Genomic DNA, 72089 nt, shown 5'->3' on the forward strand with positions numbered 1-72089 from the left:
CTTTGCAAGGTGCAGAGAAATCATGTTCACTGCACAGCATTTAAAGAAACAACGCAAAGAAGAATGATTTAAAACATGCTCTTGCATTTGCACCTTGCTTCTCCCTCCAGCTTTCTCGGTTCTGCAGAGTGAAGTTGAGGTGGGGTTAGAGAAAGACAGACACTTCCCCAGCTTCAGCACTAGAGGGTGCACCAGGGTCAGTCAGCTTCTCGCCTATGCAAAAGGAACAGCTAATAAGAGATGCTGCAAAAATAAGACAGGCTGAATGATAGGAGGTTTAGGAAATAGGGGCAGCTGAAATAAATGGTATATTATCCAAAAGACTTTGTTTAGGATGTGCTTTATATATTGGAGATGATGGAACTTGATGCACTAGCATAGAGACTCCCTTGCTTTTGCTGATGAACAAGAATGCAAGACAAACTTTGAAATGAAATTGGCTTTGGGGTGATGCTGCTAAGACCTTGTTTGTGAGTGTTTAACACACACGTGCATACACACGCCTTGGGGATTACCCAACAGTGAAACTGACACTCCATCTGCTTACCAGGAAAGCCAACATAGTGTTAATAAGCATACAGGATACACAGACCATATTGGACTTTAAACTGGAAATAAATTATCTTTTTAAAATTTTGGTGGAACACAAAGAAGCTTTTAAAACTAAAGAAATGAGTGATGTGTGCTTGAAATGATTTTGGTGTTGCAAATTGCCATGCTCTTATTGTGGAGCTGATGAAAATAAATGAAGCTCTACGTTGTTGGGCTCCCCCCGCCCCCTTTCTAATAAATGAAATGAAAAAGCACCATTATTGTGCCACCTGCTTCTAATTCTAAACTGTGGTAACTTAATTCTGAAATTGTTTGTTAGCTATGTAATATCCCAGCCATTAAAAATACCGAGAGGCCATTAAGTTCTTTAAACATTGCACTGGATAGAAATGATGCTGCTAAAGTCAGATTTTATTTCAGTTTTTCTAGGGGAGAAATGTGTTTAAAATTGTACAAATGCCTACTGAAAAAATCTGTTAGTTTAACACACAGGGAACAAGGAAAGTAAAGTCATATGAGAGGTGTAAAGACTTATTTAAACATTTCTTGAAATGTAAGCCATGCTGTTCTATGATTATCATTTTAGTACTAGCCTAGAAAAGTCAGTATTTCAAATGACATTTAATAGGAAACATGAAATTAATATGCAGTATTTTAGAGGCAAAAATGCAGAACAAATGTGTGTGTGTTTATGTGTGTAAAATAATGTATTTCTGGGGTGCCCACCAGCATGGTATTCATGTGTAATGTGTATATTAAGTAAGTGTTATATGGAGGATATATACACCCTATGTATATATGTGAATATAATATATATTGTATATTATCAGGGTTACAATTCTTTATTTGAAGCATAATATGTGTCAGTTTATGTTTCCCAAGTTATTCTTTTAAAAACAATTTTCAAGACAGGCTAAAAGGTGTGTTTTCTTGAATTTTTAAAATTAAATAGTTATTTATTTTAGTATCTAAATTTCAGGGTTTTGTTCATTTTATGAAGGACAAGCTTAAGGTCAGTGGAACAGGTCTTCTGTAAAAGATTTGTGCTTAAGGCTTAAGGACAACACAGTCTTTACACTGTTATTCATCTCTGGACAGAACATGATCTTGTCCATCAAATTTACCTCCAGTGCCTTATGTAAGAACAAAGATGAGAAAAGGGTTAATAACATTGTCTCTGGATCCAAGTCAGCTGTGACCATTTCCATCACATTGCATTGCTGGAATATACATAGAAATAAATAGAAGCTGCTTAGCTCATGAAATCAAAATTGAAATTTATTATTACCTCATCTAAGTGTAATTTTAGACATTTCTGGGACCTGTGGATGTCTGATAGGGACACATAAAAAGAGGTGCAAAGTATTTGTTGTGGTGGTTATTACTGCACAGTTCTTCCAAATTCTCACACAATTGCTAACCTATCCTCTTCCCAACTCTGAAACCAGAAATTAAGCCAAGCAGACTCAGAACAAGTTCTATAGGGCGTCCCCACTATAAGTCACCCCAGTATACATTGGTTCTGCACTAGTGTCGTTGATGTTTGTGGAAACTGTTGTAAGTCCTCCCATTCCTCGCTCTTCTGTCTCACAAAAAATTTTAAAAGACCAATTTGCACAAACAGAAGTCGGCTGCATGCAAAAAAATTCCTTGCTTTACGTCCTTTTGCTATATGTCCACGTTTTTTGGATTGTATCTTAGATTTATAGTGGGGATGCCTGTATTTTTTAAAAAATATTTCTGAGCTTTACATTGGCACATGGATATGTTGTGTTAGTTGTAAAATCTGGCTGTAGCATACAAGGACGTGTTCCAAATATAAATGTGAACAAAAGTACTAATTTCAGTACTTTCAGTTAGTCTGAAAATACATTTTAAATATCAGCTAAGGGATGTTGTTGACAAAAGGCAAAAAGCTTATAAAAAAGTTACCTGTGAATTAACTATAACAGAAAGAGAATACTTGTGAATGAAGCTTAGTATGTGCTCTTTAAATAATCAAAAGAATGTTGCAACAAGCAATGAGTATGAGGTTTCTGTGTATTAAGTGGAGATGAGTTAACTGTTTGCAGGAAACAATTTATTTGAAGATTTTAATCCTTTCTAGGGTTTATAAATGGTCTATGACCAAACTTAAATTGCAGTGATTTTTTGAGTTGAGATTCACAATTATTAGATGACTTGTTTATGTGAACATATTTGGACTTTTTGATTGCTTCCCAACTATTTCTATAAATGCTGATTCTATTATATGGTATCTGCAATTCACTATGAGCCTGATTCAAAGCCCTCTAAAGTTAATACAAGTCTTTGGAGCAAACTCTATTTCTGCTCTGTGATTGGTTATGTAAGTCATGTGCTATTATTTCTGATCACTCATTGGATAATGGCCAGTACCACAAAGAACTTTCAAAATGGCCACATACTATATATATATATATATTGCCATAAAGCGTTGCATGCAAATATCTTCATGAGTATTGTAACACTTTCCTTTTCCATAAACATTTTTTTAAACAAAATTTTGGTGGTAAAATGTTCACAAAAAGTGAAGGTACAGGGCCACAAATGCCATTGTGGCACATTTGTCATTGTTCAATCAAACAAGTGTTTTTCTCCCTCCTCCCCAGTACTTTCCTATTTCTGTTTTGTAATACATTGCACAACATTGAAAAAAGAATTTATATATAAAAAAGACCAAAATAAAACAAAACAAAAAGGCCCCAGCTCACATCTGCAGGAAGAGCAGCGCTAATTGTGAGAAAACAGAAAATGGACACAAAATGCAGTAAAATATGCAGAGGGATTTTAGGGGTTTAAATCCTCTAAAAGGAATGGAAAACTGGTAAAAGGGGAATAAACCAAGCATAAAATATAAACATGCGTGACTATCTATGTTGAGTATCTTATTTAGATTTCCAGCTATTTATTGTCTGTTAATTTCCTGTGTTCCTGTTTTTCTATTGAAGCATCAGACACCAAAGCACAAACATTCAAACTGGCTCTGCATATTTAATAAATACACACAGACACACACACACACACACACACACTTATTTTTTGGATTCCAAGGGTATATGTGTATAGTACTTTCTCTACATAGCTCTAGTTCTATGTAGGAAATATTAAATACAAGTCAACACTCTTAAATGTCATCTATTAATTCCTCTCATACAAAAGACCAACTTTCCCTAACACAATTCCTTCTCAGTCTTATTTAATGAACTTCCCCAGAAAGCTGTAGGTAGCAAGTTTCATCTGTATATCTAAAGCACAATATGATTTTCTGTATTAAAAAATGAAAGGGAAAAAAGAAGGGGAAATATTTTGAAAGTCAATTAAAATTTTGTGTACGTTTTCATTTTTTAATGATAAATTAAGTTACTAATTTTGTCCGTGCTCTTTGTAGACACTGCAGGTTTAATTGCTAATTGTTAACTGCGAATGAATACATTTGCATATTAATTAGCTCCCAATTTACATTTTTAATTTGCTTCCTTCAAAAGGTGCAAGATAAAAGGTCGTGTTATTTTAAATAATTTATGCTTTATTGCATGAAATACGCTAATATGAAATGTGCCTACTAATTTTAACCCCTTTTCTAAGAAGGAAAGTGAAAAACATTGAAAAGGAAAGGCAAATCTGTGGATGTTTTGAAAAACAACATTATGCCATGTTGTTCTTGAGCATCAGAACTTGCTTTTTTCCCTAAGCCTGATCTGGCTGAAAATTAATGAATTCTTTCCTTCACCATCAGTTTAAGAAGTGATAGTATATTTGAAGAACAAAATAGCTGCCGAAGGGGAATTGATTGTTGTTGTTTCCCTGCAGAGGATTAACAAAAAAGGTTCTTTCTCACCACCACCACCACCACTCTGGCTTCTTATCCCAATAAATTTCCAACTACCTGAAAGCCATGTACAGTGTAAAGATAATGTGCCAAAAGCATCTCGTTTATGAAAAAAAGTTTGTGTATAGTTGCATGCTCGGGATTTTAAGTTAAATATTCAACAGGGATAACCACACAGACAGGAAAAAGGATTCCCTACCTTCCATAATGAAAACAACATAAGCTTCATGAAGAAAGTCTGTTTGTTTTGTATGACCTCTAGTATCTTCTTAGAGGGGAGTTTCAACATATTTTGTTATAACTCTATCAATACAAATATACCTTGGCAAAAATGGCATTATGATCTATAACACGGCTTTCTGATAAAATATCCAATATATGCTTAGGAACATGAAGATTCAGATCTGATCATATATAATCAATTATTACACAAAATACCTCCTTTTATTTTGACTTTTTTTTGTTTCCTGCAGCAAACTCACTCTAAAGGTAGTTGTATTTAATAGATTTTTGTAACCATCAAGATTAAATAAATATACATTGAAATATTTCATAACTATATATATTTCCTATGACTAGTGTATATATTGATGGGAGAAAAGTTTCATATATTTATTCTGTGAATATATTTTTATACTTTGGAGGAACTAGAGAATCAAACATAAATAATGTAGGATCTTTAGTGTGACAACCAAACTAGACAGGAAGTTTCCTTAATTGTATATTAATATATATTCTTTAATTCTGCATCAATATCAATAAGAGATGTGTGTGAGTAAAAAAACAAGAGTTGGGAACTACATAACAACAGGAAATGTAATATTTTTTCAGAAAAACAAAATCAGCAGTACAATGGCTAATACCTGTTTCTGTCTAGCCTTTTGACCTAAATCCCTTTTCCTTCGTAGATTAAAATGCCTACCAACTATAGTCAGTAAAGTGGCTTTGATTTAATTTCCCCTAGCATATGCCAGCCACATTAGAAGGTTTTAGAAATTAATCTGCAGTCGGTTGCTTGACTATGATAGAAAAACTCCTTAGTTCTAATGCTCATAACACTGGAAGAAATAATAGCAATTAGGTATTATTCCCTCTAGATGTGCCAGGTGCAAAATCAGATCCTTCCGATTTATAGGACGATTCTTGAATTTGTAGACATCCATTTCCTTACATAATCATCAAGACAAAAAACTACACCAGTTTCAATTTTCCATTTAGGGCCATAGAAATAAATATAAATATAAAACTACTTCATTATTTTTATTCAAATGTATGATAAACTAAACTACACTTAAATTATATGGAAACAACCAGGACCATAAAAAATAATTAGCTTATGGCAGTCACAATCTAATAATGAAGATAAGATCTTTATGTCAAATTGAGGTGGCTGGAATGAATTGTCCTTGCATTGAGTTGACACACATCAATTACTTGGATACAGTAGATATTAACTTTTCATAATGTTGCACATGGAGGCTGCATTGACATTGCATACAGTTCAATTTAAGGAAATCTTACAGTACAACATCCTTTTATATCAGTCTTCTTTTAAACTTATCTTTATGACTGATACCTCAATGTATTATATAAAACACAGTGCTGGTGAAAATCAGGGATTAATTGTAATTATATTAGAGTTATCCTTTGTGCAAGATAATAGATGGGAAAAAAATTCTGACATGCACCTAAGTATTCAAAAATATATGACAGTGCTCCTAGGTACTATAGTAATACAAATAAATAAGAACAAATATAATAAAAATGGTCTTTAACAATGTATTTTTTAAGTCTAAATGAGAAATGAAAAATTCCAGAGAACTTTAGTTAATAAAGCCACTTAAAAGGACTGAAATTGTTGTCCCTATATCATTCCCAAGAACACTGCAAAGGCAACCACTTCCAATTCTGTAATTAAAGCAAGGAGTGGGTGCTGAATTACAGCCTGTGAGACACCTCACCTTTTGGAACAGATCCTCAGCTGGTGTAAAGTGGAGTAGCCTAGTGAAGAAAATGGAGCTTGGTGGCTTACACCAGCTAATGATATGGCCCTTTGTACACTGCAATGAGGCATTCCCAAGTGTTTCATATGCACCCAAAGTAGGGTCACATCTCAACAGGATACAAAAGTGCCTGAATGTGGTTATTACTTGTAATAACAACTGCCATCTATATGGCATCTTCAGTGCAAATGGATACCAAGTGCTTTATGGAATTTTTGTGCCTGAATCTATGCTCAGGTACACCAGTGTAAATCAGGAGTAACTCCACTGAATAAATGCAAATCCAGTGTAATAGCAAGAAGAATCAGGCTATCTTGTAATAGAAAATTAATCCTACTGTTTATAGAAAGATTGCTGATCTGTCACTGAATACAGCCATTCAGAGGTGTCATGTGAGCATGCAGGGGTCACATGCTGCCTAGAAGGGTCAAGTGCCCCCAACCAGATTTGCTGTTTGATTTGTACTGAGCATGCTCAGTAATATTGCTGAAATTGGCTGCCCTCACTCTGAAACTGGTGTGAGTCACCCCTGCAGCCAGTTCTGGGGTGGAATACAGCAACACCTCTGCACCAACTATCTACAACTAAACAGGCTGTGCATGTTAAAAATTCCTTGACTTTGGTTATGGCAGAAAGCATTTAGCAAACAGGCGTGTAATTATTTTTCCACAACATGTACCATTTGTTTGCTTGTGTGCATGTCCTATAGATAGCATTTCTGCAACTCAAGAATTATTCCAGTCAGAGGAATACCCATAACGATCAATTATTACAAATGACCACAATTTCTAAAATGAACACTATCATAACTAACAACAAAGCATTTATTCCAAGATCTAACTGCCTAGGCAGTAAGTTAAACAAACTATGTAAAACTGTCTGACAATGCCATCTGGTGACTCCCAAACCTACAAGATAGGTTTGTAATGTAATCTAAAGAGGTTCAGGCTTGAGCTCAGACTTATGCCTTCTGGCAAATTGTTTTACCTGTCAGAGAGATATAGATTTTTACCTTTGATCATGAACATTTGTCTCCAACTTTTGTCCAGGTCACTTTTAGCCACATAGTCCCAGAGGAATACAGCTGCATTGCACAAACAGGTATTCTTTTACATAAATAAGTGCTACGCGGTTCGGTGTCTCTCACAGGAAGACCAGGATGTGGATTATGTGCAGATGACCTGAGAGCCAGTGAAAAGTGAGGGGTGCTAGTATGACACATTCCATATAATTAGTCCTGTTAAGAAGCAGTGTTCTACACATACGGGAGTCTCTGTGTTGCTTCCACCTGTGGCTCCAGATACCCTGAATTACAGTAATCCAGTTTAGGGGTGTCTAATACAAAGATTTCTCTGGCTAGAGCCTCATCCAAGAGGAAGGGATGGAGCCTGGCAAGCTGAGAATGGAAGAAGACATTTGTCACCACTTTTGCTAGCTGAACATTCATGATCTGCGATGAGTATGCATATGATTTTATCGTGGTAAAATTAGGCAAAATGTACAGAACAATCATGGTAAAAATGTATAAAAATCAGGGTATGGTCATGGCTGAAGCCAAAGCTGGAGCTCCACTATCCTGGGCTGAAGCCAAAGCCCGCACCCTGCCACGTGCTGAAGCTGTCCTGGAAAGCTATGAAAGTCCCAGAATCCTTGACCTGCATGATCAGATTGTATCCTTAGTGATGAGAGTAGAACTTCGCACTTGACACAAGGTGATTCCAGAATTTGAACTGGCTAATCAAAGCATATTTCCTTTCCCATCAACAGCTCTTTGGCCTTGCTTTGGTTCTCTTCCATACAGCTATTCTTCCTCCTGGTGCTGATCTTTAGGCAACATTGTGACATCTTTGTGAAGGGCAAGCATGTTAGTAAGATAGCTGAGGAAGGTATTTTTAGTGTATGTTTGGCAATGGAGCCTACAACATTTCAGTGCCTCTCCGAGAGGTCTCCTAGGGACATAGGAGCAGAGTGGGGAATGCATTCATCCCTGCAGGAATCCAGGAGTCATCATATGGTTGCACCGTGCACTACAATAACGCCATGTAATCAGGTCAACGGCACATTGTGGCTGACTGTGTAAAAAAATGCTGAGAGAGTCAGGAATAAGAGCAGTGCGGTTTTGCATCTGAATTCTTGAGGGGAAGAACAGGAATGAAGATCAGAGACTCAGCAGCATGAAAGAGGTGAGAAACAACTCAATAAGGGCAGAGCACAGAAGGCAAACAGGTAGAAGAGGAAGGGATGAAGCAGCTGGTGATTTCTATTACTATTTTATTTTTCTAGCATATGAATTAATTATTCATGAGGCCTGACATTTTAAAATTAGTTCCACATACCATTGTAGTAATGACTGTCAGCACAGTCAGCTGACAGTTTTTGACCTACCAGACCTCAGCAGTGTCTCAATCCATTTTGAAAGGCTCATTTTGTGTATGTGAGATGTGCGCATCACCCACAAAATGGATGACCAAGTCTGAGGGGTTTCACGGTAACTGTGCCTGCACTGAGACTCACTGGTCAGCTGATAAAAATTTCCCCTGATGAAATGTTACTTACTCTAGCTTGCTCATGAAAATTAATTTCCTTTGAATAAAAAAGTTATTTTTTTAAAAAATTCATCTCTAGACTCATTGATAGCATTACTCCCAAGCTCGGCAGCATCTAAATAAATAAGTTTAAATTCTCCCCCTGCTGTATTGAGCCTGAGGACTATGGCAACAACAGCCCAAAATATTTTGTTTGAGTTGTAAACCGAGAAAACTTTTCCATGTGACTTGTAGAAGCAGCACATGTTCTGGGCACCCAGATCCTCATCACCTCCGGGCCCTTTAAAGTCTTCTGCAGACGGAGTCTTTTCACTAACATTAGACCTTAAAAATATTTGAGATGTGAAAAGATTTGAGAGATTTTCATGAAGGAATTTTAATACCCTCTGCTGTTACAACCAGAAGGTGTTTAATAAACATGATATGCAGCAGTTGCTAAGCAGAATCTGATTTATATACAGTAGCAGTAAGAAGCATCTACACATCAGGGTTGTACACTTTATTTGACTGTGAATTCTGATTTTCCTATGGAAGCAATTGTGTTGAACTTCATAATCAGCTTACAACATGAGTAGCAGTAATGTAAGTGCTTCTCAAATTACATAGCAAATCTTGTTGTCTCCTTGGGCAAATAAGAAACCTACATCATAAGCTTTAATTGTAATACAGGTCACTGTCAAGGGTAAAACACTTTCCAAACCCTTCTGATTAGTTGAATTGTATAGGATTTAAGGATGGGTATTATATCCAGTGTACTTGCAGATACTGCTGCACATACCCAATAAGTAAATGTCAAAAGAAATTGGCACCAAAATACTGCTTTTATTAAATTAGCAATTAAATACAATACATTTTCATGTGCCAGCATATGTGCATGAGTGAAAGAAGCAGTAAGACAGAGATTCTGATCTCTGTTACAAGTGTAAATTGAGAGTAAGTCCACTGAAGACAGTGTGAAACCGGTGGAATTACTCCAGGTCTCCATGTGTGTGCCAGAGATCAGAATCTGGCCCAGAGATGGAGAGATCAAGAAAGAGGAGGTATAGTTTCATTTACTGAGCATCATAGTTCAGATATAGAGCTTTAAAAAATCCAGGAAAAGAGAGGCAAAGATCATAGAAGCCTTCTCATATATTAATGAACGAAAGGATGGAAGTCTGATATGGAGAAAATCAGCGAAGTCATCATTCTAAAAACTTTGTTTAGTTACAGAAATTGAGTCCCTTGGTTGTCATGTATAGGAGCTGTGACTACAAAATGCTTTAATAGGGAAACATCTTAGGCTCTTAATTATTTTTCCCCTTTTTTATCATGTTATTTTATTTTTGTAGTTTGAAAAACAATTGGCAATTTAAACAAAGCATTTTGTAGGGAGCAATAAATAAGAATAATAATAATAAATAAATAATAAATGTTAATAAAATAATAAATAAAATAAAAAAATAATAATAATGCCATCTAATGAAGTTTACCTGACTTGTATCAAAATAGGCAGAAGAACCTTCCTTTTGAACTGTTCTTAGGCATAGCAAAAACAAATTTTGGATGTGCAATTGGTGTCAAATTGAAAACAAATTTAATAAAAGGACTCTGTCAAGTCTTTAAGAGATGGTTTAGATTTTATCAAATCTAATACTATAAGTGTATTTTAAACAGTCTATCTATATAACCTTTTTCTTAGAGGACCCTGAAGTTTTACCAGTGATGGGTCCAACCCTTAAACACTTTAGGCTACGTCCACACTGTGCAAGAGTTGTGCTTTTGCACAAGAGCATCTATGACGGTGTGGATGCTCTCTTGCACAAGGAAGCTCTGATGGCCATTTTGGCCATAGGGGTTTCTTGTGCAAGAAACCCCCGTTGCTTATACACACTGCCTTCTTGCACAAGAGGGCTTATTCCTCGTAGGTAGAGGAATAACTCTTGCTCAAGAAGCCCTCTTTTCTGATGCTTTACTGTAAATTTACTTGCGCAAGAACACGTGTGCAGTGTAGATGCTCTGCAAGTTTTTCATTCTTGTGCAAAAAGCCTGCAGTGTAGACGTAGCCTTAGTGTACAGTCCCTACTTCAGGGTATGTCTACACTACCCCGCTAGTTTGAACTAGTGGGGTAATGTAGGCATACCGCACTTGCAAATGAAGCCCGGGATTTGAATTTCCCAGGCTTCATTTGCATAAGCCGGGTGCCGCCATTTTTAAATCCGGGCTCGTTCGAACCCCGTGCCGCGCGGCTACACACGGCACAAGGTTCGACGAGCCCGGATTTAAAAATGGCGGCACCCGGCTTATGCAAATGAAGCCCGGGAAATTCAAATCCCGGGCTTCATTTGCAAGTGCGGTATGCCTACATTACCCTCCTAATTTGAACTAGGAGGGTAGTGTGGACATACCCCCAGTGACTAGGGCTTACAAGTGACTTTGCTCAGAAGAGCTGGCTCTAGGCCCACTAGAAGCGGGGTGGGGCTGAGGATTAGCCTCCCCCAGCCAAACCCTTCAGTGCTGCCAGGGACTCTGGCGGTGATTTAAAGGGTCCGGGGCTCTGGCCACTATGGCTGTGAAGATAGCGATGGCAGTGACTGGGAGCCCCAGGCCAATTTAAGTCCCAGGCCCTGGGGCAGCTGCCTCCTAACCTCACTGGTCAGCGGCCCTGCCAGCAAGTAATCACTGGTTACTCATGAACACAAAGGTTTTTAGAACTGGGCCTGTTACATGTAAGTACCACCTCTTATAGTCTCAGCCATATGCTGCACAGATTTGCAAATCTGGGGAGAGTTGCGGTAAGCAGAACAAGAGGGGAAAGAAAAGGCATTTTAGAGTCTAGGGGGAAGCTAAGTATTACTGGATTGGGCTAGGAATGCTGTACTCATGCTTTGTGGCATCGTTCCAGTACTATTTACCCTTTTGCTTAGGCATTGCTCTGTAGTGGTGAGAATCTGAGGCAATCTTATACTATTCAACAAGACAGTTTAAATCCAGCCAGGCCAATACTTGCAGAATGTAAAAGTAAAATAAAGACACCTTTACTCCCTCACTGCCTGGGGCATGCTTTTTGTCACATGTCCTGTGAGGCACAGCAAAGAATCTGGCCCATGAGTCTATTCTCTGAGACACAGGGAACCAGATTCCTCCCTACAGTGACCCGTCTGTATTTTAGAGATGAATTTGGCTCAAGAAGTCTTCTCCATGAAGATTACATGCTTAAACATCCCTCAGCTTCTACCCAAAGATAAGATACTCCTCCATGTTGGTGTTCCATCTCATAGGCACATCCTGCAGTACAGGACACAGCGATCATGCATAATAACCTTCAAAGCTTGCCTTGTTTACAGTGTTAATGTCTTGGGTCAAGCTAAGTTCTCACCCTTTTTCCTGCCGGCCTAGTCTATGAGGTTTGTGTTTCTCTCAGCTGATCAATAATGGCTTAAATGGCAAATACATCTTCCATCCCCCAGTGCTAATAGACCTTCATGAAGGCAGAAAGGATCAAAATAAACCTCAGCTACCCTGCGCGCCCTGTATAATGTATGCATTTTTATGACCTTTGATGTATATGGTTCCATTACTGCCTATGAATACAGAGTGCTGTAGCTCGTTAATGTATTATTTATTTTATTACTCCTTTGTATAGGCTGGTATTTTTAATTTGGAATTTTATATACTTTGGTTCCGTAATGGTTTTATAATATGTACACAGCTCAATAATTAAAAAAATATATCTTACCACCTCACCTCAAGACTCGAGCTTGCTTACATTGCTAAATGCACACTTAGGTCAAGCACTCATCCACAGTAATCTCCCTTTTTAATCCATCCCCCCAGTCATGCCTGGGTCCTGCCAGCTATTCTTGACCCCAAGGGGACAGTTCCACCACCCAGTAGAACAATGTAGTACAATTTGTTCTTCCCCTATTGGCCTGGAGGGAGAAGTTTAAATTTCTCTTTGTTTGCAATGAGATAGTTTTTTTTCCTTGTCTGTCCTAGATCTTCAAGGAAATATGAAGAAATAAGAACATCAGTAGCCATCCTGGGTACAGGGGGTTCTAGTCACCCATTCACACCCTTCCTGGAGCAGGTGGGCTCCAAACTTTTCCATCACCCTCCTCACTGATCAGAGTAGCTGAATCTTAGTAGTGTGGGAGAGAGTGTGATGTACTGTGGTATAGGCCAGAAGTAAATAACTACCCTCAGAAGCAAGCAGAAGAGAGATTGTCACTCAAAGATACCCCTCTGAGTCACAAAGTCTCATGGGACTCATCCAGGAAGGTTTCAGTCTGTGTTCCACCCCTTGATCAAGACAGCCTAAAGTCAGAATCCCATCGTTTGGGTATGTTTTGACACTGAAAATAGCTCTCTTTTCCACAACACCATTTTAGAAAACAATTAGTAAGGCCGAGTGGAGGTTTTTTTCAAGGATAAGTATGTAATAGGTATGAATGTCTCCTTCATTTCACAGGCCCTGTGAATACGAGTAACATTGCTGAGGGTATTTAGTTCATCTTAGACTGTCTGCCTTTCACTCGTCACTGCATTCGCGACAGCTGCTGCTGCATGACAGACAGGAGGCACTGCCATGGGAAGTGCTTCCTCAGCATTGAAACAAAAGACAGCAGTGAGTCAGCCTGCAAATCAGGAGCCTTTATACATGTGGAAACATTTCCCTTCTGACCAGTGCCATGAGCTTCCGCCAACATGGCCTGCAGGGCTCCAATCACTTGCTGCACTTTTTGGGGGAGGGGTGTGGGGAGGGCTCTCTAACTATAACAATTTGGCAGCATTAGGCTCTACAATTTTGCGAGCATACCTCCACCCTAAAGCGTAGTGCCTGCAGCACATCTCTACAATCTTGAGCTTTTCTTAGAAGAGTGTGTCACTCATCCAAATTGTCCGGCGGTTTGCACTCCATGCACCTGACAAAGTGGTTTTACCCATAACAACTTATGCCCAAATAAAGTCTTTAAGGTGCCACAGGACTACTCATTGTTTCTGGTGGTTTGTACTATAGGCCGCTTGTCACAAATCCATGTCACAAAGCCCTCAGTGCTGCACAGACTGTAGAGTTTCCCCTTCCTCCAGGCCTTAGAGCCTCCCAGAGTGGCTGTGCAGTGCTCTGGCAGTGATTCTAAAAGGCCCAGAGCTCCAGCCACCGCTGCTGTTACTATGGCAGCAACTGGAGCCCTGGGATCTTTAGAATTGCCAGGCCCCGAGGCAAGTGCAACTGCCTCCTTTGCCCGCTGCCCCCACTGGTGGGCCTACCTATGCTTGATCCTAAGGCTCTGGGGTCTCCCCTGCAATACGCAAACCCTAGTCAAAGTAACTATATCCCAGAGTCCCTCACCCCCACCCCAGATGCATCCATTTTAGAATCATAGTATCCTGTGGGAAAACTTTATTGCCCACCTTGCACATTACCAGGAAGCAGCTCACTTTGCAAAAGGCTCTCTCTCCCAGGATGCAAACCCAGGATGCTCTCCAATAGTGCCTGCGGATCAGTGTTCTGAAGAGAATGGCCTAATGTTGATCTGAGCTGCTGCTGTCCACAAAGGGGAAGGCGTGTGGCTTCCATTTTCAACAGAGTGGATTGCAACTTGTTGGGACGGAGAGGATTAAAGAACTGGTCCCGTGGAATTGAGAGAGACTTCTGGTTGACTCCTAGGACTGGAGTCAAATGCACATTGCAAAGCAATAGTGCTCAGACCTGGGTCCTGGCTTAACCCAACCCCAGGCTCTCCACCCAGGGTCTGAACTCTAGTTTGGCACAGTTGCAGCATTGACAAATAGGAAGTTAGGCTTGAGCACAGGCTGAAGCATGGGTGTATGCTATAGTGTAGACTTACCCTCAGTGGCTGGGGGCAGAGGACAGGATAAGAAGCAGCTGACAGTCAGGGCACTGAATTTACATTAGTGGTAAAGGAGGCTCAGTCAGCAAAGACTGACCATGATGTGCCCCTCCAAATTGCCTCTGTCAGACAACCTGGCTCAAACTGAAGGATTCGGAAAACACAAAGCAACCCCTAAATAGCCAAACAATTCATATTTAGAAGATCAAAACAATCAGATTGTCACAGAGCCTTGAATAGAACCACCCAATTGCAGACTACCTCGCCCCCACGAAATGTGCCAAGTTAAGACAGACTCTGACCAAACAGAAAATCCCTGAGCAAAAATTGGAGGTAGGAACAAGACACACAAAGCACAGTTCAAGCTGACAGAACTGCAGGAAGCCAGTGTGATAGAGGAAAGATTGAAAAGGAAAAGGCAGTTTCTATTCTAGGGTCGGTCACAGGGGAGTGTGAGAAAGATACTTACACTAATTATCAGAAGTAAGGAAAGATTTTTCATCAAACAGTGACAAGGGGTGAGGGGAACTTTGGGAGAAAGAAAAGACTCTTCAAGGAAAGCATTATACTGTGTTGTAACCCAGCACCAAATCAGAAACTGACAAATGGGCCAAGGGAACCAAAACCCTGACCCACTGAGATACCTTTTGCACAGATAGCCTGAGGAAGTAAACCACAGTCTTACTCCTAGGCTGTGTCGAGACTGGCAAGTTTTTCCCCAAAATCATCTGATTTTGCGGAAAAACTTGTCAGCTGTCTACATTGGCTGCTTGAATTTCCGGAAAAGCACTGACGATCTCATGTAAGATCGTCAGTGATTTTCCGGAAATACTATGCTGCTCCCGTTTGGGCAAAAGTCTTTTTCCGAAAGACTTTTGCGCAAAAGAGCCAGTGTAAGCAGCACAGTAGTGTTTTCCGCAAAAAAGCCCCGATCGCGAAAATGGCGATTGGGGCTTTTTTGCAGAAAACCGCATCTAGATTGGCCACAGACGCTTTTCCGCAAAAAGTGCTTTTGTGGAAAAGCATCCTGCCAATCTAGACATGCTTTTCCGAAAATGCTTTTAACGGAAAACTTTTCCGTTAAAAGCATTTTCGGAAAATCATGCCAGTGCAGACGTAGCCCTATGGTCTAGCCAGGCCCACCAACAGGGGAGACAAAGGGAGCAATTGCCAAGGCCCTGGCAATTTCAAAGAGCTGAGAGTCCTAGTTGCTGATGCAGCAGCTCTGCTGAAAAGCAGCTCTTGACTAAAAGATGCTTTTGATATGCCCCGTGCAGCTTCCAGGGCAGGGCTACTTGGCCCCAGAACCTGAATGGGACATACCAAAAGAGTCTTTCAAGCAAGAGGTGCTGCTGTGACTTTCCCCAGAGCAGACAGGTTGGGTCAGGGGAAGGGAGTGAAGGAGGGGACAAGGCTGAGGCTAACTGGCCCAGGGCTCTTCTAGTGTACGGGAGAAGCAGGTGCATGGGGTTTCTCTAGGTGGGACAGGAAGCTTATGGCCCCTCACTGAAGGAGAGGAGCAAAGAGACTCTTGGTTTCTGCCCTCAGCCCTGAATTGCTGTTGGTGGATCCTTTGTCTAATCTTGCCTATTTAAATAGTTAGGTCTTCATCACTCTTACTGGCTCTCATTTTTATAGTACACCTAGCACAATGGAGCCCAGATCCCAACTGAGGCCACAGATGCTACCATAAAAGTTCTACTACTAATAAATTGTATTAAACCATTCTTCATGATGTACAACTCACTCCATGTAAGCGGCCAGTGTTAAAAGTGCTGAAAGCAAGCACCCCAGCCATTCCAAAGGGAGAAGAGCCTTATCTGTTTAAATTAATCAAATCCATTTTGTTCTCACATACACACACACACACGACAGTTTTTCAAAAATGAGGATGCAGATGAGAGACTCAAGGACAGTTCTAACTTGCCCTCTGTCAATTTACAAGAGAATTTATTCCAGACTATTCATACATGAATATTTAGCATGGCAACAATTACAGCCAATGACACCCATGAGATACATAGTACTGAAGACCCTCTCCAAGGAACATACACAATGCTTGATGTCAATTTTAACTGGCCTGACTGTTTTAAATGCAAGAATTAGCTATTTCTTGAGATCTTTCAGTAATCCTTTTTTGAAATTATTATATTAGTTTAAGAGACATTTCTGCCATCTTTGATACAAAAGAGGTGTTATTGATTTGCAGTAGCCAAAAGGGGTATGTGATAGAAAGTTACAGAGGACGATGGCAGGGGCTACTCAGGTACATTAAATTAGCTTGTGGTCAATCTCATTCTGAATGCAGAATCCTTTTGTTAAAAAGGGGGGAGATGTTAGGAAGATTATTTGGTGCTTAAATACCACAATCTCAAGAACACAGGAAAGAAAGGGCATCTCTAAGCCATCTAGTCAGGTATAAAATAAAATACAGCTGCAAACATAAGCTCACTAGTTATGGTAAGGAGGAGAACAAAATTTCTGTCTGTAGGATTTTTACTTTGCCCACATGTAAATACTCTCTTCCCAGCTCTGACCCTAGCTGCTGCTCAGCAGAGAGGTATCAATTAAAAAAGGGGGAGGCAGGGAATGCTCATTCATGATAAATATTCCACTTGCAAATCCAGTACCATGAGCATGATTTACTCTTTCCTTTCCCATGACAGTTTGTTTCTAGGCTTCTGGACTCAGATTTTGGTCTTTAATGTTTTTACTTGTAGAGAAACCAAGGGAAGGATCCACTGTCCCGTTTGGTAGTGTACAAGGGAGGCAAACATCTAAGATGGCCAAATGAGACACCCCCTGATGTAGAGACTGCATCCATGCATGGCCATGAGCTAGTGCTCCCAGAAGCCAGAAATGGGGGACTGCTGGGAGTGAGTAGGTACAGGGCCATAGGGCCACTACAGCATAACGAGCCATACGTAGAACCAGGGGGGCTGCTGTAACTCAGAGCAGCACCAAGGCAATCCTGGGTGTCACAGCAGCCTGCCCTGCAGCCCAGAATTGGGAAGGCATAAAGGTGACTTTCAATCATCCCCAGCGCCACTTGGGCTTCCCCACCCGGGAAGTGCAGCACAGAATCTGACTCCAGATGTTTTTGAAGATGGGTGCTGCTTAAAATGTATTTAAGTATATGAAGAGTGAGGTTGGCCCTGGACCTAGCAGGCTCACCAGTGTGCTCATCACTCTTTGGAGAGGCTGGGTACAATCCCAGGCTTTGCACTCACATGAACTATTGTGTTTGGCACCACTAATAGACTCCCAAAGTGATGTGAAAGAGGGGCAGGCTGTTCCCACCTCTCTAGCCACTGGAGCCAGCTCCTGGCAGGAGTAGTGCATGTTGTGCCATTCCAAGGGGGTGGCACTGTCTATGCTCACCCCTTCACTCCTGGAGGCTTTTTGCTTCTGTTCCATTTACAGACTGTCTCGGTGTTACATTTGGGAAAATTCTGCTATCCTCTTCCTCCACATACAGATGTATGCACTGTCCTTAGTCTTTGGTCCCCAGTCACTGATCTGTTCTGTCCTCCGAAATCCCTATTTTTAGATTACTTTAATGTTAACCGGAGTTCAAGATTGACTTTCCCTGCCATAGAGTATTCATTGGATCTGTTAAACACAGGTACTACAAGTCCTGAATTATTCCTTTATAGTAAACATGAAGGACAATCTGTGCTGCAGGACATAGTAATTGGCCAGCATAACCCACAAATCCATAGAGAACCTTGGCTGTTTGCCTTGAGTGTGTTTGCAAAGTGCACATTAAACACTACTTGGCAAATTAATGCCTAATCTGTAAATGAAACAGATCTGGTCTACTTTGTGCTACTTTGCTTCCTGCAATCAACCTACATGTTTCAAATCAGTTTGAATAGTTGCTGCTTGTAAAAAAAGTCACTCTCACTTTTGAGACTGGCCCAAATAAAAGCCTTAAGTCTGAACTCCCCTAAACTTGGGGGAAGTTTATTACTATTTTTGATTGATATAGTGCACCTGCACTGTATAAAGTGTGAAGACTTGGGAAGCCAAACTTAACAGCTGGTGCTTTCTCCCTATAATGGGCCAATACAAAATCTTAGTTAGCACAATAATGGGATTAGTATAAGTATACAGCTAGACACACACAATGACTTTGGGAAAAATTCATACCAGAGTGGGAACATTATCTCTCAGGTTAATATCTTTTTCAGGTCGATCTTAGGGTATGTCTACACTACCCCCCTAGTTCGAACTAGGGGGGTAATGTATGCATACCGAACTTGCTAATGAAGCCCGGGATTTGAATTTCCCGGGCTTCATTAGCATAAAGCCGGCTCCGCCATTTTTAAAAGCTGGCTTGTTCAAACCCCATGCCGCGCGGCTACACGCGGCACGGGCTAGATAGTTCGAACTATGTAGCCATTCCGATCTATCTGTACACCTCGAACAAGCCGGCTTTTAAAAATGGCAGAGCTGGCTTTATGCTAATGAAGCCCGGGAAATTCAAATCCCGGGCTTCATTGGCAAGTTCGGTATGCATACATTACCCCCCCGTTCGAACTAGGGGGGTAGTGTAGACATACCCTTAGATATTTAATTGTACTTAGTTATTCACATGTATAAAATTATGGATCCAAAACAAAAAAGTAACCTGCATGTGTTTCAAATGAACTGAAATATGTAGTTTCTCTCTCTTCGGTGTGAATCTTCTCAGATGAGGCTATATTACAACTATCAGTTTTAATATGATGGGGGTACAAGTAGAGAAACTGAGGATGTGTGTTATGTTGGTTATATACTGTGAGTGAAGAAGAACTTGCTATTGGTGGAATGCATTGAATGTATTTGGATAGGATGGTGTTGGGGTGGGTAAAGGGCTCACCTTCTCTCAAGCACTCCCTTCTGGCCAAGGACATATGTCCACAAGCTCCCACTCAGGTGACTGGCTCTTAGAGTGAAGGGTAACCCAGATGTTCTTTCTTCTTGGTCACCTAGGACCAGGCTTCTTTCCTGCCCCCTTGAATAGCTACTGGAGAGTTCGGCAGGATCCAGGCCCACTCAATCCTTTGGATCCTGGACCAGGGACCCTATAAATAGCAGTTGTCAGCCCAGTGTCAGTCCTTACTGTTCCACTGCTACTCACTCCCTCAACTACTTCCCTAACAATCTGCTCCATCCTTGCCCTCTCTCAGGACTTTATCTCAGGGTATGTCTAGACTACATGGCTCTGTTGACGGAGCCATGTAGATGAGTTTACTAGAAATAGGAAAATGAAGCGGCGATTTAAATAATCGCCACTTCATTTACATCAAAATGGCCACCGCGCTGTGCCGATCAGCTGTTTAGTGGCACAGCGGGGCAGTCTGGATGTGCCGTGGTCGACAAGGGAAGCCGTTTCATTTTCCTATGTCTAGTAAACTCATCTACATGGCTCCATAGACGGAGCCATGTAGTCTAGACATACCCTCATAGCCCTCACAGAGCCCTGTCCATGGTTCTGAAATTCTCCATACCCACCACACACAATCTTCAGCTGCCAGACCTGGGTTTCAGCTGGGTCTGCAATCCACCCTACACACTGATCTATCTAATGTACTGCACCTTCCCCATCTGTCTGTCCACTTGGCTTGCACACCAAAGAGGAATTGGCAGGCCCAGGCCCAGCAGGTTCTTTATACTGGCTTGCTGGGCCCTGATTGACTGCAGTGGAAGCAGCTACTCTAACTTGTCTGGAGGACTTCTCCTCTGCTCTTTACCCTGGAGCAGGGTGTACCAAGGCCACTAGCAGGGGGCTTCAGGCCTAGTCCACCCCATCATAGGGTGTTAAGGCACATACCTGAGAATTGCCTTAACTGGTGATTTCTTTGGTATTTTGTCTTTGTATCGGTGGAATTTGCACTCCTAAGTCTAAGTAAACAAAGTTTTGAATTTGGGATTTAAGTTACCATTCTGGAAATGGTATTGCTTGAGTATTATTACTATACACAGGAGCTTTTTTATTCCGTTACAGCACCATGACTATTAGGGTACGTCTGCAGTGAAGTACCCAAAATAGCTATCCCGTGTCTATTGAAGCAGCCCATTATTTCAAAATAGATTTCAAAATAACAGCTGGCTTATTCCGATGTCCTGGGTAATCCTCGTTCCATGATGGTTAAGGGGCATTTTGGAATAGCTCCTTATTTCAAAATTGGGTGCTGTGTAGACAGCACCAAATTATGGAAGCTATTTTGAAATACACTCAAAATAAGCTACGCAATTTGCGTAGCACAAATTGGGTAGCTTATTTCAAGCTAAGAGTGTTGTGTAGACGCACCCTTAATGGCTGGTGATAGTATTTTCATTTTTAATCTTTCTCTTTTGGTTATCTTCTGGAATGCTATCACTCTTGATTCACTAAACTCAGTGACAGCTCACTCTGCTCCTAGGTTCAGCACAACTTCTTGTCCTGGGCTTTTGCTTTTCCTCTCTCCTCAAAATAAGTTCTAAATAAGTAAGTAAGAAAGCATATACTACTTTGGCGATTAGCCAGCATTTTTACTTTCTTTTCATATGACCATGGGAATAGTGAGACATTGGACTTCAATTATTGGAGATGAAGTTTAGTGATAAAATAGGTGACACTGGTTCTTCCTGGATATGCTCAAATAACAGAGTCCATCTCCCCCACTATAATCTGCAAATCATGGGTTTAAATCTCATAACTTCCAGGGAATTACAGGACAGTTACTATGGGTACAATTTGGTTCACCTTGGTTACATAGAATTCAGCCCAGTATTGCTATGAGCTTTTCCAACCATCCCAGGTCACCTTATGGTCTTGATTCTGCAATCAGCTCTGCTTGGGCAGACTATTACGTCTATGAAATCTACATCCATGCAAAGAATGTTGTAAGCAAGACACAAGAAGTAATTCTTCTGCTCTACTCTGGACTGATTAGGCCTGAACTGGAGTAGTGTGTTCAGTTCTGGATGCCACATTTCAGGAAATATGTGGAAAAATTGGAGAAGGTCCACAAAAGAGCAACAAAAAATATTAAAGGTCTAGAAAACATGACCTAAGAGCAAAGGTGGAAGAACTGGGTTTGTTTAATCTGGAAATGAGTAGGCTAAGAGGGGACATGATAGCAGCTTTCAAATACTTAGAAGATTGTTACAAGGAGGAGAGAGAACAATTATTCTCCTCAACCTCTGATGATGGGATAAGAAGTGATGGTCTCAAATTGCAGCAAGGGAGGTTAAGGTTAGACATTAGGGAAAACTTCTTCACAGTCAGGGTGGTTAAATACTGAAAAAAATTGCCTAGGGAGTTTGTAGAATCTTGATCACTGAAGAGTTTTAAAAGCACATTAGGTAAAGACCTATCAGGGATTGTCTAGATCAGGGCTGGGGAATATTTTTTGGGTTGGAGGCTGCTGACCAACAGAAAAATCAGTCAGAGCTGCTCACAAGTGAGAAGCAAAAAAACCCCAAAACAAAATAAAACACAAACAAACCTCCCCCCTTGCTGATGTGGCCCCCTGACTGAGGAGAAAGATGCTTTCCACATTCCCATTGCACTCCAGAGCCTGCGGGGGGGGGGGGGGGGGAGGGAGGGAGACAGGCTAATAGATTTTATGTGCTTCAGCCCCATAGCGGCGGGGGAACTGGAGCACCAGTGTAGGTTCCCCAATAGTGAGCCCTGAGTCTCGGGGACCAGATCCAGGCAAACTGGTGCTTCATCCAGCCCTTGGGCCTTAGGTTCCCCAGCCCTGGTCTGGATGGTGCTTGGTTCTGTCCTGAGGGCAGGGGACTGGACTTGATGACCTCTCGAGGTCCCTTCCAGTTCTATGATTCTATGATCTACAGAGATCCGCACTGGAGTCTATAATGAGACTTCCCTCGAGTGCAGAGATATAGCCAGGTAAAGATCATCAAAAGATTGGCACCCTAATGAACCTCCAAAGGCTTCCTTTCATTTTATCCATGGATTCATAGATTGCAAGACCAGAAGGGACCTCTGTGATCATCTAGCCCAGAAGTGAACAAGATGTGACCCGTGGGCTGCCTCATGAGGACCCTTAGCAGAGAGCAGCTACAGCCACTTTAAAGGCTAGCTGCTTTCTGCTCTGTACACTGTGGAGGGAGGGAGGATGCTTTGCACACTGCCTCTCCTCCTCCTCCCCAACACCTCCCAGCAAAATCTCTCACCTCCCATTGGCCAATTTCCAGTCAATAGGAGCTGAACATTTTTTCAGGGGGCAGGGGCAGTGTGTGAAGCCTCCTCTCTTCCACCCTGCCTAGAGCAGAGCTATGTGGAGCAGCCTGGAACTGCAGCAAACAGGCAGAAGGCCTGCCTCAGGTTACTGCAGGGCTGCTGGCTGGGAGCTGGCTAGGTAACTGCCTTCCTGCCAGAACTTGCCTCTGGCACCCCACTCCTTTTCTCCCCCAAACTATCTGCCCCAGGCCACCATCCTTTCAGCCTCAAATCACCACCCAAACCCTCTGCACCTCCTTGCCCCCCTTCTTCCAGGTCACAACTCCCACTCAGACCCTGCACCCTTCCTATACTTCTCCCCCAGGCCAGAATCTTCTCCTGCACCCATACCTCCTCCCGGACCCTGCTCCCTAATCCCCTGTCCCTGATCACAACCCACACTCCCTCCTTTATCCAAACTCCCTCTCAGACCCCACATCCTCTCCTGCACCCCAGACCTCTACCCCAAGGTCTCTTCTGCACCCAACCTTCATTGCCACATGCCTCCATAGTGCAGTTTCCAAAATCTTGGAATGGTCCCCTATTAAAAATTATTGCCCACCCCTGATCTAGTCTAACCTGTATAGCATAGGTCATAGAATTTATCAAAAACAATCCTATAGCAGATCGTTTGGAAAAGCATCCACACTTGATTTTTAATTTTCAGAATCAGAGAACCCACCATGATCCTTGATAAATTCTCCCACTGTTTAATTTACCCGTATTGTGAAACTAGTCTAGCTTCAACTTCCAGCCATTGGGTCATGTTATACCTTTTTCTGCTAGACTGAAGAGCTCATTATAAAATATTTGTTTCCTATATAGGTACTTATAAGCTGTCATCAGCCACTGCCTAATTTTTCTTTGTTTCAATCTATTTAGCTCTTTGAGTCTATCACTATCAGGAAGGTTTACTAATCCTTTAATGCTTCTTGTGGCTCTGAACTCTCTCCAATTTACCGACCTCCTTCTTGAGTTATGGGCACCAGAACTGGACACGCATTCCAGCAGCAATCTCACCCATGCAAAATATAAAGGTAAAGTAACTTCTCTAAATCCTACGCAGATTCCTGATTATGCATCCCAGGATCATGTTAGCTCTGTTGGCTACAGCATTGCACTGTGAGTTCATATTCTGCTTATTATTCTGGGGAATAGTAACTTTGACAAAGATTTTGAAGTCATGGTGGATAGTCCCCCATTCTATAAATATGGGCTATATTCTTTGTTCCTAGTTCTACACATTTACATATATGCTTCAAATGTTCACAATTTTGGCCTGATCATTTCTAAACCCATCTTTCTCCGGTGAGGCTAGCAAACACTCAAATTTATACCCTCATAGAAATATTCCTGAAGTTACCTAGCATTCTTATGTACCCCTTCCCCCATTCCAAACATGCTATTCCCAATTCCACACATCTTAGGGTAACTTTGAGGCAATTTGCCTATGCTAAAAGCCTTAGGCCATAAAGCCTTATGTTAACTTACTTATACCATATGCTAACTGTTTAAACTAATGTCTTTTATGATACAGGCCTACAGGTTCCTCAAATTAAAGCTAAGTAAAAATAAAATGCTCATTAAGAGAAGCGAGATGATGAAACAGTGCAGAACACAGCTAACCAGTGAAAAATTCAAGAAGCATGAGCTGAGTCCAGGTAAATTCAGCAGTTCACAGGTCTCCCCATGAAGGCATCTATTTGCACAGACTCTGTTTTCTTTAATAATAAATAATAAATAATAATAATAATAATAATAATAATAATAAAAGCACCAGACATTTTGACAAGGACTATTTTAACCATTTTTTAAAAAGTTCTTTCAATTTTGTACACCCAGTTTTATAGACCATTGCAAGCTCCTTCCTGGTCTTTGAAAATAACCCAGTCAAACTCAAATAGTTGAAAGGTACAATTGCTTTAAAAAGAGAATGACAAAAGAAGAGGGAGCATTCTTCTTTGGAACTTGCTTCCCACTGAAGTTTCTTTTAGTCCCTTCAGATAATCACAACAGGTCTTTTTCTCTAGTGCCAGTTCACAGCAAATGAGCAACCCCATAGTCAGTGAGTTCCAACAGCATACTGACTTCTTCCACAACAGGCTGTTCCCACACAGCCAGGGTAACTGGCCTACAATCTCCCTCAGCTTGGTACACCTGGAAATCTCTTTCTATAAGTCAGGTGGACATTTGGATATTTGCTGATGAATGTTTTTCATATTTTATTCCCTGAAACTGCAAAGGCAAATGAGCCAGAGGCATCAGCTAACACATATTAAAATTGTGAATAATACATATAATATCCTTCCACAAGACAGTTGGCTCCAAAAGCACACATGCAATGCTCAAAGTGAACGTGAATGGCATGCACCAGAAGGAGGTGTAATATTACTCCCTAAAGGAGTTATGGTCCTACTAGCTTCCACTGAATAGTCAACAATATTTGCTTGATCTTTAGTTATGTGTTTACTCTGGAACCACCTCAGAAACCAAAGATTAGGAGGAATTATAAAACAGGTCACACAAGTGTGTGTGTGTGTGTGGGGGGGTGTCTTAGAAGATTAACATCACTCGGGCACACTATTGACATTGTAGTGCATGGTCCCAAGGTGTAGGGTTGGTCTGGCAATGGCAAGAGATGTGCCTGTGAGTAGAGAAAAGGAGGGCATGTATTCAGCACTTAACTTTTCCTTTCTTTGCTTTTGCAGGTTTGTGTCAGGTGTGTTATGGGTGTAGCAACCTTAGCTGTTACATAAACATATTTCACTGTATTCTATTAATTTGATTTTGAATCTGTTCATTCACAGGGGGCTAATGTGGTCTGTAAACCTGAGGATCATAGCAAACAGGAAGCCCTCTAGGTACTAAAGGCAGCATATTGACTGATATCATGGAGAAGCCCTTTGAAATGAACTACTGGCAAAGATGGCAGGTGCAGTTCAGACTCCTCACTGGCATAGAAAAGCATGGAGTTGTCCCTTCAGCTCACCACAATGATACTAGTTGGCTTCAGATGTGAGCCTGCATCATTATTTACTTGTATCTCAGTGGGATTGCAGAATTCTCCTGGAGTTCATAGACCTTGTAAGAAGGACAAGAGCTCCTTCTCCTCTGAGCCTGCCATTTTCTTTTGTTCAATTGTCTTATTACGTGCACCCTCTCTTCAGCGTTAGGTCTTTCTCTTCCCCAAATGACCCCAAAAATCTTCTCTCCCAAACTTTGATATGTGTGTCCCAATTCCTTCAATTTTCTCGCCTTTGTCCTCTGCCCTGACCAAAATACCGAGTCTCTTCCACCTTCTCTGAATCAGGCCTGTTAGACCTCAGTAAATCCATCTCTTTTTTTGCCGCTGACTCTCCCGTGCCTTTCCTCTCTCATGTGTGTGCAGGGGGCTCCTTACCCTAGGTCACTGGCAGGGTGGGGCAAAGAAGGCAGATGCCCTGGGGCCTGGTGATTTAAAAGGCAAGCCATGGGCCCTTTAAATCACTATTGGAGTCCGTGGTGGCATGGGGTGGGTGTTACGGAGAAGGGAACTAGGCCCCAGCCCTGCCCTTTCTTCCCTAGGCCCCATCCTTTCTGTGGGCCTGGAACCATCCCCCACTTTGCAGATAACCCGGTGAAGTCTGTCTGCCACCCTATCCTTACCCTACGTTTTGTCTGTTTTTGTACTATGCAGCCTGTAAAGGGCCCCATATGAGGGTGTAGAAGAGCTACTGCTTAAGCACCTCCTTACTGGGTGGATTTCTAACACAACTGCTTCATTGTCATGCTTCAAAACCCTCTTTAAAATTCTCCTCTTCTATGAGGCCTATGGCACTTGAAAGGCCGCTGGTGTGCTTAGATCACTGCCAATTGTACTGACAGAGATGGTCCCATAGTTTGCTTGTATTCCCCCATCTGTCTGTATCCACCTGTGGTTTCTTGTCATGTAGTTGACCTGTAAGCTCCCTGAGGCAGGGACTGCCTTTTATTTCTGTGTTTGTGCAATGTCTGGCACAATAGGGTCTTGATTCATGATTAGGACTTATAGGTTCTATAGTAATACAAATTATTATTATTAATCATTTATTTCTATTGTTGTAGCACCTCAGAGCTCCAGTCATGCTAGGTGTTCTACAGACACAGAGCAAAAAGACAGTCCCTGCCCACAAAGAACTTATTTCTAGATTATACAAAAAAAATTAAAAACAACTAACTTGAGCATTCAGAGAAGTCCTTGAGTGTGACTGGGCCTCTGAAAATATTGTTTTACCATTCAGCTTCCAAATCGTGCCCTTTAGAACACTCAACAGATTGGATGTGACCAAACACAACAACTGGAGACATGACTAGTGCTCAGCTCCCAGGACCCCAAACTGATGCTCTCCACCTGAAAAACAGAAATACTTCCCTGTCTTGTAGGGTGTTGTGGGTGTGATGTTTCTAACATGCTTGGACACTGGCTATAGCTAATTTGAGGATGATCATTCCATTTACCAGAAACTTCCCAGGTTTCAAAATTAGATCTTGTTCCACACTGCAAGCAAGACAAAAACCTTCCACAGAAATGAAGTTAGGTTGTGCACATGTATCCAGCCAAGGGAGAAAGGTGGAAGGGCTTTGGGAGACCAGATTCAAGACCCTGCTCAGGAATGAAAAAGGGACTTGAATGTTCAGCGCTTACCTCCAGGCCAAAACCCTATCCACCAGGCTATCAAGACAGTTGTTTTTATCAAAAACCATACATCTCAGTGAAACATTTCTGTTTCAGTAAAATGGCATATTTCACTGAAAAGAAATCTCAGTGGAAATGCACCTCTTACCATAGTGATGAACTGAATGGAAAAGCCTATCAAACAAAAAATAAAAATTATTGAAATACCTATTTTAAACAAACAATCCAAATTTTGCCCAGTTTCAACATATATTTCTCACAATAAACGTACTGAGCTGGACCCTGATTTCTTTAATAAAGATATACTGATTTACACCAGCTGAGGCTCTGGTCCATTATGTTGCACTTCTCATATTTTCATAGTAGCTAAGATGGTTTTGCGATTCCAAAGCCCCAAAGAGGTTTTATTAGTTTCCTGGAAGTTTCAGCAGTGGTTTTTCTCTGTCTCTTGAGAACAATCAAAATGACGGAAAATATACAATATAGTTATGACTACATCCTGTTTATTCATTGGTCTAATTTCTCTTACAATTTTGTTTATAGCTTTCTGGAAGTAGGAATTCTTCTTTGAACTAGAATACTTAAAACGGAAATTATAGTCATCTCACACCTAATGCATCACAGAGGAAGAAAGAGGATATATTATCCTTCACATATCTTTTCACAAGGAATTATCCCAGCAGGTGGACTCAATCTATGTGGGGTAGATAAGAGTAAAATCTGATCCACAAATTTTAGAGCTACTGTAAAATAGGCATGTATGTTGATACCTTTACTAATAAGTGTTTGGATTTATATTGAAAGGGATTACATTTAAGTTCCTCTACTTCATGATGAAGCAGACTTGGGTAAGTGAGGGTTAAAACCATATTATGGCTGCAAGAAGGCTTATTTCCTTAAACAAAGAAATGTTATCCTCTTTCTGATTTTCTTTCCTCTCTATATATATTAGCTGTTAATTTTTGAATTTACCAGTTAGTGAGCACAAATTATTTTAGTCTTTGCAGAACTGGTCAAGGATAATAATATCCAGACTCTTGACAAGAGAATCTCACAGCTCTTAAGCTTCCAGTTTAGTTCTAATTATTGAATCATTAAAACAAAAGACTTTCTTTTGCTTAGTTAATACTTTCATAGTAGTTGGATTACCAAAATTGCTAGAGAGGATAAAAGCTAAGGATAAAAATCATCTCTGGCAGAAATGGTTTAGCTGTATCTAGAGAGGAATAAACTCTCCAGAGACAGGGAAAAACTGTTTCCCTCCCCCCCCCCCTCCGCCCCATCCCTCTCTCTTTCCCCTCCCATCCATCCGTCAATATCTCTTCTTCAGTTCAGACATTCGTATCAGTCGCTGAATACACCTAAACTTTCCTAGACAAGGATATGCTAGAAGAAAAAAGTCGAATATCTGCTTGCACCCTTGTTATGGGTTCTACACTTGCAGTGTCCTAGGGTTAGAATGGAATTTTTATAAAATAATAGCCTTTTTGCTTCAACACATCAGCTGTTTTAAGAACTCTCAGGGCTGGCATTAGCATGGGGAGAGGAGGGGCTGGGAGACTTCCCAAATGTAACTGTCTGCCATCCACTGTGTTCAGAATTTGAGCACATAGTCTCTTTGCAAAATACCCACAGAAAAATGTGATTCCAAGAGAACTAGTCAGACAGAGAAAAATCTTTTAAAGAAAGCATAAACCTATCAGCCTAGATTTGTAAGTGGCCTCCACATTACCATAGTATCAGAGCACCTGAAAATAAAGATCTTTATCTAGTTTTTCCTGGAACTTAGAAAGACACCACAGGAGGATTAACTTCTCTAGCACAGATGCTAACAGGCAGATAAATAGGGACTTCATTTCTAATAAGGCTTGAATTATACAAATCTAAGAAAATATTAGACTTACCGATGCAAAAGTCACAGAAACACATAATATGTTTGTTTGTATAGTGATAGCATCTAGAGCAGTAATACTCATTTCTCAGTGGTTCAGGAACCAAATTAGCAATCAATATTATGCCAATTATATAATTAACCAATTGTAATTGATAAAATAGTAATATTTGGTCAGTCATTTTACTGTAAGAACATTTTTTATATATATATACACACACACACACACACACACACAGCTTTTTTTGTAAGAAAAAACATGCTGGTACTCCAAGCCCAAAGTTGTCGAGCAAAAGAAAAAAAATGGAAAAGTTGTTGAGCAAAAAAAAAACAAAAAAAAGAGCACCAGGGTCCGAAATGCGGTTGCAGTGTCCCAGGCACACTTCCATCTGAAGCCAAGCTGCCCCAGGAGAAACAGGAAATAGGTGCCCGTACACCAGAGGAGAATCCCATTCAATTCAATTAAGATAAGAAAATAGGTGCGGGTACACCATCCTGGGGCGTAACGTCACAAAAAAAGCACTGCATGCATATTTATATATATAGACTATATAAAGGAGAATGTTTGTGCTCTAATAACTTGGATACTATAAGACCCACAGCAACTAAACTTTCCATGGGATAACCTTTCCTCCAGGAGAAGGTTTTAAGGTATTGTGAAAGGGAAGAGATGAGAGACCAACGCCTCTCCCCAGGGCTGCACGGAGCTTGGCAGTGTGGGGAGAAGCGACTTCCCCGCCACTGCTGGAAGTATATGGAGGCCCCTCTTCAATACTGCAATTGGCTCAGGGCCCGGCAGCCGACCAATGGGTGGATGGTTGCTGCTGGGGCTTGCTGTAGGTGGAGGGAGTGGGTCAGCTGTTAATATTCAACTACCACTTTGAAAAAATGTCTTGAAGGAGAAGTATCGGGGACCCAGGGATGAGAGCAGGGGGGAGAGGGAATGAATGGGGGGGTCTGGTCTGGGGGAGCTGGACAGTTGGTAGCGAGTGGGAGGAGGGCAGGACTGGGGGGCTGGATTGTAGGGGGATGGGCTGGTCTGGGGGGATGGACTGTTGGGAGCGAGTTGGGGGAGGGCAGGATTGTGGGGGAATGAAGGAAGTGGGGCTGGACAGTCCTGCAGGGAGTGAGTGAGAAATGAAGTCCATGGTGTGGGGAGGTCTCCTTTGAGTGGCACTGGCCCAAGGGGCAGCACTGGATAATGCTGGGTGGGTGAGAAATTTATCCAAGGTGGGGGGATCCCTCAAATCTGGGCACTGGTCTTGGGTTTGATACTAGATGATCCTGAGGGTGTATGAGAGATGCAGTCCATGGGAGGGGCAGTTGGTCTAGGGGGGTGCTGGAGGAGGGACTATAGAGATGCCAGCAGCCTCAGGTAGTTGACTCATAGTTTCATCAAAAAAGATGTGAGAAGAGTTTGAGGTGTCACCTTGAAATCTCTCAGATTCAGTAGGGCCAGCCCCACTGATTGAGACATTCCTATACTCAGTTCTTGTGTGAGAATTTGCAGACCCAGCATGTCTATCCCCTACTTCCCTACCAAAAACCATCAGCTTCTACAAGGACAATTAGCAAAAATACCGTTTGATAGGAAGCAAAACATTGCACTATTGAAAAGGGGCCTCCATATACTTCCAGCAATGGTTGGGAAACAAGCAACGGTGATTTGGGGGCTCTCCCTTCCACTGTGCTTTTAATGGCTCCAAGACTCATGACATGGGAAGAAAACAGACATAGTTTCCATTGTGACGTTTGTATCTAAATTTGCCAAGTCAAATAGTTCTGATTCTCAAAATTGCAATACCTGTTTTTTGAGTCAGAGATTTTGCTTTATGCAGCAGTAGAAAAGTATGGGCCAGATGTCAGGGGTATGTCCAGCTAGTATGTGTGTGTGAGTATGTGTAATATATATATTTTACACACACACACACACACACACACACACACACACACACACACACACACACACACACACCCTGCATTGTGTGGGTCCTTCAGGCCAAAAGCTTTGGGACAAGAGACTGGGAGTGCAGGAGTCAGGGTTGGGGTGAGGAGGGGCTTAGGACAGGGGGGTGGAGATGGCCCCAGGGCCATCCCAAGGCAGCAGGAGCCAAGCCTGCCAGGAGAAGAAGAGGTTGCACTGCATGGGTACTTGAAGACTTCCTGTGGTCATTCGGGAGCATAACTGTCCCTGCTATCACAGCCTTCTCTTTCCATTTGATGAGAAAATCCTATTCCATGCACATCCCATTGTCCTGGCACAACCAAACCCTGACCCTGCTTTAAAGTTATGGTAAAAGGAAGCTGCAAACCAAATTTGTGGGGTCCTAGCTCTTATGGTTTAGGAGGAGTTTGTGAACAGACACACAAACTCTCTGAAATATATAATAGATCATTCTCACACACAAAATAATTGACCAAGTATTATTATTTATCAACTACAATTGGTTATAACATAGGGTATGTCTACACTACAGCGTTAATTTGAGTTATCTAAATTCAAAATAGTTAATTCAAATTAAGCTAATTCGAATTAATGTGTCTACACACAAAATGCAGTTCAAATTAGCATTTTGCTAATTTGAAATACTGCATCCACACTGACTGGACACAGAATCGGATTTAAGGCCAGCCAGAACCAGGTCAGGCAGGGCATCAGGTCAGGAGTGTCTGTGTGTAGCTGCTGCCGGATGCTATCTGACGCCTGTACTTAAAGGGACACTCCTCCCCCTCAGCAGGTTCTCAGGTGTCCCTGCTTGCTTGCCTGCCTCGATGAGGGACAGCAAAGCATTTGTGTCTCTGTGTGCTCTGGTTGCCCTCACTCGGGACACCACAGCACTCTGCAACATGGAGCCGGAGCTGCCCCTGGGCACTCTGGTGCTTCTCGTGGATGTGTTGCTGTGAGCCTGGCTGCACTTTCTGCAGGCTGCCATCCTAGAGGTCCATCGGGGACCTGTCAGTATCCAGGAGGCCCTGCAGGAGAGCTTCCACACTGAGGAGCACTAAGAACCTCCCTGGTGTGCCCCACGGGGGACTTGTGCCTCATTCCTCCCTCACGTCCTTCCACTTACCCCTCCCTAATCCCCCTTCCTGATGTCAAATAAAAACACATTTCTTGCCAAAAACAAACTCTCTTTATTGACCAAAATTGAGGTGGGAATGAGGGTGGGAGAGGGGAGGGGGAAACCTGGGAGAAGGGAGCTGGAAAGGGTAGGCAAGGGAAGGAAGCGGGAGGAGAAGTTCAGGGTTAGGGGTCTTGCTGAACCCACTTGATTTTCATGCAAACCTGCTCCTGGGTTCACATGTGGCCTTTGGTGGCCAGGCTGGCAGCTTTCCTGCCATAGACGTCTGCGTTCCTCTGTCTAGTGCAGAGACCATGGACATTGGGGGCATCCTCCCAAACCTGGGTGTAGTCCACCCTGATCTCTGCCCTGGACCAGGAAGGCACCCCACCTTCTCAGGCCCTGGCAGGCTCCTGGGAGCTGGCAGGCTGCTCCTGGGGCGCAGTGGAGGGCTGGCTACCAGTGGCTTGCTGGCTCATGTTTTGGGGCCACTGGGTCGGGGCAGTGACTGCTGAGTCTGCCCCTTTAAGGGCTTCAGGGCTGGGGGGAGGGAGAAGAGTTTTCCTGGTTTGGCCCACAGTGGCCACCAGGAGAAACCGGGAAGGCTGGAGGCCCCCTATTTCAGAATAACCATCTACACAGCACATATTCCGAATTAGCTAATTCGAGTTAGGCATTGAGGTTTAACTAACTCAAATTAAGCACCCCGCTATTTCGAATTTAATTCGAAATAGCGGTTTGCTTGAGTAGACACTATGGAAGTTAATTCAGAATAACGCCTGTTATTCTGAATTAACTCTGATGTGTAGACAGAGATTAATAACTTAGACTAGTTAATAATTAAGTCACATATTGTTTTAATATCATGTATTGCAAAAAGCTGTAGGAGTCATATTAAAGAGCCGCTTTTGCCTCAAAAGCCTCAGTCTGAATGTCACAGATCTAGAGGCACTAATGAGGGACCTGGGCACCATTAAACAGACATATAACACTGTGGCTGTGTCTACATTGACATGCTGCCTGTCTACACAGGCGGGGAGTTCTTGCGCAAGAACACTGACGTTCTAATGTGTGAAATCAGTGCTTCTTGTGCAAGAACTATGATGCTCCCGCTCAGGAATAAGCCCTCCTGTACAACTGTTCTTGCGCAAGAGGCCAGTGTAGACAGGCAACATGAATTTCTTGCGCAAGAAAGCCCGATGGCTAAAATGGCCATCGGAGCTTTCTTGCACAAGAGAGCATCTACACTGGCACGGATACTTTTTCACAAAAGCACATGCCAGTGTAGACACTCTCTTGTGCAAATACTTTAATGCAAAAAATCTTGCGCTAAAAATATTTGCGCAAAATCTTGCCAATGTAGATGTAGCCTGTAAGTCTCTATGACAGAGAGTTTATAGTATGTATTAGAGAGAGACAAGGGAGGTGAGGTAATATCTTTTATTGGCCAACATCCATTGATGACAGAGACAAGCTTTCTAGCTTACATACTGTTCTTTTTCAGGTCCGTTTGACAGATATACTAATCCACTGGTCATAGTGTCAATTAAACAACCTCTCCATCTGAGAACAGACATTCACAGCTGGACACTCACAAAAGTTGTTACTTCCACAGCAACGTTTTGTTCATATACTGTGGAAGCAATCACAGACAGCAGAAATATGTCCCAGACACCTGTTGACACAGGATTAAAAGGCAAAAATGTAATTCCTCAGAGAACAGATTATGGAATGAGATCATCTGTACTAATGCCTGCAGAATTATCAGAGGTTTCATGTTAGCATCACAAAAGTCACCACATGCACGATACAAATATATACATTGCTGAAGTTGCTAAATCCAAGTAGCTCCTGGTCAGGTGTGAGTTATGTTATTTCAAAATTAATAGTGCTCTCTTCGTCACAGAGAGGAATTAAATGGGCAGACCCTTTCTGCTCTCTTTGTACCACTCAGTGATGCAAAAGAGAACAGAACCTGGTCTTCTGTTCCTACCTGGTGATTCCTCCTGACATGCAGGAGACTTTGGAGAGCACAGAGTTAGCTTAGCCAGCACCCATGTCATTTGTATGCAGGCAGCCCCAGTGTAGGGCATCTGGAGAGAGAATGAATGGCTTGGGATGAGATGTGGCTAGAATGTCCCCAGCTGGCCACCATTACCAGCTGGAAGAGTTTACAGCTGCTTTAACCTTCACCAAGCAGCTGCAACTGGCATAAAACAGTCAGAGTCAAGGAACTGTGACTATTTCCCAGGTACCTATGGCCAAGTGCTGAGAGTAAGAAGCTGATACAGCACTCTCGTCACAATAAGATCAGTTAGGTTCCCCATTGAAAGGCCTGACAGGGATTCTGGGTCTAATTACTAGATCCATCTGAGCTAAGAAGAACTAAGGAGTTCATTAACCCCTTAACTGGAAGAGGAGAAAGGCACACCAGAAAGAAGCACACAGGGGAATGAAAGAGAGAGAGAGAGAGAGAGAGAGAGAGGGGCTAGCGTGGCCAGAATAAGGTGTGTAGAGATCTCTCTTCCCTCTCTTCTCTGTATCCAAAGGGGATGATAATTGTATATCACTGAAAACAGACTTCTGCACAGAACTGTGAAGGGGCGGTGGCTAAGAGAACACAAAAATCTACATGGAGGTGCTAACATCTTTCTTCCAAGCTGACAGGAGAGGATGTCACAGTGCCGCCGCACACATGGAAAGGAAGTATCACGTTAACAGAAAGGGAGTGACTATGGAAATGAGACTAGTATTAAACCAGTGATTAAGTGCTTCCAGACATCTGACCAAAGCCATCGTTTGGTTGAAAGTTCTACTTAGCGTTGTTTATTTTTATTTACCTATTTCTCTTTGAATTTAGAAAACAAAACCATGAAAACGTTCATGCTGGACTTAACCTCAGTAAAAGCTTATTTCCACAAAACCCATAATTTGAGTCTAATTTGACCTGACAGAGGCAACTGACCATGCAGTTACTTGGCACCTGCTGAATGCTTCCCCATTAAGCAAAATTTATGCTAATAAGCAGAGGTCATTATTGCTTGCTACCATTAGATTAAGTCAGTTACCTGAGACACCTCCTGACAAAGCATAAATCCTGATAAGGCAAAAGCCAGATTCTAGAGGTCTTAGATCTCATCTGTGGCCTGAGCAGTTCCACCCATGCATGGCTGCTGGCATGTGAATTCCTGTGGCTCTGGTGGGTGTCTGTACCCTTTCCCCAAGTCCAGCCCCAGCAACGCCCTCACCCCACCTTTTCCCAACCCTACTCCACCCTCTCCTCTCTATCGCACTCCTCTCCTCAGACCCCCTCCCCTGAAAGACATGGCCTTGGGGATTGCCAGGGGGCCTGGAGTGGGGTAGCAGCAGGGGTTGGGTGGGTCCCCCTGAACTTAGCGTGGTTGCAGGAGCTGAAGGAAAATGCAGCAAATCAACAGTCTCTGTTCTGCCATCATCTCCCAGGCCAGCCCAGTCACTCCACTTCACGACAGCAGTGGGAAGCAGCGTGACTGAACCCCCAGGGCGGGCTGGCTTGGGAGTTGGCAGCAGAGTGGAGCAGGCCCATAGCTGCCGCTACTGCAATGAGTGAGGGGACCATCGCTGGGCCCCAAGCAGCTACACCAAACCATCCTATGGACAGACCACTCTGCACACACCTCCCCTGAGCTACAGGGACATAGACTCATAGAATCATAGGGCTGGAAGAGACCTCAGCAGGTCATCGACTCCTGACCTCTGCCCAAAGCAGGACCAACCCTAACTAACAGCCATGGCTTTGTCAAGCCAGGGCTTAAAAACCTCTAGGGATGGAGATTCCACCACTTCCCTAACTAACCTATTCTAGTACTTCACCACCCTCCCAGTGAAATAGTTTTTCCTAATATCCAACCTAGACCTCCCTTTTCTGGCAGGGGTCAGCTAATTTTAAGGTGACTTGTATCTTAAAATAATGGATCATAGAGCTGGAAGAGACCTCAGGAGGTCATCAAGTCCAGCCCCCTGGACTAAATCCAACTAAATCAACCCAGCCAGGGCTTTGTCAAGCAGAGAATTAAACACCTCTAGGGATGGAGATTCCACCACCTCCCTAGGTAACCTATTCCAGTGCTTCACTACCCTCCTAGTAAAATAGTTTTTCCTAATATCCAACCTAGACCTCCCCCACTGCAACTTGAGACCATTGCTCCTTGTTCTGCCATCCATCACTACTGTGAACAGCCTGTCCCCATCCTCTTTGGAACCTCCCTTCAGGAAGTTGAAGGCTGCTATCAAATCCCCCCTCACTCTAATCTTCTGTAGATTAAATAAGGCTAAATCCCTCAGCCTCTCTTCATAAGTCAAGCTGTTCTAGTCCCCTGTGCTACCAGTGGTGGTGCCAGTAGCTCGGGGAGTATATGTTAAAATCACCTGGTGGTGATAGGTGAGGCTGGGGGACACACAGTGGGGGGAGCACACAGGCTGGCAGTCGGGGCCAGGAAACACATAGAGGGGGTTTGTAAGACCCCTGCACTCCAGACCCCCCAATGGTGGAATGAGGAGTAATTCAAATCCCGGGCTTCATTTGCAAGTGCGGTATGCCTACATTACCCTCCTAGTTCGAACTAGGAGGGTAGTGTAGACATACCCAGAATGAGTACTAGGTAATAAAATACCTTGCCAGGTAAAAAATTGATAAAAAAAAGCCACTCAAAAGTAAATTTTTAAGGTGGAAGCCTGTATGCCAAAGATGCATGTGGATATATCTACCCCCTTTGTGTAGGCAGTTACCACAGTTCAAACAGCTAATCAAGTAATTGCATAAGGAAATGAGTAGCTAGACACCCACACATTACCAGTTAGCACATAGACTATAGCAGTTGTACACACACAAACAGATACACATTGGCATGCATAGCTTTTGTTCCTTTAAAAACTATGACCCTTAAATTTCCATGCATTTGCTAAAATAAACCTGATGACCTCACTGTCATTTGTGGTGAATAACCAATTTATTTAGCAATACCTTTAAACATCATGATAATGAAAATCTGTCACTTTCTATCTATAGTGAATTTATTTTAGGCTACCATGAAGTGTCCATTAAAAGCATCCTTTCTCTGACAGGTTGTGTACCCAGGGTTAAATTATTTGTACACAGATGTTTGTTTTTAGAGACTCTCTATATTGTTTCTGAACTTTCATTAAGGGTCAGAAAAGTCTCTCACTAAAGAAACTCCATATAAATTAGCAAATCTACTGTGATCTCTTATTTAAAGAGGAAAATAAATTTAATGAAAAAGAGAAAGAAAACAGAAGTCTATTTCTGTTGAAGCCTGAACTACATTAAAGTTTAATTTCTGAATAATCTGAATAAAGACTAAACTGCCAGAAACTATTCATTGTCTAAATGGTGATGATAATGATCTTACCTTCTTAGAGAATAAGAAGGTTTTTGGAGGTAGACTTAAAATTGCACATTTATAGCAAGTAAACTAAAATAACACTGTTATAAAATACAAATATTGGAATACATTTCTTTAGTATCAAATTAGAATAAAAAAGGAAGGGCAAGAAGTTCATCCCTAAGGTTTCACAAACAACCATAATCTTTACCCTGCATCCCTGTACACCAGCTACTTAGCTTATACTGTGCTGAGGTCAGAGCAGGACATTGCTATTCCAATCAATATAGCTTTTAGTGAGTGCATGAGGTAGACTGGGCTCTTTGTTATACAGCTGAATAGTGGTGTGGATTGGTCTCAACCTCAAGCCTTAGAAGTCCACAGAGACTTCTCATATGTGAAACAAAACAAAAACCTTCTTCATAGAGGCCTTGAGATTGGTGTTAAATATTAAGAACAAACACACCATCCAAGTATGAGCAATCAGAAGCCACCCTGAATTTCAGGGATGGCTATTCAAATAATTCAAAGCACAAACAAAAATAACCTACACTGTGCATACTAGACTTGATTTCTAGAGACCACCTGCATCTATCTCTCTAGGCACATACATTGTGTACATTAACATGAAATCTAAGCTAGCAGACTCCTTAAGATACTGAGGGAAATGCAGAGCCATTCCCCTGGCAGTTCCTTCCTCATAATGGCTGCTCTGTCTTTATAAATACTGTCATTAGCGATGAAGTGCAGCTGTCATTTGTGGATCAAACTCCAGTGGGACCCAACTGTCCTCTGTCTATGCCCAGAGAGAAACTTGCCAGCAGCCTAGCTTGTCCTGTAGCTTTACCATCCCACTATTTGCTACTACTTCCTTTTATTGGGGAATGTAGGTTGGGCGTGGAGTGTGATTTTGAGGGCCCTTTTTAGAATCCCAAAGGACTTGTATCAATCAGCAGAGCTGAACATTGTAGGAGGAGATGTGAGATGTTGGTATTGATTGGTCAGTGGAGTAGTTGAAGTGGAAAAGGGTCTGAATTCAGACCTAGGGTCCTTAATGACATGAAAGGTGAGGGAGAATTTGTTTCTGTAGTCTGATGTCATTCTCAGTAGGAACTATAGTCAAAATCTCAACTTCAGTATTGGGTACTCTCAGTAGCTCAGATTCTTTATACTTTTACAGGATCACAAAGTGCTTTTAAATATAAATAAATTAAGACTCAAAACTTCCCTGAGGGCACATCTACACTACTCTGAAGATTGATGTTGCTGTGGTTTATCTTCCGGGGTTTGATTTAGCAAATCTATACTAGACCCTCTAAATCAAACTCAGAGGGTGCCCCCGTTGGTGCCATTTCTCACAAGGAGTCAGGGAAGCTGATGGGAGCGTTTGCTCTCGTCTGCCTCCCACTGTGTGGATGGTGCAGAAGCACATCTGGAGCTGTGTATCTTACTTAGCGCTTCCAATTTAGCATAGATCAGACCATTTATAGGAGAAAAAAATTGAGATACTAAGTAACCTGCTCAATGACATATAAGAAGTCAGAGCCAGAACTCAGAACAGAACCCAGCTGTCCTGGCTCCCACTCCACTTACAATTTCATCAATACATTTCCTGGCCCTGGTCCTGATCAGTTTTAAGGATGTATAACAGCCATTGAAGGCCACACCCTGCTATGAAGTCCTCAGGATGTTTCAGGCTCTGATGGTGGGCTGGTGAACCGTCTAAGCCACATCTGTTCAAGTCTACTAAACTTTCCTTTCCACAGAGGAATATTTGCAGTGCCATTAGATTTGGTATTCTGGGGGTTGCAGCACGTTTTCCACTGCCCTTATAAAGAGCACAATTAGCTCTTTATATCCAAAGATCATAATGCAAGTATGTTTTTAAACATGGTTGTTTAGCCAGTGAGGATTGGACCTCCCTGTGTAAATGCCATTTGGTCTGGTGAGTCAAAAAGAAGTTCTTGCAAAAGTTTCCACCATTCATGGAAAGTATCAGAGTATAAAGAATGATCTTTTTTATTATCAGACTAAATAGGATATTTGGTGTGTTCATTTACATGTGATAGGCTTGCTTGGATAGCAACAATATCTAATCCTTTACCCCATAACCCTCATTCCCCTCCTGCTCACAGCTATATTGTAGCCCCCCAGTTGTGACACCTTTTAGAGCCAACTGAAAAATTTGGGCATGCTGATGGGTGGCCTGAATTCTTTGCTTTTTCAAACTAAAATGCTTGAAATGACATAAGAGAAAATGAATTGTTCACAAGAGTTCCTACTGAAGGGGGATGGGGGAGTTGTCAGATCTGTTTTTTTTTTAAACTTAGCTTTAATAGACAAAAAAGAAATCAGTTATTTTTAAATGTTGCCTTTTGTGCAGTTTCTGGTTTTCCCCTCAAGCTGTGTCAAGTGGCATAATAAAGTTGCTGCAGAGATGAGAGGTTGTAGTGCTTTCCCCCAGCTTTTCTTCTTTTTTCTATAGCAGCCCCGCTGCTGTTAGTAATGCTCATTTTGTAGCAAAGCTTCTTTTGGTGGGAGGGATGAGGGTGGGAGAGCTCGTGTAGAAAGAGAAAATTAAAATAACAATTGAGTCATGTTGCGAAGTACAAACGTCTGACACTGACTCAGCATGCCTGTGTACTTCTGTCATGGGGGCAATTGTCCAAGTGACATGTGCTGACCTGGTTGACTTAGTTAAAGCTTTTGAAATGAAAAGTTACTATAAACTGAGAACCCTGTTGGGTCCTAAAGTGTGCAGTGTCTTCATAAGGACTTGAGAAGAGCAAGAAATAAAGTGGGAGGGTGGGTATAGTGAGAGCTATAGAATGAACTGTAATGTTGCAAACCATTTGCAATTTAATAGGTGCAGAGGTTAGAGTAAAAAGTTAGGGGAGTAAAAAGTGAAGGCACCATATTTAAATGGTACCCACAATCCCATAAGAGAGGATATCTTAAAGTTGCCAAGTCTAGCATAGTCCACTTGTGATATTTCCCAGTAATGAGGTAAAGTCTGTGGTTTCCCTCTTTGGATTCTCTCCAAGCAGTGGCAGGAGGAATGGGGATACACATTCGTTCCTTACACACCTCAGCAACAAGGGGAACTGTAGAAGTGAGCAAGGAATACATGAGAGCATTGGAGAAGCCAGTAGGAACAAAGGCATCAAAGTCAGGGGCTACCTAAAGAAGAGTTAGCTAGATAATTTCATGGAGGTTAGGTCCATAAAAGACTATTAGCCAGGGGATAGAAATGGTGTCCCTGGCATCTGTTTGTCAGAGGCTGGAGAAGGATGGCAGAAGATAAATCACTTGATCATTGTCTTCGGTCCACCCTCTCTAGGGCACCTGGTGCTGGCCACTGTCGGCAGACAGGCTACTGGGCTAGATGGACCTTTGATCTGACCCAGTACGGCCATTCTTATGTTATGAATTGTAAGACACGAACGTTGGGCAGCTTGGGAGGATGTCCTAGGGGAGCAGTATAAACCTCAGGCCAATTTTGTACCTTCACTATTTTATCACCCACTTTCTCCCATCATCCTCCATTGGTTCCCTACATGGGCCTGTGGGGAGGAGGAGGAGGAGAGACTCTGCCTTCCTTCAGTCTTACTGCCTGAACCTGTGTCACTGCTGCTCCCAGAGTACTGGAGGAGTCACTGCAGCTGATTCCCACAATCCATCTCATTGCAGTTAGGATGTGGATAGGCATAAGGGGGCTGCCTGACATGATACCTGTTGGCAGCCTTGCTAGCTATATCAGTTAGAATGAGGGAGTTAACATTCTGTTGAGGAATGGGAGAGGTTCACAACTGAGCTATTAGGTCGTATTCGGAGGAGCTGTGTAAGAGTGGAAAGGCCTGTCTACATGAACATTTAGTTCATAGCAAGAGTGGGTGTGATTCTACCCCCTCCTTGCCTGTCCCTGGCTAACTGTCAATGTGAACATGTGTGATGTGAATTAGTGGTTTGTTAGTGTGCTTGGAGCTAGTCCTTTTTTAAATGGACTACATCAAGCTCATTATTAAAATATTAATGAACTTTTGTAGGCACCACACAGTTAATCCAGGAAAGGGAGAAGATTTATATCTAACTAAATGTTCATGTAGGCAAGCCCTAATTTACATGGGTAATGTGGGTAGGTTGGTGGGAGTCTAGAGGGAAGAATTGTGAACATTTCACTAACTTCAATCTCCTAGATTCGCTTAGACCTGGTCTATATGACAAATATATGTCAGATTTAACTACACAGCTCAGGTATAGAAAATCCATGCCCCTAGGCAGTGTAGTGATGCCAGTTATCCCCCAGTGTAGACCATTCAGGAGAGCTTCTCCTGTCAACATAACTACTACCTCTTGAGGAGATGCAGTACTTACAGTCAGGGCCATCAACAGAATTACTGGGCCCCTGGGCAAAGTGGGCATGCTCCATGTTCTCAGAAGGGCTGGGGCTGTGGGTAGCCAGCCCTCAGCACCAGCTGAATTTTCCCCAGGTCAGCCCTTAGCGCTGCCCGGAACTTGCGGGTTGGAGCTCTGGTGGCAGTTTAAAGGGCCTGGGGCTCTGGCAGCTGCCGCCATTGCCACGGCCACATTAGCCAGAACCCTGGGCCCTTTTGAATCACTGTGACCTGGGGCAATTACCCCTTTTGTTCCCCCTCCCACACACACCCACACACACACACACTGCCATCAGCAGGCCTACTTACACTGTTAGGATAAGCTCTCCTGTCAGCATCGGTAGCACTTCACTGTACAATGCTTAATTTACAATGAAAGAGGAGCCAGGGCCTGAATAATCTTTTTTAACTGATGCAGCAAGCCCAGAAACATCAAGGCTATGAACTGCCAACCCTTAGATGCTCAGGCTCAGTCCTGGCACAAATTAAGCACAGCTATGCCGCTGCAGCCCTGTGAGCATAGACAAGCCCTTGGTTTTAGCTCTCAAGATGGCCTTATTGTACATCCGTCCAAAAACAGAATTGCACTCATTCACATTTGGAAGGTTTTCATCATTACAGCTGGTCCAGAGCACCACCAGTACCACTGGACTCGCCTCTGATTTGGTTGAAGTAAACTGTTCGCTTGAATTAGAATCATTGTGATTTGCAGATTTCTCCCACACTAGTACCTATTTTATAAGGTTACATCATATACAGTAGCATAGGCGGGTATGGAATAGTCTCCTTGAAAAGAAGCCATTTAATTATTTAGATGATTCATTTGGAAGCAATGTTGTGTCACACACTGGATAGAACTGAGCAAACTGTTCAGAGTGAATAACTTATTGATTAAACATGGCCTTTTTTTTTCCTGTTTGGCAAATCCTTCTAGGAAGAGATCATTATTTCTACATACTAGTTATGGTTAAAATAGCATTCCCTTCAAATGTGTTTCAGGCTTCAGTTTTCTTCACTGAGATCATTGCTATGTGTGTGCATTTAATATTCATAATGCTAAAATTGGGCACCTCTATCTCAGGCTACTGTTTCTGTCCCCAAATTGGATGATTGTCAATCTTAGGCTGACCCTGGGGATTTTAGAACATTTATAATCATGTCTTTCTCGTTTCCGCATAAAAGCTTCATATTCTTACTATATACACAAGCTGGGATTTTAAAAATAGTTGGGAAGCTTCCAACAATGCCTGGAGCCCCCACCCTCACCAAATCTCTTCCCCACTACTGCTCTATTTTTTAAAGACTATTGTTTGGTTGTGAGATAGCTACCATCTTAGCTGACAATTCCAGGATCAAACCACAGGCCTACAGAGCTAAAAGCATGAGCTGCTGTAACTTTCTGTTGGGAGTAGTCTCACACACACACACACACACACACACACACACACACACACACACACACACACACACCAGAGAGGGGGAGGGGGATCTGGAACACCACACTCAACAATGGGTTATGTTTTTTCCTCATACTCTCCCTATCTCCTACCATCCTCACTCCCAAAAAAGATTATCTTTGCTTTATCTGTGTGAGCACTCAAGGTATAGTCTCATGAAAACACACCTGTACACATAGGCATGCACATTTGCCCAGCTATGAGCATCCACCCAAGCATCTGTGTAACTAAAACACTGCTTTCAAACATCCAGTAACAAATTTGATTTGCCAGGGACTCATGAATGAGGGGTTCAATTTTCTGCTCAGCCAGACTTTCTGTATATGATCTTAAACAAGTCACCTAGACTTATGCTTAAGGACAATGGCAAACTTCACATAAGCATCATTCATGTACAGCCAGGGAATCAAGGTCTAGAGAAGAGTAGTAGAAAAGAGAACCTAGATATGAGCATCGACCAACACCCCATATCCAAACATGTTCATACCTTATCAAGTTAGGACCAGAATCAGAAATCTGTACCTTGAGCTAATATTTAATGGGGTCTCTACAGGTATATATACACTATAATGCTACTTTAGGCTACCAGAGTATCCCAAAATAGCTATTCTGTGGTTTTGCAGCAAGCCTGTTATTTCAGGCTTGTTATTCCGACATCCCTCGAAACCTCATTCCACAAGGAGAAACGGAAGTTTCAGAATAGCGCTTTATTTCGAAACGGGACACGGTGTAGACAGTGCCAAATGACAAAATAGACTATTTCAAAATAGCATCGAAATAAGATACACAATTTGCGTAGCTCCGATTGTGTATCTTATTTCGAGTTACGGTGCAGTGTAGATGCACCCTAAGAAACTGAGATGTGGTAAAGCAACTGTGGAGAATCCAAAACCTTGACGTGCATACAGGGTAGAATTCAGCCCTGTGCAGGGGACTCACAAAAACACTACATTCTTCTAAATGTGGCCTAAAAAGGATGCAAGTGCTGCAATATTTTCTGCTGGCCCTGTGCACTGGGGTGAATTTCACCCTAAATATTGATCCATACTCACATCTATGACATGCCAATTCAAAAAGCTCTAGGTATCTTATTTATCTTTGAGAGTTAAAAACTTGTGAAATTACTCAATGTTGGTCTGACCCTTTATCCCTGAAGCCTGTGGTTTGGCCTCTCAAGGCTGGAAGTTTCACCCACAGATAACATATACACTCTTTTGTCCAGGGCCATGTTTTCCCCCCATCTGAAAAACTCTCTCTCCATTTTCTGTATTTATAAAGTTCTTTTGTTAATGACAAAGCCTTCTTCAGTAGTACACATGTTCTCAGAGTAAACACTCAGTGCAAGTCAGGTACAGAGGTGTATGTTTCTCTGAAGCTGCCCACTTCAGTTTTCTCTTTATCAAATAAATTAAAGGCACTTCATCTTTACTTATAAGTACATCATTACTTCTGAGTACTATATCATTATTATCAAAGTGTTCTTACACCATCACAGAAAGACCTTGACACGCTGTAAATAACTTTGCCTCTTGCTTTGATATGGCATAGACTCCTGAAATTGTGTTTATTGTCTGCAGGCATTATGGATGCCTAATGTGAAAGAACTGGAGAGCACACACTCAAAATGAATGGATATATATTCTATTTCTATTCATAACAGTTCTTTCCCTCAGATAACGTTTGATATATCATCTCAGGCTTTGAGGCTGAAAAGGGAAAATAAACTAGACTCTGATTCTTTCTTTGAGAAGTTTATACCCCCCATCTCAATAAATGGAAGGAAGGGAAAGGATTATGGGAATCATGATGACTGAACCTCAAAAGCTTCAGAATTTCAGTTTGAAACTTTATGAATAAACTTACCTGGCCCTCTTAGATCTATGAATCTTGCGTGAAACCCTCTATCATGAGATTTCTGGTATTTGCTACCCCAAGTTGGCCCAGGCTTACCAGACTGTCTTGTTGAGTATTTCAGTGTGCGGTCCTAGCCAAAACTGAGAAGTTCAGAGGCTAGAAAGGTAATATATTAAAGCTGATTAACAGATTAAGCCCTAGTTACACTGAAGATATATTTTGAGTTATGAACCATTTTGATGGTTATACAACTCTGGGACCGCAAAGCCTAAGGATGAAGCATGTGACTGCAGGGAACAAAGCATTCTGAATCAAGAGGACTGGCTACAGAACTAATTTCCAGAGGAGCACAAGAGAATCCAGAGTCTGACTATATTTTGGAAGCACTATATAACCTTCCACAGTGAAAAGGCCTTTTCACCATAAGGAGGACACTAACATTGACATCTTCCCAATAAAACCCAGGGTGATGGGGTAGACTAATTTCATGCTGGAGAGCAAGCGGTTAAGGAACAGTTCTGGTCCCAGGCAGGAGGGCTTTAAAAAGAGAAACAGAGTACTTCAAAGGCAGGGAGCTGAGGATTCTCTGAGTGGAGAATGCTGCCCAGAAGCTCATTGCTGGAGAACTGACCACATGCAAACCCATGAAGGAGACGCAGGTGACTGTGCAGGTCAGAGACTTGATTGGAGAAACTTACTCTGGGAAGCAAACGTGGACTGGGGTGGGAAGTATTCAGAGAGAGGAGGGGCAATAGCTTAATACTCCAAAGCTCAGCTGCCCACTATTAAGCCAGGTGGAAAGGATGGTCCCAGACTCCTCTACCCATGCTAAGAGGATACTGTAAGAGTCTTCACCTACGTGAGAGATCAGCTGAAAAAGGCCCTGACTGGTCGAGGGCCCAGCCCTCAGTAAAACCTCTGTTCTAAAAGGGAGAAATGGAAACCCTTGGAGCAGAGGCACAGAAGGACCAGACTGTACTTTTCAAAGAGGAGGTGCCCTGCCAAAACCCTTGCCTGGCTGTTAGGTGTCACACTTGGTAATTGTGTAGTTTAATCTACACCCAACCAACCCAAAACAAAACAAAAAGTAAATTGATAAAATCTAAATAAAAACAAAACCCCTCCCCTGAACAGAGTTTTAAATCCTGAAGAGGGCCAGACTCCATGAAATCCACTAGGGACTTTGCTATTACACTTAATTTTACTGGAAGGAGTTCAAATAATGGCTGATAGGACATAGATTAGACACATCAAACCTTTTAGAACATTAAAGAAATCCTAAACACAGTGGCTACATCTAGACTACATCCCTTTTTTGGAAAAGGGATATAAATTAGACGTATCACAATTGCTAATGAAGTGGGGATTTAAATCTCCCGTGCTTCATTAGCATAAAAATGGCTGACGCTTTTTTTCGGCATGGAGCTTTGTCGGAGAAAAGCGCCAGTCTAGACGCTGATCTTTCAAAAAATAAAGCCTTTTCCAAAAGATCCCTTATCTCAAGATCCCTTATCCTCTTATTTTTCGAAAGATCAGCATCTTGACTGGCGCTTTTCTCTGACAAAGCTCCGTGCCAAAAAAAAGTGGCAGCCATTTTTATGCTAATGAAGCACGGGAGATTTAAATCCCCGCTTCATTAGCAATTGCGATACATCTAATTTACATCCCTTTTCTGAAAGAGGGATGTAGTCCAGACGTAGCCATAGGCTATTTCTACACAGCAGCGTTATTTTGGAATAACAGGCGTTTTTCCAAAATAACAAAGAGCATGTCTACACTATAAGCCATTATTTTGAAATAATGTCAAGCTGGAGGACTTCTTACTCCGAATAATGGTAACCCTCATTTCATGAGGAGGAAGGGATGTTGGTGGAAGAGTGTTCTTCCTTCAACTTCCAGCTGTGTACACAGCGCCAAAAGTAGAATTTAGCTATTTCAACTTCAGCTATGCAATTGATGTAACTCAAGTTGCACAGCTTAATTTGAGTTTTACCCAAATTAGGTAGGTGAAGTATACAGTAAACCCTAAATTCTTACCAAGCCTTTCTAAAATATCCCAACAAATAAGAAATAGCAGAAATATTTTTCAGCACTACCAATGTAAGAATATACACATCTGGAAGGTCAGATAAAATCCTCCCACCTATTTCTTCCACTAAACTCTCTCCTTCCGTTCTAAATCTTGTTCCCAGGAAAGGTTAATTGCCTCTGACAAACAATACTACCCTGAAATCTCATAGTATCATCAATGGTTGACAAAGGATCGAAAGCAACAAGGACATTAGAGTTCAGAAGAATGTCATTATTTTATACATAAAGCTACCAGTACTCTCACAGCAAGGCACTCTGGTTGCTACGTAGCCAGTGAAGATGAAAAGACAGTAATCTGACTAACAATTGTTTAAATATCCCAAAGAGTGCTATCCTGCTCAGTAGATCTGTTCCTAGGGTTCATTTAAAAGCACATCTTTACTGACTAAAATAAGTGTTCATCTCCTTTTTATTCCTGATAAAACAGCAGGGTCAACGTAGCCTTGGAAGAGTCAGCTGGACTCCTGTCTGCTTTAATTTACTAAATATTGATTGCACTACCTTTACTGTTGGTGACATATTAGCCAGAAAGGATTCAGCTTTTTAAAAAAACCATGTTTTTATTACTCTTTTAGCGTATGTCTACACTACCATATTATTTCAAAATAAGTTATTTTGAAATAACTCCCAAAGTAACTATTTTGAAATAAGCTTATTCCTCTTTAAAAGCAACAGTTATTATTTTGAAATAATAAGTCAATTAATTAAAAAAAATGGGCTTGGCAGTGTGGATGCTCGCCTTGTTATTTTGAAATAAGGGGAATTATTTTGAAATAAATCCTGTAGTAGACATGCCCTTAATTATTGTTTCACTGTTTCCAGATCACATCTGCTGACTAGAGACTTTAACCTAAGTCAGCTCCCATTGACCTTAATGATGCAGGTATAAGTAGAAAAAAATAGCTAATTCTATCCTAATCACATCAGGTTTTATATCCATGCCTATCATCATCATATTTAAGCATCTAGGTAACTAAGCTACAGAGCCCAGCCAAAAAGGCTGACTGACAACCAGCACAGCACTGAATTTCCTGGAAATTTTGCATGGGTAAAATCTGAGTAAAGAACATTAGAATCTGGCTGCACCTCTAACGAATAATGTCAATCCCTAAAAGTGATTTTAAATACATATGTTTAAACAGTAAATAAAATTTAGCTGCATTTATACACAATTGACAGCTATGACTAGCTATATCAGACTTGCAGAAAGCTTCACGTAGGTCAATAATAAATCAATGACTTAATGTTTTAACTGTTTTATTTTTCTGGGCAGGGAGGTGTTATTCTTTGCCCTGCTAACCTGAAAAAAAAACCCAACATATGAGCAGATTGTAATTATGTTCTAATTATATGCCTAGTAGGTTCTCTCACTGGCCAGAGTAAGACACAGTGGAACATTCTGGAAGGCCTAGTTTGGTCTAAAAGAAAAGGAAAATTATTCTAAATTTCAATGGCAATATTCATCATATTATCACTGCCACCAAGGCAATGAAATTAGTTACCGTGGTAACCACAGGTTGCATCATTAAGAATTTTTAAAATGTTGACAGTTGGAAGGCAGAGCTGGAAACACTAGGAGAAGAGCAGGAGAGAGGAAGGCTTGAGAGAAGCATAAGAAGGAATCAAAGGGTTGAGTGCTTTCTGTAACGCAAGAGATTGGATAAGGAAACAATGTAGGGAATGGGAGGCACAGAGGAATTAAGTGCCTTTGTTTTCTCTCCTAGAATCATTGAAGCAAAGGGGAACAGTGGGGGAACCTGTTCCCCTCCATATTTCCCCTTTGCCCCTCTTCCCAATTTGACAGACAGATGGACAGAAAAAAAAGAAAGAAACCAGTTAACTGTTAAAGTTGATTGCTAATTATCTCTTTCTGCACTGTGCTCATTAGCCTAGTGAGAAATGTACACAGCTGGCCAAAAAGCAAATTTCACCTTCATGAAAAATTTTGAATCTTTGGAACATTTTTCTTCCTAAACCAGGATGAAAAGCCACAGCCTCCTTATTTTTCACAGAACTGAAATTCTGCAGTATTTTATTCTGGAAACACTAAAACATTCTCCTTGCTGGAACTTTTTGACACTTCCAAAATATACCATGTTCCCTGGGATCAGACCCTGGAGCCAAGGAGTGTTGAAAATGGGGATCTACAATAGGCCACCCACCATACTGCCAAAGATTTGGAGGAGCCACAGTGCCAGGAACAAATTTCTGTTGGGAAATATTGTGCAAAGTGAATGTTCCATCACAAAATTCCATAGGACCACCTCCCCCGGCAAATGTACTTTACTCTTCATTATACATGAAAAGAGATACAAATTGCAGAGTAGACGTAAGTGAAGTTTTTTCGGGAAAGCGACTGTAGTGTAGACATAGCCTGGGTCAAGGTAGTGTGTCCACATTAACTCTTCATTATACATGAAAAGAGATATAAATGTTTGGTTCAGGAAAAACACTAGATTTGAGTGGTTCTCAGTAAGACATAGAGAGTTTGTATCTAATAAATTATTTAATTCTATAGAACCCAGTAACCAGAGCAGCTGATCTCCTAGTGGCAGTGTCTCCAGTTGTTCCCTGATGTACCCCTTCAGTTCAAGGCCCCGCCATCCAGATGCAACATCACCTTTGATTTCAGCAGCCTTACCCTCCACTTCTCTACTCACAGTGGGCATGTCTACACTAGGAAATTATTTCAAAATAACTTATTTTGAAATAATAACTCCCAAAATAATAATTTCTAAATAGCATGTCCACACTCGGGGAAGCCTCAAAATTAGTCCAAGGCAGGCTTCCTTAATGTGGACATGCTACCTTGACCTAGGCTATGTCTAAACTACAGCTGTTTTCCTGAAAAAACGTCACTTAACGTCCGCTCTGCAATCACATTCTTCGGAAAAAAAATTGAAAGAACAGAGGGGTTTTTCCAACATTGGTAAACCTCTATGAGGAAGAAGCCTTTTTCCAAAAGAGCTCTTTCGGAAAAAGGTGTGTGGATGGAGAAAAGGATGTTCTTGTGAGAGAAGAGGCCTCCAGGAAATAACACAGGTGCCCTAGTGCTCCATCCAAAGTAATCACAACTCTATAGTTCCGGTCTCCTGGCTCCTCTTAAAACTGCAAGCACCCTGGACAAGCCTTGTGGCAGGAAGCTAGCCTGGGAGCAGCACCCTGAACGTGCGGCTCTCCCTGCCACAGGCATTGCCAACATGTCCCAGCCTCAAGACCCCCAAGACCCTTCTAGCTCTCAGGGAGCAGCACCAGAGCTCCCAGGACCCACCCAGGGGGACTAAGAGGCGAGCACTCTCCTGATGTATGTCACCGCCCCGCCACCCTTCGTGCCCCACTTCGCCTTCCACCGTGGCGCGTGGCTGACTTCTGCATCTCTCAGCTGGGCTGCCGCAGGAGAACCCAAACGGCCGCTTGCTCCGCTGCAGTGGCCCAGCTGAGCAGCGCAGAAGTCAGCCAAGCACCATGGCAGGAGGCGAAGGGGGGTGGGGCACTGACGCGTGGCGTGACAGTAGCTCCAGGCTCTGCCCCCTGGCCATGAACGTCACTGCCCTGCTCCCCTTCGCCTCCTGCAGTGGCGCTCAGCTGACTTCTGTGCCACTCAGCCGCGTGGGAGCAAGTGGTGCAAGCAACCATTTGGGCTCCACGCTCCCCATGCAGCACGGGGAGTGTGGAGGCCAAACAGCCATTTGGGCTCCACAGTCCCCTAAGTGAGAGGCAGGAGGGAGAGGAGAAGAGAAAGAGAGAGACAGAGAGAGCGGCAGAAGGAGGCAGAGAGCGAGAGAGAGAGAGACAGACAGACACGGGAGGCTCAGGAGAGAAGACTGACGTGGAGGAGAGACCTGAAAATCCCGTCTTATGACAGGCTAATTGACTAGTCTCAAAATAATGAGCTTCGCAGTGGGGACACTCCGCTTGTTAATTCGAAATAACTCCCTAGTGCAGACCAGGGCAGTGACAGCTGTTCTACACATGGATATACAATAAGTACATTTATAATCCCATGAACAGATCCTGAGCTAATGTAAATCAATGTAGCTCCACTGATGCCAATTGAACTTCACCAATTTATACCATCTGATAGCCTGTCTAACTCTTTATGGATTTGAAGAAATGTAGTCAGAAGATACAGTTATCTATCATTCACGTGTCGCATTCATCCAGACCAGTCAGACCTTTCTTCGTCTTCATTTTCTTTTCCTAACTCCTAGTTCTTCGTTATCTCCTTTGAATCATTATAGAACCAGTTTTCTAATATTGAAACAGAGTTTTTTTGGTGAATGTGGTGAATTCTTTTGGTGAATTTCTAGGGCATTGCCATAGTCAGCAGAGGAAACAAGATTTTGACAAAAGCCTTGAATGCTTTTGATTTTTAGCATTCAAAAGGTGCTAATCATGATTCTGGGATCTTTTTACTGCTCTAAATTGCTCGGAGGAAAGGTCAAAGATCTTTCTATATGTTTCCAGGGCCCTGCCAAGTACTGAGTTCTTGAAATTGCCATAGGTGCAGGAAGTAGGAGTGTATGGGGGGAGGAGAAGGGTGCTGCAGAAACTCCAGGTTTTGCACCTAGCTTCTCCATGCCTAAGGGCTGGCCCAACTGCCTGTTCCTCCAGCTCCGAGTCCCAGCCTCCAGGTAACCTCCCAGAGGAATGCCAGCCTCATTCGCTTTGCCGGCTCCCCGGTGTCTCGCCAGCCCTTGGAAGTCCACCACCCACTAGCCCCATAGGATCCACTGGCCCTTGGGGTGCTGTTTCCCACTGGCTGTACTCTGGGCTCTGCAACCCACCGGCCAATGGGTTCCTGCCACTGGCTCAGGGCTCTGCAGCTGCCTCATTATGACCCTGAGGGTTGTTAGCTCTCCTGAACTGGATGGACAGTTCAGCAAACTGGATTTGCAGAAGTGGAGTCCAGTCTGTCCCACCTGGGAGACTGGGCAACCTAATCTCACCAGGTGTAAAGAGGAGGTGCAGCTCAGCACCCTTCACCCAAAAAGTAGTTCCAGCATCACTGATAACTTCCACAGCATGCATGGGCTGCCTTGGTGGGAAAGGGTGACACTGAGTGGGGTGATGAGTCCATGACCATTGTTTATTGCATTCTTATACTTCCTTTTCTGTTTACCATTTATCAACTAAACCGAACAAAATAATCAGGATAGCGACACAGCCTTAGGTCCAGTTTTTATCTGACTTAGGAGGAGGTAAGCCTGCCTTTTGGCCAGAAACAAGTGGATTTTCTCTAGCCACAAAGAATTTTTGTTTCCCAACTTCTTCCTCTTTCTTTTCCTCCCACCTTTGTTGGTGCACTCACACTGGCAGCAGCTGAATGAAAAGAGCCAGTAGGAGTTGGATGAGAGGTTTGTGTTGCAGTTTTCAATCCCCTACTCCATTCAGTCCCTTCTGGCTTTTGCCTCACAGCCCTGAAGTTGTTTTTAACAGATTGGCTTTGGAAATGAACGTTGGAGTGTTTATCTAGGCAACTTAACAGTAACATCTCAGAAAACATCCAAAAGAAAGCAAAACACTGCAGGATGGTTTCATGTGTTCAGTTTCCTGATTTTTACAGCCAACAAGTACATTTGCATTTGAGTGCTCTAAACAGACATGAATTAACATTCTGAAGTCTACATGTCCCATGACCCCTTGGGGAACAGAATCTCTCACTGAGAGTCCACTACTCTGTCCTTTATGCCAGTTCTTATCACTTCTTCTCATCAACTCCCTTCCAAAGCAGCCAGCTTTACAGTATTTCAGTGAATCACATCCACTCACCCACCTCCTTGCAGAAATCTCCAATTGAAATAAATGAAGGATATTTTTAAAACACTCGCAAATTTAAAAATCTTGGCACCCACAAATATCATGGCTATGATAAAAATTCTAGCATTCAGTGTGCCTCGATAAGGTCTCATCTACAGACTGTGAACTCTGAGGCATCTTTTTAGTCAAGAATGAAGTGTGATGTGTGATTAGAGCAGGTGACTAGAATGCAGGATTCTTCTGCTCTTCCCATCTCTGTGAGGGAGCATTATCCAGTATTTACAGTTAGGACTCCTGGGACCTATTTATTCACTGTATGCTTCAGAAAGCCTCTTCATTTCTCAGTGCCAGCTGAGGGCATGTTCTAGCAGCAATTTTGAGATAGTGCTGAAAATGCTTTGGCCTTGGTTGAGCCTGCAGTTTTACCATGTTCAGTAACCATTTCAGACACCTGTTAGAAATTAATATTTTCCCTAGTGAAAACCAAGATAATAGGTACTAACTCAGTTTTGGTTGCAAATTTTACCTTTTTATAAGTTTATCTGGCCAATTAGCTATTGGGGTGTCAAGTGGCCCACTCTGCCTGGCCTTGCAGGTTTATAAGTATAATTCTAAAACATACTCTTTTTTTAAACCTGAAACTTTAGTAATATAAAATATGAATTCCCATCCAGAATCTATAACTAATTTAGAATACAGGAATCTAGATGGGACTTAATCATATTAGCAAAAAACCTGGCTGATGTGAAATGATTAACTTTAATAAATACTTTATACAGTACGTATGCTCATTTTGCTTTGGATTAATCAATAGTTGCACCTATATGTTAAATTAATTAACATACCTATGAAATACAAGTATGCAATCAATACAGGAATGAGTACTGGATGCATATTTTTCAAATTAAGACTAAGCAACATTTCAGGAATATATTAAACTGAATGGGCAGTGATGAGTAATTGGTTTTTGTTTTGTTTAGTACATTTCTGAGCCAGGGTAGATACTTGGGTTTTTAGTTTATCCCACAAATGTATGCATTAACATGCCTTCTAATATAAGAAGAGATCTTTCCTGGCCAGGGCTAATGCTTGAACTGGGTGTGGTTATAAATAAATTGTAAACAACAGAGAAAAAAAAATCAGGAATGTGCATTAGAGTTATGATAATAAAGAAATACTACTTCATCGGCACAAGTATGTGAATTCTCTCTAATGTCAGAAGATTGATGGAAAATTATTCAGATTAAAAACTAATGAATAAATCAATCCACTCCTTAAACAAACTACTTTCCATTTAATGCTGTTAGAGGCATTTTAGTTTACAATGGATGTGTAATTTACAGAGTCAGGTAGATACATCTCCCATCGGAAGCTGCCTCACAAATCCACTAGGCTGTTCACATTTTTTTGCCATAGAAAAGATTCGATGGGAATATTAGCTCCTTCCAAAATCATTTCCCCAATTTTGCTTTTTTAAAAGAATTCCCAAGTTCCTTTCAACAGCTAGTCTCATTATTCAGTCATGATGAGCAATGGACAGGTTCAAATACTCAATGGTGCCTGTCTGACCCTTCCAAAGGGCCAATCCTGCAAGATGCCCTCATTCATCTCAGCAGAAGGCACTCAGAACTTTGGCTGTGTCTAGATTACACAGTTCTATCTTTTTCCAATTCTTTTTTTGGAAGAGGATTTTCCTACATTTGGCCTTTCTACACTGGGCCAAATGTTGGGGGGGAAAAACTCTTTCAGAACATCCCTTCTTCCTCGTAAAATGAGGTTTACATGGATGCCAAAAAACATGTCTGCTTTTCCAAATTTTTTTCCCAGAAAAGACTACACATTACTTGGACACGGCAGAGTTTTTCCAGGATACAGTATCTTGGAAAAAACTCTGCAGTCTAGATGTAGCATTAGAGGTCAGAGCTTAACTTTGGGCTCTGTCCTGCTAGATACTGAGGGTTCCATGCTAACTTCACTGGGGTTTTGGCGTGCTCAGCATGTCAGGATCTTTCACAAAGCACTGTGGTATCCAAAGGGACAACAGACTGGAATTTTGTTGATTTCACTCTAACCAGGTTCTTCTTTGTTAGGTCGACTACATAAACCATACAGAGAAATTAAAGAAAAATGTTAATACTATTGCTGGAAGGTTGCAACTTAATACTTCCCTATTTCTTAGAAATCAGAACACCACATAAGACTCCAAGAACACAGAGGGGGGGAAAAAGGCTGTTCTTTAAGTGAGCAAGGCACAACTTATGTAACTTTATTTTAAATCGGGCCTCACCAGGCTGACTGGCTGAGCACATGCTTTGCTAATGAACTCGCTAGCCTGTCAGAAGAACTAGGAAACTACAGCCCCACAAATCCAAAGGTATCTGCTTTATTTCTACAAATAGTCGCTGCTCATTTTTGAGGATATGGATGCAATTGCAAGTACAAATTTTGTAGAATCCTGCAAATTCGTGGATATCTGTTTATATCTGTGGGTATCTGCAACTGCAGATGTGGATGCAGATAGCTGCAAATCATTTTTGCAGATGGAAATACCAGTTTTGTAGCCACATGAGGCTCCCGCTATTAGGGTGTGTCTAAACTACATCTCTATTGTCAGAGAGATGTAAATTAGACACTTCGAAATATCCTGCACTTTAAATATCCTGCACTTCATTAGCATAAAAATGGCCACCGCTTTTTTCAGCATGGAGCTGTGTCGAGAAAAAGCAGCAGTCTAGAGGCTGATCTTTCAAAAAAGATAGCCTTTTTCGAAAGATCCCTTATCCCTCATACAATTTTGAGTGTCTAATTTACATCTCTCTGCCAAGAGAGAGATATAGTTTAGACCCACCCTTAAGCTGTGTCTAGACTGCATCCCTTTTCCGTAAAAGGGATGAAAATTAGACACATCGCAATTGCAAATGAAGCGGGGATTTAAATCCCCCATGCTTCATTTGCATAAACATGGCTGCCGCTTTTTCCAGCTTGGAGCTTTGCCGGAAAAAAGCGCCAGTCTAGACACGGATATTTCAGAAAATAAAGCCTTTTCCGAAAGATCCCTTATTTCTCTTAAAATAAGGAATAAGGGGTCTTTCGGAAAAGGCGTCATTTTCCAAAAGATCCACGTCTAGACTGGCACTTTTTTCCAGCAAAGCTCTGAGCCGGAAAAAAGCGGCAGCTATGTTTATGCAAATTAAGCGGGGGTGATTTAAATCCCCCCTTCATTTGCAATTGTGATGTGTCTAATTTGCATCCCTTTTATGGAAAAGGGATGCAGTCTAGACACAGCCTTAAAGTGACAGCTTATAGGTCTAGCAGAATGCTCAATTCACCACATTTTTCTCCTATTTTGAGATGGCTGGCCAACTTGACCTACAGACTGATCAAATTATAAATCTATCCACATCAGGATGATGCCACTGACATTGCAACTGGTGGAGAAATGGAAGAGCCTTTCAATGGAAATGTCTATAGGATTGGGACATTATACTGTATATAACTATTGCAAAATATACGTCATTTGCTAAATAATCTGTATCTTGCCTCTTGGTAGGTGAAGCTCTATGATCGCTTACATTCGGGCTGCCATATTTAGCCTCTTTCTCACTGTTTGAAGGACAGGCCAAAGGCCATTTTCATCAGAGCCCACCCTTGCACTAACTCTTACTAGCCTGACTGGAGGAAAGTTTCCTTGTAGAAGCACTAATAATTGGTTAAATCTCCTCTTATGTCTGCCCATCAATTATCAAACATGACAGCAGCTGATAAGGATGGAGATGCAGCTCCCAGAAGGAGAGGGGTGTTGAAAGAGTACCTGCTATCTAAGGCCTTGTCTTTACTACAAAATTATGCTGACGCAAGTTAGGTCAAAGTAATTACTGCAGTTTTTCTTGTCCACACTACCCTCCTTCTGCCAGAGATTGCCTCTTCGCCAGGAGTGCTTGTATCAGTTGAAGTGGGACATTGTACAGGGATGTCAGCCCTGTGCATCATTCACAGCTGGAGCCTCCTTCTCCCCTTCCCAGCTCTGGGACTGACAGCTGGAGATTCCAGCCATGAGCCACACACAGGGCTAACAGCCAGGGTTGGGGTGGCTCTAGCTGAGAAACCCCAGCAGGCCTGCCAACCAATAGACAATGGAAGTAATGCAGTGTCTACATGGAAACTGTATCGCCTTAACAACAGTACCCAAAGTAGTAAGCCTCTTGCAGAAGTGGTGTTATTAGGTAGGTGTAATGGGCTACTAACATTGGCAGATGCAACACTGCACTTTAGATGCTTACAGAATTAGGTTGATACAAGTTGCCTTACATCGACCTATCTCTGTAAGCTACACCAGGCTCGTTAGCACACTTCCCGTTGCCCATGGACCATGACGCTTCTGGTTGGAATCTCAGCTGTGATGTTGAAGGACATGTACTCAGTGATTCCTGCTACCAGAAGCGTGGCTCTGATAGATGCTTTGAGTTGGACACCAAAGTCCCAATGCACCCAAGCAGGTGAGTAAGCCAACTGATTCTAAATGGGTCTAGACTTGTAAACTAACTTAATTGGGTATGCTTAAAATTAAGCACATGCTTGAAGTGCTCTCCTGGCTCATGGCCCAGTTACCAGATACAGCATATCAGTCCTTGATCTGCAGGTTGCTAGTGCATAAAGCAATGGTATAACATTGTCTTCCCAAGGACCAGCAGAAGAATGCAGTGAATGGAGTATAGATGCTATTTGAATGATTCTGCTAAGTATTAGGCTAGACCTTGCATCTCTTGGATCATTTTATCTTGCCCCAGTCAGGACTTTTGAACCCAGCTCTGCCTCATGGAGACAGTTCAGCTACTATTTTTTTTAAAATCTGTTAATAAAAAGTGCTTTCCTAGAGTGCAAAAAGTACAAGGCAACAGGACATAATAACATGCATTAGCAGTCTCTGATATTAATAGCACAGATTGTCACATGATATGACAGTGATTAAAGTGGGCATGGATGGAGGTCTCCCTTTCTTCTAGGAGGCACTGTTACCCTGTGCAAACAGAAAATAAACACAGCCCTTCCAGAGCATAAATGCCAATAACTGTGAAATTTTGATTAAATAATAGATATGTGTTCAGAAGCACTTCTTTATAGTATGTGATTAAGAAAGATAACTAGACATCCTTACAGCTATAATGATAATAATTACCACAACACATAAAGTGTAGAATATGACACTGGAAAGGCCATTATTAACCTTTCCCAGGGTTATTTTTTGGTGTGTTTTTGACACTATGGACAGCAGTGTTCAGAGAACTAAATAAAACTCTAGCCATGGCAATTCTTTCCAGCCGCCTCTCTAATATGTTAAAGAGGAGGGAGGGAAGAGTGAACTATCTTTTTTCAAACAGATGTTTAATATCAAACATCTGGGCAGCCTTGTTACAAAGATGACTGTGTTAAGGTTTCTGCAACTATTGGTAATTCAAAAAAAGACAAAGGGCTTCCCTGTTTAAATGTTAGTTATAAAAAACAGTTCTGTGCCCCAGACATAGGATCTTTTTATTCCTAGAAAATAAGCTATATGTCCATAAAGTACCCTACTATATTGTGCAGCATGTCACATACGTTAACAGATATTGCTTATCTGCAAAATCTACATTATGACATCTGTGCACTTTTCATTTCAGTGGTGAGCCAGTCATGAGCTATTAATTATAACTTTGTAAAACTGAGTTCTACTTTGGTTCTTACCAGTATTGCTTTACATGGTAGGGTCATAGAGGAAGGTTGGGTTTGATGGCATTTTGTACCATCACATTTTTAGCATCAGAAGCAAGAATCTGCAAGGCATTCTTAGAGAGTTTAACAGAGATCTGAAGGCAAAAAAAGAACACATGGCCATAAAATGAACAGACTGACCGACACTGATATGAATTACTCCCACATTCCTGAGGTTGAAAAAGTGAGAGCCATTTACAGAGCTTTTGTAATCCACCTGTAAGAAAAGTCAGCCTTGGTAAATCAATTAAGGTTTGGGAGCTCGCCACAAATGATTAAACAGCCTTCTGTGCGTTCAGATCCACTTTTCATATGATAAAAAAAGGCTCCATTAGAGTCCTCGCATCTGCAAAAATCATTTTGCATGAAGGCAAGAAGATGCTATTACTTTAAATTATGGCACTGGTGTGTGATAGATGGAGTGTGGGAAAGCCATAAATCCTGAGTTGGTCTGTTCTGTAGGGTCCTGTAAATAACATAAGAGAACCAATAATCCTAGTGGCACAGGATAGTACTTTGAAACTGCTCTAATTAAGTCAGATTGAACCAAACCTAACTAAGTCAAGGTTTCTTCAACAATTTATTATTGAAAACACAATTAGCTGGAGGCATTCAGAGGAGCTTTGTAAAATCAAAGGCTGCACTGTAACTTAAAGTAAATTTCCAAGTCGCCAACTCATTAATAGAAGACAAGGTTGCATGGCTGGAAGGCACTGAATCAGAAGTGAAAATGTGGAAATGTCATTTTTGGACCAAAATACAAATGATAAAATAATGATAATAGAGTCATAGGACTGCAAGGAAACTCAAGAGGTCCTCTAGTTCATACTCTGGCCTCCACCTGTTCCCAGCTCACCTTCAATGTGGAAACTTAGAACTTATGAATATCTGCTCTCTGAAAAAAAGGGATTTGCCTGCTTCAGTGCTTGTTTTCGGAGTTCTGTTTGATCCCCAACTATATATGTATATTTAAGAACATAAGAAGGGCCATACTGGGTCAAACTAAATGTCCATCTAGCCCAGTATCCTAACTTCAGACAGTGGCCAACGCCAGGTGTCTCCAGAGGGAATGAACAAAACAGATAACTATCAAGGGATCCCTCCCCTGTTGCCCATTCCCAGGCTCTGACAGAGGCTTGGGACATCGTGGCTAGTAGTTGTTAATGGACCTATCCTCCATGAATATATCTAGCTCTTTTTTGTATGTGGCATGAATTTCATGAACCTGATGTTAAAATCTATTTGGAAATTATTCCACCCCCTATATGAAGTAAAGGTGCAGTTACTTGCTTAACTGAGAAGAATTATTCCTTACTCTTGCATGCCTTAGAACAGAAAATAACATCCCCTTTATTCCATTGTCCTTGGTTGGGTCCCACACAATCATAAATTTAAGGTAAAGAAAATTACTCTTCATCTGCCATAAACATAAAACATTGACTTTCAATGAGACTTGGGCTCTTGAGTAGTGCCGTTTGAATTTTTTGTGTCACACTTTTCTTTTCCTATGTGAAAAAATGCCATTATTGTTGAAATGGAAACATTTCGCAGAATGTGTCTACTTCAGTGAAAAGTCCCATCGGCAAATATTTTTAAATATTTTTTTTCCATGTCAGAAATGTTTGTTTCGGGGAATTTTCTTTTCAAGTATTCTTTTATGCATTGGTTTTCCTTTTTATATTGTTTTTATTATTTGCACTTTAATATCAACACAGGTATTGCTATAGCACATAATTTCAATTCAAAATGAAAAAAATTGGTGTTGAAATTTCCCACAAAACAGAAATTCCGTGTTTTGACTAACTTTGTTCCTGAGCTCCTAAGTCATTTTTAAATATGAGATTGGGATCTTAAGTCAATGGAGAAAAGGGCTTTTAAAAAATATTACCACCACCACCACCCAGCCTATCTTGTGCTGAGGGAGTAGGATTTAAGGAGCTTTTTCCCACCCCAATTATGCTCAAATGAACTTTTTTTTTCTACTCTCCTCCACTTGCAGGATTGAGCCAGAAACAGAAACGTACTTCAAGTTCATCATATAACTTTCAGCATAACTTAGAGTTAGCAGTACTAGAAATCTCACAGGAAATCCTATTATGATTAAGTTTCTTTCATAATTTTCTAGTTCCACAAATTTCTATTAAGCTCGTATTTTGCTATGTGGCAGGGTTCGTTCACCCTTGGAGTACCCTCTTGTATTGGTGTGGGATGTCGCTATCTTAGGTTTCAGCATCTCCTGATAGGTGTCTACCTCTGGCCCCAAAATCTTCAGTGGATCAACCCTCCAGCAGCACATGGCTAATGGGAGTTTTATCCCTTACCTCGTAGGTGATGGGAGCTTGAGCCCCATCAAAGGCCACTTATCTAAATCCATTTGAATTTTTATTGTCCCACAACTACAACTAATAGCAACTAAAAATGAAATTATGTACATTTGTGCCTACATTTCCATCCAAATACTTTGTACCTGCAGTGTTCCAACTCCCTCCATTTTATCATGAGTCTCATATTTGTTGTTTTACTCAAAGCCGCTGCTTCTGGTGGCATGTGACTACAAGAAAATGTCAGATTTTTAAAAACTTAAAAGGAAGCTTCTAGTCCCTCCTGGTTGTGAAGAAAAGGTTAAAAATGTGAAATCTCTAAAGGCTCAAAAATCAGAATCCAAAGGAAAAGAATCCAAAATACACTTTAAAAAAAGTCTCATGATTATTACTTTAATAAATCTGGGGTCTTGATTTATGCTTTATCAAAGCTTGGTGTTGACATTAATTTACCTATAAAATTATAGGTGCCAATATGGAGGCCTGTTTGAGTTTCCTTTGAAAATTTGCCTGTTTATGATTTACCCCAAGTTTGAGCAAATGATCTGAAATATGCCAAGTTCTGTTGTCAGTCATGCCAGCGGAATCACATTGATTTCATTCCTCTGAAATAGCAGCAGTGTATAAACGGTGTCTGAATATATAAGAAGTAATGGATCATCATGTATGTACAATGCAATCATATTAAGTCACTGGAGTTGCACCAGGGTCTATGAGAAGAGATTCTGACCCATCAGATTCGGACAAAAGATCTAGTAAGGTCAAGAATACCAAGGGGCAAATCCTTGGTGGTGCTGAATACTTGCTTGACATCACTGAAAGTTGTGGGTGCTCAGCAGCTCTGAGGATTTAGTCAGAACTATTTAGAGAGAGAGAGTCTAGTCTTTGATATTCTCTGCTTATTCTCTGTATTTCTATAAAATGGAGGTACTAATGGCAAATGTATGATCTTTATACATTAGATAAAGAGGCTTAAATCAATTAAATTAGAGTCAATAATCATAGAATCATAGAATAATAGGACTGGAAGGAACCTCGAGAGGTCATCGAGTCCAGGCCCCCGCCCTCAAGGCAGGACCAAGCTCCGTCTACACCATCCCTGACAGATGTCTATCTAACCTGTTCTTAAATATCTCCAGAGAGGGAGATTCCACCACCTCCCTTGGCAATTTATTCCAATATTTGACCACCCTGACAGTTAGGAATTTTTTCCTAATGTCCAATCTAAACCTCCCCTGCTGCACTTTAAGCCCATTACTCCGTGTCCTGTCCTCAGTAACCAAGAGGAAAAAATTTTCTCCTTCCTCCTTGTGACACCCTTTTAGATATTTGAAAACCGCTATCATGTCCCCCCTTAATCTTCTTTTTTCCAAACTAAACAAGCCCAGTTATGAAGCCTGGCTTCATAGGTCATGTTCTCTAAACCTTTAATCATTCTTGTCGCTCTTCTCTGTACCCTTTCCAATTTCTCCACATCTTTCTTGAAATGTGGCACCCAGAACTGGACACAGTACTCCAGCTGAGGCCTAACTAGTGCAGAGTAGAGCGGCAGAATGACTTCACGAGTTTTGCTTACAACACACCTGTTGATACAACCTAGAATCATATTTGCTTTTTTTGCAACAGCATCACACTGTTGACTCATATTCAACTTGTGGTCCACTATGACCCCTAGATCCCTTTCCGCCATGCTCCTTCCTAGACAGTCGCTTCCCATCTTGTATGTATGGAACTGATTGTTCCTTCCTAAGTGGAGCACTTTGCATTTCTCTTTATTAAACCTCATCCTGTTTACCTCTGACCATTTCTCTAACTTGCTAAGGTCATTTTGAATTATGTCCCTATCCTCCAAAGAAGTCGCAACCCCACCCAGTTTGGTATCATCTGCAAACTTAATAAGCGTACTCTCTATCCCAATATCTACATCATTGATGAAGATATTGAACAGTACGGGTCCCAAAACAGATCCTTGAGGAACTCCACTTGTTATCCCTTTCCAGCAGGATTTAGCACCGTTAACAACAACTCTCTGACTACGGTTATCCAGCCAATTATGCACCCACCTTATCGTGGCCCTATCTAAGTTATATTTGCCAAGTTTATCAATAAGAATAATCAAAACTGCTTCAAAGCTGCAGTGATCTGGTGAGAAGGGCCTGATGGGGATGATGCCCTTTGAAATGCAACTCTTCAGTGGTATTTCACAGCTCCCTCAGGATGCTTGTTTAGCCTATGGAAAAGAAGTTGAAAAGAGGATATAGTTATAATCTACAACTACCTAAAAGAATTAGAAAGACCCATTATTCTCATTAATCAATGAAAATGTAACAAGCAGCAATAGGAAGATGGGATGTAAATATACATAATGTTGTTTGAAAACACCCGCACACGATCCAAACGTACTCTTCTCCTTGGGTCTGTAACCTTTCTTTGTTGTCAGCAGCAAAAAGGGCAGGTTCGATTTTCTAGAGATTTCCTTAAACTCACCTATCTATCACCAGTTCAAGTCCCTACCTGGAAACCTGGGAAACTATATACACAACCCTGGGTGCCATGATGAGCAATTCTTCCTCCCTTGCAAGCAATGAGTTCAGGGGTTACAACAAAGACATTTTACAGAGGGAAGGAGGAGAGAATAGATTAGCAGAATTAATTTTGGAAGAGAGGCAATTAAATTCTGTGATGCAAGGCAAGACTTCCCTTTCCTCCCAAGGATGTTTTAACATTAGCACCAGCTCTCTTGCTGATGGCTAGTTGTCCTAGGTTGGAGAAGTCCAATGATTCTAGCAGATCACTTCTTCCTGGGCCGCTTTGGATGCAGGATGCAGTTTCCATTTTAATTGATGGGTAGCAAGCCCATACCAGCATCCTTTGAATAGGGGATGCTCTCACTGTCATTTCAGCCCAAGCAACCTCAATTCTGTCGCCACTCTGTGCCATTCATCCCCTCAGAAATGCTGTCACTGCTATGCTGAACTATCTGCTGCCTCAGAGAAGCTGCTGAATTAGCACCATCCATTCCCACCTTGCAGCTGCTGCTGCCTGGAAGCTGCACCATGCTGCACTGTCCCTGGTCAGCACTTAGGAAAGGATCTACGGTACTTACAATTTTGGACCGAGCCCATACCATTAGCACAGCACTTTCAGCCGCAGATAGAAACCTTTCCCCCTTCTCCATCACATTTCTGTCACCTCCCCCAGCTTCTTTCAATGGTGCCAGACAGCAGGGCAACTCCAGGCAGTTCAGTGTCATTACCTTCTCTTTCCCAGCCAAGATCAAGTACAATCTGGCTGCCCCAAAACTTGAGATTTTAACCAAAGTGTCCCCAAGTTGCCAAAAAACTGAAGTATAAATAAGGCCTGGCCCGGGCTGTCAATTCCCCTTATTTTCTAACAGATGCCAGTAGAGAGCTCCCTTACCAGTGTCCCCATCTGCCACTTCTTAAGCTGCTCTAGGCTGCTCTACTCCCAGTTCACCAACAGCTGACAGCAGCGAGCATCCTTCTGTCCAAGTGTATGTCTACACTGCAATCATTAACCAGCAGTCGGCCCGTGCCAGCTGACTGGGACCAAGGGGCTGCTTAGCTGAGGCATAGAAGTTAGTTGAGGATGGTGCCTAGGATCCAGCAAGGTGGGAAAGTCCAAGAGGGCAGGCTGCAACCAAAGCCTGAATGTCTATACCACAATCAAACAGCCCCTTAGCCCAAGCCCCAGGAGCCTGAGACAGCTGGTATTGGCCAGCCATTGTGTAGCGGTGCCCCACTGCTGTAGGTCACAAGGATTGCACTAGGAACTTAAAAACAAAACAAGAGGGTCTTGCTCAAAAGCGAGCTTTCTTCCCAAGCTTGGTGGTTCTGAGAAACTAGTTCTTCTTCTTCTTTCTTGAAAGAAACTATCCCAGAACCAAGTTTCTTCTTTCCCATGCAGACAATCCATTCCCCTGTATGTTCTGATTGGGGAATAACAGGATCCTCCTTCTACTATGAGTCTGCAGTAATTACTATCCTTTTATTTCAGGATTTTAGATCTTTAGGTTAAGGAGACTCAACAAAGGAGTTCTTCTTTCCTCCTCAGGATCTTAGAAATTGCCACCCTGTTAATATCACTACATGGGCTAAAGATACAGCAGGGAAAAGTGAGGTTAAGAAAATAAAAAGACATCTAGGCAATGGAACAATGAGCCGTTTAGGTTGTGAATGGCTAGATCAGTGGTCATTAGGAAATGATGAATTCAGTTCTGACACAAGGCAGAGAGCTGTATTAGATGGCCTTTCCGAAATCTTTTTAAAACACAATTGATTCTATCAAGTGTGTAGGAATCAAGTAAAGAGTAAGTAAATATATTTAAAATTTGCTCTCTAAATAGACAATGCTGCTGCTTATAGTTACGTATTTCTAAAGCACCCGTCCTTCTCTACCCAATCTGGGCCTGCTTGCAAAAATATTTTCACAGACAAAACCTACCTCAGCAAAAATTATCTTCAAGAGCCATTTGAATTGAGCTGTTATAAGCAAATATAAAGCCAGAATTAATTACTGAGCTATTTGTAATTTTCTCTCCTGGTACATCCCATGACTAGAGGTGCATGACATGGCAAATTTTTGTATTTGATAATGAGCACATCACTTCTCAAGAGTGCAGAAACTAATTTGTAACTGTGACTTATCAGGCATCTGCAGGCAATGAGAAATGTCCATCAGTGTCCTTCATGGGTCTCCTACCACTTTATGTTGCTGCATAGGATTATTTGGCAGTTGGCACATTCTAGGAACACAGACAGCACCATGCACAATGAAGCCAGAGACAGAAAAGCATCAAGATGGCCTGGAATTCTTTTCCTGTTCTAACCGGATTCAATTCTGCTCACACTGAAGCTATTGGAAGCAGGCACACAGACAGGAAGAGGGGAGGTAAAATAAGATGTTGACCCAGGGCCCAGAGATTCAAAAGGGTCCAGGGCTCTCAGCTGCTGCTACTGTGGCAGTGGCTGAAGATCTGGGCCCTTCAAATTGCTGCCGGAATTCTGGGCGATGAGGCCCAGATGATGCTGAAGAGCTGTCTGGGGAGTGAGGAGGCACAGCATGGCCTGGGAGGAACTGAGGGCTAGCTGGCCCCAGCCGCCACCCCATCCATGCAAGGTCTCTCCCTATCTAGGAGCAAGCCAGGCCCTCCCCACCTTGCCAAAGGGCCTGGCAATTCTAGCAGCCTCCTCCCCCCGTATAAGTTTTGTTATTGACTACAAAGGAAACAGGATAAGGACCTAAAGCTGTTCTGGAAATACTATAATTCATTGTGTGATGTAACTTCACTGATTCTATACACCTCAGTTACAGCAGGAATGAATTTGATGATGGCCCAATCAGGCATATTTAGACTCCTGATTTCCATGGATTTCAGGTGAAGTTAAGAGACTAAATGCTTGAGGACCTGAGTTTACAGGAGTTGAAGAGAGTTTTTAAAACTACTAAAGATGAGGGATGGTGGGAAAATGGCAATAAAACAAACAAACGTCACACAAAGATTTACAGAAAAATGTGTGTCATCAAAAGCTTGACATTTTGAAAAAATTCTGCAGTTTCACTAAACACAGTGGCTGTGTCTAGACTGGCCAGTTTTTCTGGAAAATCAGCCGCTTTTCTGGAAAAACTTGCCAGCTGTCTACACTGGCCGCTTGAATTTCCGCAAAAGCACTGACTTCCTACTGTAAGAAATCAGTGCTTTTTGCAGAAATACGATGTTGCTCCCATTCGGGTAAAAGTCCCTTTTGCGCAAAACTTTTGTGCAAAAGGGCCAGTGTAGACAGCTCAGATTTGTTTTCCGCAAAAAAGCCCCGATCGCGAAAATGGCGATCAGGGCTTTTTTGCGCAAAAGCACGTCTAGATTGGCCACGGATGCTTTTCCGCAAAATGTGCTTCTGCGGAAAAGCGTCCGTGCCAATCTAGACACTCTTTTCCGAAAATGCTTTTAACGGAAAAGTTTTCCATTAAAAGCATTTCCAGAAAATCATGCCAGTCAAGACGTAGCCAGTGTGTGTGCGCATGAGTGCGTCAGACCACTAGTTTTATTGTTGGAAAGACAGTTAAAATGTAGGGTTTCCATGTTTAGCTACTATTTTGTGGATTGTAAGACACTATCAAGAGGTTGGTAGCTAAATAGTCATCCACTCAAACCATCCACTTAATCTATTCAGAGGTGTATACTATACACATAAAGCAATTGAGACAATTCTCTCATTAGAAAAGCAAGATTCATTACAGCAGTCTTCTTAGTTGAACTGTAACATTTGGTAATATACAAAAATAACAAATTCTTCAGCATTCATTGCTTTATAGTTTTTAAGGCCAGGAGGGACCATTATGATAATCTCAGCCGACCTCCTGCATGACAAAGATGACAGAACACCAACCGTTAATTTCTGCATGAAGCCCATAACTTCTGTTTGATCTATAGCATATATTTTAGCAGGCTAGCCAGTCTTGTTTTAAAACATGTATTGTATTTATTTATCTTTTATTAAAAGTACAGTAGAACCCTATGTATCTGATCTAATTGGGACTGGAGCCAAATCAGATAATCAAAAATTCAGATAAACAGGAGAATAGGCAAAGAACTTTCCCAATTCAGAGGACTGGAGGCCCAAGTATTGAGCCTACGTTCTATCAGAGAGGATGAAGACTTCCTCGATAGCAGGCAGCGTTTAATCCTGCAGCCACAGCAGGCTGAAGAGCCAGTCAGGGCAGTACAGGACAAGGAAGAACACTGGCAGCATGTAATCTCTAGACAGAGGAGGAGGCCAACTCAGGTACTTACCTCTACAGGAATGGGGGAATAACTGCTTTCACGCTCTCTCCACAGGCACTGTGGTGGAAAATGCTTTGGCAGGGACCTCTCAGGGAAGAAATCAGAAGGGAAAACCATTTACCAGAAAGCATGGGATGTGTAGTCTTGGGACGGGGGTTCCACAACCACCACCCCCAAAAGAAGATGGGCGGTGGTGATCTGGGACTCCCTCCCAAGAGGGACTGAGTCATCCATCTGCCATCCAGACCTGCAATCTCGAGAAGTGAGCTGCTTACCAGGAGCTCGCATTTGCACCAGGGGCCATGCGCAGCTTGACCTGCTGCTTACAAACAGGGAGGGAAAGTAGAGGTGGGTGACAACCTGGAAGCAGTGATCATGAGATGGTAGATTTCAGGATCCTGACCAAAAGAAGAAAGGAGAGTAGCAAAACACACACCCTGGAATTCAGAGGAGCAGACTGTGACTCCCTCAGAGAACTGATGGGCAGGATCCCCTGGGATGCTTACATGAAGGGGAAAGGAGTCCAGGAGAGCTGGCACTATTTTAAAGAAGCCTTATTAGAGGCACAGGAAGAAACTATCCTGATGCACAGCAAGAAAAGCAAATATGGTAGGCAACCAGATTGGCTTACCGGGGACATACATGGTGAGCTTAAACACAAAAAGGAAGCTTACAAGAAGTAGAAACTTGGACTGATGACTAGGGAGGAGTATAAATATATTGCTCAAGAATGCAGGGAAGTTATCAGGAAGACGAAAGCGCAATTGGAATTGCAGCTGGCAAGGGATGTGAAGGGTGACAAGAAAGGTTTCTATAGGCATGTTAGCAATAAGAGGGTGATCAGACAGGGCGTAGGGCCCTTACTGGATGAGGGAGGTAACCTAGTTACAGATGATGTGGGAAAAGCTGAAGTACTCAATGCTTTCATTGCCTCTGTCTTCATGGATAAGGTCAGCTCCCAGACAAATGCACTAGGCAATGCAGTATGGGAAGGAGGTGGACAGCCCTTGGTGGGGAAAGAACAAGTTAGGAACTATTTAGAAAAGCTAAACATAAACAAATCCATGGGCCCTGATTTAATGCATCCGAGGGTACTGAGGGAGTTGGCAAATGTCACTGCAGAGCCTTTGGCCATTATCTTTGAAAACTCATGGAGATCGGGAGAGATCTCGGATTATTGGAAAAAGGCAAATGTAGTGCCCATCTTTAAAAAGGGAAGAAGGACAATTCAGGGAACTACAGACTGGTCCCCGAAAATTCATGGAGGGGAACCTCAAGGAATCCATTTTGAAGCACTTGGAAGAAGGGAAAGTGATCAGGAATAGTCAGCATGGATTCATGAAGGGCAAGTCGTGCTTGACCAATCTGATTAGCTTCTGTGATGAGCTAACTGGCTCTGTGGATATGGGAAAGTCAGTGGATGTGATATATCTTGACTTTAACAAAGCTTTGGATACGGTCTCCCACAATATTCTTGCCAGCAAGTTAAGAGAGAATGGATTGGATACATGGACTGTAAGATGGACAGAAAGCTGGCTAGACTGTTGGGCCCAACGGGTAAAGATCAACGGCTCAATGTCAGGTTGGCGGTCAGTTTCTAGCAGAGTGCCCCAAGGATCAGTTCTTGGACTGGTTTTGTTCAACATCTTTATTAATGACTTGGATGAAGGGATGGATTGTACCCTCAGCAAGTTTGCAGATGACACTAAGCTATAGAGAGAGGTAGATACCCTGGAGGGCAGAGATAGGATCCAGAGTGACTTGGACCGATTAGAGGACTGGGCCAAAAGAAATCTGATGAGGTTCAACAAGGACAAGTGCAGAGTCCTACACTTGGGACAGAAGAATCCCAAGCATTGTTACAGGCTGGAGACTGAATGGCTAAGTAGCAGTTCAGCAGAAAAGGACTTGAGGACTACAGTGGATGGGAAGCTGGATATGAGTCAACAGCGTGTCCTTGTAGCCAAGTAGGCTAATGGCATATTAGGGTGCATTAGGAGGAGCATTGCCAGCAGATCCAGAGAAGTGATTATTCCCCTTCATTCAGCTCTGGTGAGGCCACATCTGGAGTACTGTGTCCAGTTCTGGGCCCCCACCACAGAAAGGATGTGGACGCTTTGGAGAGGGTCCAGCGAAGGGCAACCAAAATGATTAGGGGGCTGGAGCGCATGACCTATGAAGAGAGACTGAGGGATTTGGGTTTGTTTAGTCTGCAAAAGAGAAGAGTTGGGGGGATTTGATAGCAGTCTTCAACTTCCTGAAGGGAGGTTCCAAAGAGGCTGGAGAAAGGCTGTTCTCAGTGGTGATGGATGGTAGAACAAGGGGCAATGGTCTCAAGTGACAGTGGGGGAGGTCTAGGTTGGATATTAGGAAAAACTATTTCTCTAGGAGGGTGGTGAAGCACTGGAATAGGTTACCTAGGGAGATGGTGGAATCTCCATCCCTAGAGGTGTTTAATTCTCTGCTTGACAAAGCCCTGGTTGGGTTGATTTAGTTGGATTTAGTCCAGGGGGCTGGACTTGATGACCTCCTGAGGTCTCTTCCAGCTCTATGATCCATTATTTTAAGATACAAGTCACGTTAAAATTAGCTGACCCCTGCCAGAAAAGCATTAAAACATGCCTTCTTCTCTACTTAATGGAATATGCAAACTGTTTGCAAGAACTAACAATGTTTTATTCATTCATGAACAGGCAAACTAACATGAGTTTTTAAATTGTATTACTTATTTTTACACTCTTTACCTTTAGCTCTGAACATTATAGGGACTATCTATAAAGTCTGTTTAATCCTAGAATATTAGAACAGGAAGGGACCTTGAAAGGACACCAAATCCAGTCCCTTGTCCTCACGGCAGGACCAAACACCATCTAGATCCATGGTCACCAACCCATCGATCGCAATCGACTGGTCAATCAGGAGGGCTCGACCAGTTGATCACGAGGAGTTCGGGGGCCTCCCCAATTTCCCTCACCCCCAACAAGCCCCACTACCTACCTCCAAAAATGGAGATATTGCCAGCTTCCCGCAGGGTGGAGGGAAGTCCAGCAGCTGCATGCACTTCCGGAAACTCTGTAAGTGAACTGCTTGCTCCCCTCCTCCAGGTCTGTGGCGCGTCGGGAGGAGGTAGGAGTCCCGGAGGAAGGCACGTGCTGGGGATTCCAGGGGGGGGGGAGGGAGTGAAGAGAGGGGAGGGGAAGCACACACCGGGGCTCCCCTCCTTTGCAGGGGAGGAGGTAGGAGTCCAGAGGGGAAGCATTCACCGGGGAGGGGGGAGGAGTCCCGGGGGAAGCCCATGCCTGGGAGGGGGGAGGAGTTGTGGGGGGAAGCGCACACCAGGGCTTCCCTCCTGGGGGGGGGGGGGAGGTAGGCATCGCAGGGAGAAGCGCACACCGGGGAGGGGGGGAGGAGTCCCGGTGGGAAACACGCGCACCGGAGCTTGCCTCCTTTGTGGGGGTGGAGGGAGGAGTCCTGGGAGGAGGCTCTTGCCAGAGCTTCCCTCCTCTGGGGGGTGGGGAGGGAAAAAGGTGTATGCCGAGGATTCCCTGCCCCTGCCAACACCCTGCCCCCTGTTCCCAGTGGCATACTGCTCCCACTGGCATCCTAGCCCCTGCTCCTGCCAGCACCCTGGCCCCACCCTAGCACCCTGTTCCTTGCTTCCACTGACACC

Source organism: Pelodiscus sinensis, chromosome 5, assembly GCF_052426305.1.
Source record: "Pelodiscus sinensis isolate ZL-2025 chromosome 5, ASM5242630v1, whole genome shotgun sequence".
Lineage (NCBI taxonomy): Eukaryota > Metazoa > Chordata > Testudines > Trionychidae > Pelodiscus > Pelodiscus sinensis.